General features: G+C 41.3%; 1 protein-coding gene across 1 annotated transcript; it reads right to left on the bottom strand.

Moving 5' to 3' along the window:
* Positions 1 to 4,931: 4,931 nt before the first annotated feature.
* On the bottom strand, positions 4,932 to 46,857 carry MAN2B2 (mannosidase alpha class 2B member 2). The gene is made up of 19 exons (XM_063457749.1): positions 46,658 to 46,857; positions 44,181 to 44,327; positions 37,448 to 37,553; positions 37,172 to 37,344; positions 35,803 to 35,918; positions 33,061 to 33,238; positions 31,895 to 32,090; positions 29,835 to 30,025; positions 27,529 to 27,682; positions 24,594 to 24,715; positions 17,150 to 17,418; positions 14,912 to 15,103; positions 13,808 to 14,060; positions 12,286 to 12,396; positions 11,338 to 11,530; positions 10,392 to 10,532; positions 7,024 to 7,136; positions 6,438 to 6,555; positions 4,932 to 5,800 (listed from the first exon to the last, which is right to left on the bottom strand). The coding sequence occupies exons 1-19, from the start codon at positions 46,778 to 46,780 to the stop codon at positions 5,694 to 5,696; spliced, it is 3,003 nt and encodes a 1,000-aa protein (XP_063313819.1). The 5' UTR covers positions 46,781 to 46,857; the 3' UTR covers positions 4,932 to 5,693.
* Between the last annotated feature and the right edge of the window lie 14,091 nt (positions 46,858 to 60,948).

Genomic DNA, 60,948 nt, shown 5'->3' on the forward strand with positions numbered 1-60,948 from the left:
CATATCAGAATTCTGTTATCTAAGCTCGGACACAACCCGATTGCATTCTCTAGGCACTCCTTCCGTATAGGAGCCGCCTCTGCAGCCTCTAGCACTAACACACCGGTCCATATCATCAAGAGACTGGGGCGGTGGAAATCCTCCATATATACTGCATATATTCCACAGCCGGAGAAAGAGCTTCGCCAAGCTTTCAGCAACTTGGTTTTGTAAAAAATGCAATAAAGTGTGTATTTCTCGAATTTATCTTTTTGCCCTCTTTTATTTACAGGCCCACTCGTACGTTGGTTTCGGCACACCACAACCAACTTTGCTCACAGTTACTATCCATTACGTATTTAAATTCCGAGCACAAGTTAAAAGGCCTGAACTTGTGGAGGCCTGAATTTGTGGGAGGAGTAAGTCCCCTACTTAAACTCCCAGCCCCTACTCACCTCTGCCTTTCAGCTGATTGTTCTCACCCACCTACACCCTGTTATAATTACCTTCTCCTTGGTGGGCCCTCTTTTATTTACAGGCCCACTCGTACGTTGGTTTCGGCACACCACAACCAACTTTGCTCACAGTTACTATCCATTACGTATTTAAATTCCGAGCACAAATATATATATATATATGAAAAAGCCTTGCACTCCAACTCACGTATTTGTAGACCCGGTGCTCGATTGCACTAATAAATAGAGGTAAGAGAAAATCAGCACTCCCAGGATTTATCCAAAAAAGATATATTAGGTCTTTATTCCAACAGCCAACGTTTCAGTTCCACTAGGGAACTTTCATCAGGACAGAATACCTAATACCTACCAGTATTCTGTCCTGATGAAAGTTCCCTAGTGGAACTGAAACGTTGGCTGTTGGAATAAAGACCTAATATATCTTTTTTGGATAAATCCTGGGAGTGCTGATTTTCTCTTACCTATATATATATATATATATATATATATATATATATATATATATATATATATATATATATATATATATATACACACACACACACACACACACGAAACATGGGGGATGGTTGCACTCACCTGAACAGTCATAAATGGGGTGCTGCTGGGGGCCATATTACACAATAAACAATACATAAGATCCAGCGCACTCTCCTATCTACTAAACAGCAACTTCAATGTTGACTGATTTTATTAGTTTTTAAAAGTTTTTTTAAAAACACCTAATCTAGGCAAAAAATAATGGGGATTTAGTTACATTATATGATCATACATTGCATAAGCCCAGGTCCTACTCTCACAGTCTAATGTCTGCTCTTATGAGATTAACCCACTTACTTGGGAAAAAAATTCCATCTGAGGCTCTCTGCAGTACAAGGCTAAATAGGGACCTGAGATGAAGCACCTGTAACAGGGAGGGGTGCAAAACCAAGGAGTTGGCTAGACTCCCAAATATATATATATATATATATATATATATATATATATATATATATATATATATATATATATAAATAAAACATGGGGGATGGTTGCACTCACCTGAACATGCTTAAATGGGGTGCTGATGGGGGCCATATTATACAATAAACAATACACAAGATCCAGCGCACTCTCCTATCTACTAAACAGCAACTTCAATGTTGACAGATTTTATTCGTTTTTAAAAGTTTTTAAAAACACCTAATCTAGGCAAAAAACACATATATACATACACACACACACACACACACACACACACATATATATAATTATATTTTTTTTTATTAACATTAACTTTATTTATTTTTTCTTTGATTTTTACACTTGCAGGGAGACTGCCTGTCAGCACAGACAGTCCCCCTGCAGGCAGACACTTGGACACCTATTGTGACCATTTGACCGCTCTGTGGAGCGATCACATGGCCCCTGGGGTCCTAATCTGCCACGGGGAGACTGCCTGGGCTAAAGGCAGTCTCCCCACACCCGGAGCACCGCCGATCACCGCCGGGGGAACGACGGCGATCAGGTAAGTACATCTTACCTTTATGACGGTTCAGGACCGCCATCGGTCCTCAATGGTAAAATACTGATGATGGTCCTGAACCATCCGCGGTTGCAAAGGGGTTAAATTAAAAAAGGCCTGATCACAAAATCATTTTTATTTATTTATTTTTTAAAACAGCTGGAAAAACCAATAGGCTTTCTCACGCTATCTCAGCTATTGCAAAGCATGGGAAAATTTCCCACGCTTTGCAATATGACCGGTAGCTCTCTGATTGACAGGCTAGTAAGCCAACCAATTAGAGCACCCTGACAGCCAAGTCTCGAGAGAAGTGACACAAGGTCTTCCATGGGGATGACTGTTTCGCACCACCCATTATTTCACAAGCCCCATCCCCAATGGCTGGCCAGTCACTAGTTTTAAATATTTAGGAGGTGTGCCATAAACAACACAAGTCTACAACAGTGTTATATGTGACAACTAAATATAAAGAGGGGAATTTTTTATTTTATTTTGGCATCTGTCAAGGTTTACGACTGATTGAAGCTTTTCCAATTTCTAAAGAAACATCAACATACTTAAAATGATCTAATTACAAAACTAGCTAGGATAATACAAAATGCCAGCGATTATTTATACAATTAGATGAATTGTCTCTAATGCATAGTAACACAATAACCTATTAAGGTTTACTCTCTAAACAGTGAGTTATAGTTAGAATGGCAGTAACATTAAAATATATTTACAAAATGCATGTTTTACAATTACACTTTCTATACACTTGCAGTAAAAAAAAAAACATTTACTACAAAGTTAAAACATTCTTCTCATGATTCTTGTTAGAATTACAATTTAACATGATGATAAAAAATGATAAGCATAAGATTAATTCAAATATACTCACAGAGATGGACTATACAGAGATGGAACAAAATAATGCACAGCATTTTTTCAGTGTAAAGAAACAAATGTGTTGGGTTTAAGAGCTCAGAATGATGACCATAAAACCAAAAATGGTGTGCATATATGATATGACTTCCTTCCTGTGTGACATTACTACCAACTACTATTGAATTAGCAATTTAAACGGGTACTACACTGCCCAAATCGTCTGCTTAAAGGGACACTCCAGGCACCCAGACCACTTCTGCCCATTGGAGTTATCTTGGTGCCAACTCCCACCACCCTTAACCCTGCAAGTGTAATTATTGCAGTTTTTATAAACTGCAATATTTACCTTGCAGGGTGAAGTCCTCCTCTAGCGGCTTAGAACACAAAAAGTGTTTTAAACGATGCTGGACGTCCTCACACTATGCATGAGGTCCTCCAGTGTCGCCAGAATCCCCATAGGAAAGCTTTGAATAATGCTTTCCTCTGGGGAGGTCTAATGCACGCGCGGTCATTGCCGCACATGCGCATTAGATCTCCCACCGCTGGCTAACATCGCAAAGAAAACATGCATTTAATTATGCAATTTTTCATTTTGGGTAGATCTAAATCCCCGTTCTAATGCCAACCAGACTCTGTGGATGTCAACCCACAGACTTTCCAATGTAACTTAAAGGGATACTATAGTGCTAGGAATACAAATCTGTATTCCTAGTACAATACTTCCCTCCGGCCCCCACTCTCCCTTGTCCCTCACACCGTCCACCCCAGCAGTGCAAGGGTTAAAATCCCCTTACTGTACTAACCCGTTTCCAGCATCGATTTCCCTCAGCAATGGGTTGGCGCTCCGCTCCCCTTCAATGTCACCAGACTGGGAGGTGCACTAATGCGCATGCGCAGCGAGTGCCGTAACACATTAGGCCTTTCCTATAGGAAAGGATTGCTGCAATGCTTTCCTATGGAGCTTTTCTAGACGTTAAATGTCCTCATGCAGAGTGTAAGGACGTCAAGCGACCAAAAGTTGCTTAGCTAGCAGGAAGTGCGTCTAATGGCTGTCTGATTGACAGCCACTAGAGGCATTCTTAACCCTGCAGTGTAATTATTGCAGTTTCTCAGAAACTTTGTAACTTTGAAGGGATAAGGGTACAGAGACAGAGCATTATTGTCCTTTTAATGAGAAGTGTTTGCAAGGTAGGTGTCCTCAATTGAAACAAAACTGCTCTGTAGGAAATCTTAGTAACCACTATAGAATTCAAAATGTACTTATGACATTGCAGTTTACAAAGCTTAAAGCCATTATTTTATTGTTAAACCTATATCTAGCATAGCCATGAAACCTCAGCATGCAATAAAGGCAATATAATTTCACCAGCTTTTTGAATATATTTAAAAAGCATGGCTCTCCCACAACAAAGGATAAAATTAGACCAAATAGCAATAGAATAACATAATTTAGGGAGCCCTCCAGCCCAATAAAATGTAGCCTTCCCTTCTGATCTTAATACTTATGAGGCCAGAGGATTAACAATCCCCTATTCCTCCACTCACTACAAATAAATAGGACCAGAGCATTCCCAGTAACCACGTCCAAAATGCTTAACTTCCCACTCCACTGGCTAGTAGTCTCCAAGCCTATAGCTACCGAAAAACCCCAATTCCAATCCCCCATATCAGACTGAAGACTGGGCATGTTATTTTGCAGGTAATATCCCATGTCCACTTCAGTGGAATCCTTATGAAATTATTAGAATAGATAGACAGTCTGACAGCCAGAAGCAGGTGTGAAAACTGCAAAATGGAAACCGTGCCACTTCTCAGAACCCACACAGAGTACAACCGCAATGTTGCAGGGACAGCATCTATGCAACAAAATAAAATAATTTAATTAAGATTAAGAGATTTGGGTTTTAAAGTGTTATACTTGAAGTTCACCTGTGGGTCCTACACTGATCAGCAGATATTATCACTAAATATTTTACCATCAGCTCTTTTGCCAGGCAGGAACATTCTGTTGGGTTTCAACTTCACTTCTTTATTAGTAACAAAAGTATAAATCACCATCTAATGCTGTAGGCGTTGATTCCCAGTGAAGAGTACAAAATTAGTAGAAAAGTTAAATAGTTTATTAATGTACAAATTTAAAATTCAGAACATGTACAGTCAAATTAAGAGTCATTTTGTTTTGTGCACCATGATAAACCTATCCACTTCAAACTATTTTTGGTTCAATTGGTATTTTTGGTACCAAAATTCTCAAGATTAAACGCCCAGAAAGGACAGCCAACAAATTAACAGTAGAGACCAACATTTAATTCAAAAATCTCAATTTCCAAATCCCTTATGTAAACACTGATAAAGATGTGATGCCTGATAAACAGTGATTCCTTACTGATCTCCGATAAGGAATGGTATTTCACTATTATATTTATAAAACATATTACACTGCTTCCCATACAAATTTACACCAAAATAAGCTATTTAAGCTTTTTCATAGAATTTGATATTAGTGTATACATCTGTAAAAAATTATAATTCCTTCTAAAAATATTACAATAATTTGGCCTATTTTCCACAGGTTTGTTATCATCATTGTCAATATATACATACAGGATTATATTCTTATATAATGTTCCACTGACAGCCATGATGTTTAACCCGCTTTGTTAAAGCTGCATGAATTCGATAACGTGCATAGTGTTGACCACTGTATGTGGTTCTTTAGCTTCTTTACACCAGTATGGCGCATGCATTTCTGGTTGTACATTTCCTAGAATATATCCATGCAGCTACAGTCACCATACAGTGCTGACAAAATATAATCTTCAAGATGAAAAAAAAAAAATCTTAAATTTGTATCCGGAAACCAGTTAAGTTTTCTTCGACATTGTTTCAAAATAAACAAATAGAGTTTTTATCTCTTTGGGCTGTATATTGATGGTAAAGTTTCCGGTCCTATTGCCATAAGGGAGATGATCTGTGAAATAAACACGCAAACACATAGAATGTGTGAATAGCAGCATAGTGAACATTCTAATTTTATACATTAGTATTTGTTTTACAAGCAAAATAGCGTGCATCACATGGTGACTTGGTGAAAAAGCCACAAGTTGCAGTTATAAAAGGAGGCACAAATATCTGTTTCTGTGGTTTAGGCCAATGTAATGCAACCTTTTCTCTTATCCAACAGTAGACATAAGCCTCATATTTAACATATATAGCTAGCATGCATTGCTCTTGATAAGGCAGCCTTATGCATGGTCACAGACAAGTGTATAGCAACACAAAATGGTAAAGATAAATATTAACATCACAACTTTTTTCTATACAAGACAATCTCCTATTTGTATTTTCTGCTGATTTGTTACATTATTTTCCATTAAGTCATCAAAAATGTAAAACATTTTGTGTCAGTATGTGTCCGTTACTAATATTTTTACAATATTATGCTTCATAAGAACAAAGACAATGCTAAATGTGGAGCAATCAGCAAGAACAAGCATTTTTTTTTCTATGGAGAGAGCTAGAAATTTAGATAGCACATTTCCACATTCAGTCAGTCAATCTATATGCTTATATTATTAATGTATTTTAATTTCTCCCTTTTAGCTTACCTTTATTTCTTCGTTGTTTGGATTTCCATTTCCACCGCTTCATGGTACTTAAATCCCAGGTTCCGGTGAGAGACCGTTCCTCTAATAGCACCACTTTACCCAATACTTTTAGTAGAGACTGTTAAGAAAAAAACAAATCTTTAAATAAAAAAAATAAAAAATAAGAAAAAGTATTTATTGACATTTGCATAAAACGTATAGTTTTCTTAAAAATCCACCATCACATTTCAAAGGCTTCCAGGTGGTATTAGGTGGAGATACCCAAGGCATATATTCTGATCAGGCAAAACAGTAAAACCACCTGCCTAAAATCACATAGGTCCCCCTCATGCCTATCAAAATTGCTCTGATGCATTGAGGCATATTTTTCCTGCTTCCAACACATGAAATTCAAGAACTGACTGTTCACTTACAGCCCAATATATCCCACCCCTTGACAGGCGTTGTTGTAAAAATAATAGTCAGTGTTATTCACTCCACCAGTCAGTGGTTTTAATTTTGTAGCAGATAGGTGTATGTTGGTAGTAAATAAATATAAATGTAATATTATATATACACACACAGTCATACAATACACTGTACATACCTGTATGTTTACAGACACCGGCTTGGAAAGGACTGGATCTTCATCGGATTCATATAAATGTTGTAGCCGTAAAAGCACACGTTGGAAATCCGGATCAGCTGTATCTCTCTTTCCTAAGATACAAACATTTTGAAGTAAAAGATAAAGCAGAAACTGAGGGCCATTATGTCATTAAATACATCAATAGATAATGTCAAACAAATGACATTAGCATTGTCAAGTTTCAGTTCTGCAAAACCCTAATAGGTTGCATAGTGGAACTGAAATAAAGCTTCCTAACTTCACCCACGGCTGCGTTACCGAATGAAGTAGAGTTCTTTTCATCTGAGCTCTGACAGTACTTCTTGGCACTGCTGCTACTCTTAAATACAGTCTGTTACATAACACAATCTTTTCAACATATGTCCATCACTCTGCTAGCTTTGCTCTTCTATGCCTGCTCACCTACACCTAGATTATTAAGCTCACAATAAACATTATACATTGCTATACTGTGATCAAATGTAGAAGCCCATTCCTAACTATATACACAAACGTCAGGCCTCCTAGTGATGTCCAAGATTAACTGGGATCCGATGTTAATGGCTAGATTCTCTTTAAAAGAGATAAGCACATTTGTATTAAACGGAGTATCGCATGGATATCTATGGAAGGTTTTCTATTCACTTACCAGGAGTTACATTTATGACTTGTCGTAGAATCTAGCTGTAAATTAATTATACCCTCAATGATGATTATCATTGGATGAATTAATGATAACAGCAAGTCGTTCCTATTAATACTTCTACTTCTCTCTCAAAATCATCATCAGCTTCTAATTAGAGCCATTAATTTCCTCTCCCAAATCAAATGATCATCACATTTTCAGAGTAGCATTTTATTTATTTCTAAGGAATGATGGAATGATTATGATATTTCCCAAACTTCAGAAGTAGGGGTAGACAATATTTTTTTTTTAAATTGCACATGGTTTTAATTTCTATAAGACACCAGAAGCAAAGCATTTGGTGTCTGTCTCTAGACATAGATCACCATCTTTCACGAGAATATTTAGCGAGTTGTCACATTGTATAGTTGTCAGGATTGCAATGGATGACGATGGCAGACTGCATTTTAGCACTGCTTGGGTTAAAGGACCACTCTAGGCACCCAGACCACTTCAGCTTAGTGCCAGGTCCAGCTAGGGTTAACCCATTTTTTTTATAAACATAGCAGTTTCAGAGAAACTGCTATGTTTATAAATGGGTTAAGCCTTCCCCCAAATCCTCTAGTGGCTGTCTCATTGACAGCCGCTAGAGGCGCTTGCGTGATTCTCACTGTGAGAGCACGCAAGCGTCCATAGGAAAGCATTGTAAATGCTTTCCTATGCGACCGGCTGAATGCGCGCGCAGCTCTTGCCGTGCGTGCGCATTCAGCCGACGGAACGGAACGGAGGAGGATCGGAGGCAGAGAGCTCCCCGCCCAGCGCTGGAAAAAGGTAAATTTTACCCCTTTTCCCCTTTCCAGAGCCAGGCGGGAGGGGGACCCTGAGGGTGGGGGCACCCTCAGGGCACTATAGTGCCAGGAAAACGAGTGTTTTCCTGGCACTAAAGTGGTCCTTTAAGGCTACATTCTTCAGGCATACTGAAGGTCAGCTAAGAAATAATAAAAAAAGTAAACTCTATAAAGACTAACAGCTTAAACTAGAAAATGCAATAAGAAGGCAATTGGAATGGACAAATTAGAAGCAAATCATTTGAAGAGCTGAAAAGAAAGAACTGAGTGTAGTCAGGTGTAAGTCATGTTCTCAGACATCTGAAATACTTGATAATGGATAAGCAAGCCAAGTCAAGAATAAAAGACATACGGATGAGATGGTTATAGACTAGTTCAGGTCTATAGACAGGCATCTATAGACAAGGAAAGCCAAGGCAGAACTGAAACCAAATCAGTCACAAATAAACCAGCTAGCAAGTAGCAAGAGCCTTTCAGCTCATGAGGAGATTCGATCGGGGGAAGCCAGATATTCTCAGTACAAGTCCACCCACAATACAAAGGCTAGCAAAAGAACCTGTGGGACAATTGACTGATCTTGAATAGTAATCCATGAAAAATATATTTCTATAGAACGCAATGGAACTTTAGAATAGATAATGTGAGGTGTAGGTAGAACGCACAGCAGTGCAATTGTTCAATTTCTTAGTCACGAATATGAGCTTACAAAAAGAGAAGCAAGACTCACAGAATGAGTTAATGGCACAGTTATAATACAAAATGATATGCGACTTCCTGTTTTGATTATTTAAGTAAATACATAACAATGCCAGCATCTGTTATTCCATACCTGTGGCTTGAGGGCTGATAGAATCTCTGCAAATGTGATGCTGCACTCATTTCCACAGCAAAACAAACACGAGTTTTACTCCCCAACAAACCGGTTGCATTAGGGTCATTAGGAAACAAACTCAAATTAACTGCTGCACTAAAACTGTTCACTAGGAATGAACTATGCATTCATCAGGAAAAAATCTGGGAAGTTGGTGCAAGATGTGCTTTAAAAAGAAGGTCTAGTGGTTCATTTTTTTTTTTTTTTTGAGAAATTACAATTGCTGCCCTTTTTATTAAAGGGAAACTCCAGTGCCAGGAAAACAATCCGGCACTGCAGGTCCCCTCTCCCTCCCACCCCCCAATCCCCGGTTGCTGAAGGGGTGAAAATCCTTCAGTAGCTTAGCTGAGGCAGCGACGAGTTGGCACCCAGACCACTCCAATGGGCAGAAGTGGTCTGGGTGCCTAGAGTGTCCCTTTAATATATGACACTATATATATATATATATATATATATATATATACATACATACATACACACACACACACACAGACATACACACACAGACACACACACACTGTTCTGTGTCTTTTTAAGGAAAAATATAGTATAAGGAATGCAAAACTGTATTCGTAATGCTGTAGTGTCTCTATTTATTTAGGTCCCCCCGCCATATATATATAATAAGGTCCCTTTAGTAAACAACACAATATGCTGGTATTTATGTTACTGTGTAACAAAGCATATGGTGCAAATGGTGTGCAAGGGTTCATTTGCACAGCCCAATTTTTACTTAAGAGGCTATAGTGTAAGCAGCAACATTCCAAGTTACAGAACTTTATCAATTCACATGCCCACCTTGCTTTGTCGTCTGATAACTTAATGAGGTTCATGCCGAATACCACTGTATGGAGTCACCAGTTCCTTTTCTATCTTGAAATAAATTGATGTAAACACCCAACACATCTACAATACCCACACTTTTTATACTATGATGACGTTTTCCGGTTATAGGTAGATATGAATTTAGTATTGAAAAAGAAATGTGCCGTGTTATTCTAACCTTTCTGTACATTCTCAATGTGTTCTGTGTGATTTGAGGAGTATTTCCAGCCTGGGATACTCAGAAGCTGAAGATGAAGATTAGGAGGTAAATTGATTGAATCTTCAGAGGTACTGTTGAACCTGTCTGATGGCTCGCTTCCTGTCAAATACAAAAACATGGTCCACACAAGCAAATCAATCTAAAGTCACACTCCACTGCCCTCCCCTCCACCAAAAAACACTATTTAGTAGATAAACCACCAATAAAAACATGCATGGATTTAATTATATATTTTTTCGTTGTGGGTATATCTAAAAACAACTTGCAAAAGATCACTCGTCTGAAGCCTTGCAAGCCCTTTCCTTCTTCCCCATCCCAGACTTTCTGTGGCTGTCCAATAACAGACTTCCCAATGTAGCTCAATGAGAAGTCTTTGCAAGGTGGGTGCTCTGAGCAATAGGCTGCTTCTTGAGTTTAGCTCCACTAAGCTGTACAGCAAAGCTGATTGACAGCAAATTTCTAATAGTGCCATTGTCTATTGAACTCTGCACTGTTCATGAAATTTAATAAAGAGGACACACTCTTTACACATACAGCACTTCAGCAAGCTTAAGAGCTTAAGTGCTATAGGTGGTTGGAGTGTTCCTTTCAATTCTAGAATGGTCTTGTGGGCAGTCTATTGGAGGATAGCAGAGATTAAATTCTATACATCAGTGGCAACATATAGACCTCAAATGCCTTACCACCATTGTATTGCACACACAGTCTAATTACCCCCGTAGCTTGATCTTGACTAGGAAACTTCAACTTTTAACAGATACCAAAAAGCCAAGCTGAAAAAATTGGCAAGTTGGAATTTTTTTCCAGTTTGGATATTTTGTTTACTTAAGTTCCTGACAATTCCCAGTTCAGGGAGTTTTACCGATAGCTTACATTAAACCGTAAGATTGATATAAAATATTACCTATTAATGGGCTATATATCACCAGTGGTTTACGTTCCAGAGCCAGGCCAACTCTCTGATACAATGAACCCATCTCAGCCTTGCTCCCCATCATCAGCCAGACAGTGGGATGAACCACAGAGGTGTCGTTTAAAGTAAGATTGTAATTAAGGTCCCATTCCAAATTATTCCATAGCCTTCTGTGTAGCATGATCTAAGACATTAATGGAAATACAAAGCCATAATGAATGAGAGACTGAATGATTCAATGGGGAAACAGCATTGTTAACAGCTGGAAAGCTTTTCAATTGGAGCATGAAAAGAAAATGTCAAATTCTCAAAATTCTAAAGTTTTTTCATGAGCTATTTCAAGAAATTTGTGTTAACGCTTCATGTATGAGAATTAATAGCAATAGACCTCCGTGTGATGAAATCACTCCAGTGTATCGGGGTACATAGATACTCTGTTACATTTTAGCTCCTGGGCACTTATTTCTTTAAGATTTTTCTATTTTATTTATTAAAGCAGAATTATAAGTTATTTCCTCAACCCAATAATGCAACCAACGTGCTTACTGGGATGAGTAGCACAACAGAAGTAATAAATCTCTGCAACACTTGTGTGTCCAGATCACAATCATCTCCTCAACATATACTCCGGGCACACTCATGCCACAGAAACGTCCTATAAGAGCATGCGTGCTTCAGCATTCCCTCTGCAATTAAGTGCCCACGCAAACAGTCCTACTGGAGATAAAACGGTTTGCATGGTGCATTCTGGCTGTTCTGGGACAGTCAGTTATATTATGGAAATTAAAATAAGAAAAACAAATAAATTCTAGATTTTACATTGCCCAGGACATACTTGAAAATTAGAGAAATCTCAATGTATCCTTCACTGTAAAATATTTTAGAAATAAATAAATAGCCACCAGGATGCGCAAATATTTTAACAGCTTGCTTAAATACCTCTACTTGACCACTGTCCAAACTGGCAACTCCATGCGCTCTTTCAGCTAGAAATACGAGTCGAGTACTGTTATCTTCTACATATGCTGAACGGACCATTGGATAATAATTCTATGATAATACAAAGTTACACATACATTAGTTGAAGATATTGAATTTTGCATAAACTAATACAAATACATTGTACACTTCAAGTAGTCACCTGTGCTGTATTTTTTTTAAATATAATTACAGGGACACTTAAGGCACCCAGACCACTTCATCTAATTGAAGTGGTCTGATTGCAGTGTCCCTGTTCTCTTTAAGAGAAACTGCAATGTTTACATGTTAAGACAACTTCTCGAGGCTGTCTTCTAGACGCCTATGCTTCCTTGACTCTTTGCATGATGATGTCTAACATCTTCAAATTCCCCATAAGAAAGCACAAATCCAATGCTTTCCTATGGGGAAGCTGCAATACGTGTGCAGCAAGCACTGCGCATGCACATTCGGTTGCCTCATTGGTGGGAGGAGGAGACCTACTCAGTGCTGGGGGAACCTCAGTGCTCAGAAGAGGCAAGTCTTAAAGGGTTTTTCCTTTTTTGCTTCAACCAGATAATGAGCTTTTGCAGACTTGAACATAAACAGGGGAACATTGCAGATAATTGTGTCCTGAACGTATTATAAAAACACAGAGAAACTCAAAATATACAAAGACGACACTAATAATGACACTGAGGGTTTCTGAAAGAGGCAATATTTTCCACTAACACATCAATGTCATGTATCTTTCATATTACATGATTCTTAAAAAACATAAAAAACTTTTTTTTTATGTAGGTTTTCTTCCATAGCTGCACACCCACAGTTGCCTGGGCTCCTTTCAAGGCTGAAGATCCTGCTTGACCACAGGTGTCGCTCTTCACTTGCCTATAAGCCTTTCAATTAGCTGGAGCAGAGTGAGCCTGTGTGTCTCTCTCCCCAGCACCTCACCTGGTATATTAGTAAGAGGACAGCAACAGAATCATGACAACAGCTGCAGATAGGCAGGAATGAAGAACTGCAAATCATCAAAAGCCATGGTCATAGGCATATCACTCCTACCAATCTCAGGCAGCCTGTAACACATATGTACTGTTGCTGAACCACGATTTTGCAAGTCACAGCGTGAATGGTGGTTTTTAATATGGAGTTCTGAAAATCGTGATCTGCATATTAATATTTTTTTTACCATATTGTATTTGTATTGCAGATTCTAACAAATTTTTTTTTTTCTGGACTTGCAAAGAGAGGTTGTCATAGTGAAACCCACCAGTGGCCAAAGTTACATGTAATACCCAGCACAAAACCTATTTGCGAGAAGTCATTTCATTTTAATTGCAGACTTACTCACAAACCCATGCCTCCCACACATCAGTCTTTAGAAGGTACATTCATTCTTTTAGACCAACATCTCTCTCTATTGCTTTTCTACCCTCTTTTCTGAGAGCTTCCCTGAGTAGTGAGTAGTGGCAAGGCATCAAATAGTTTATATATTTCCTACCATAGGTACTGAGTTGTCAGAATAGGTTTTAAACTCCCTCATTTGCATTTGAAATCCATTGTTGTCCGTGAAAATTCTCTTGTTTGTTTCCATATCTGTGCTTGTTCTTAAAATTGACTCCCGATTAATCTGCAAAGGCCCAACTCGGTATTGCTGCTCAATACGTCGACAGAGTGGCATCTTGTCATAGCCGTCTGGGACATTGTAGAGCCTTGAAAATATTGCATAACGGTAACCTTCTGCATCAAGGTTGCTAAGGTGACACAAAGAATTTTTTTAAAAAAAGGACCATTGAAAGACTGAATCTGTTTCATATAATTAAATCATTTCAAAATCTGTAACAGCAAAATATTAAATTCTTAAAATTAAAGTCTTGCAACAATTTTTGTCCTTCCCACCAAGAATCTAAAAAAAATGAATTCTAAAAAAAAAAAAAAAAAACATTCTGAAATGACTAGAAATAAGAAAAATATTGCATTACATTGTTCATATTTGATCATTATTGTCTACAAATGAAATTCGACACACAAATTAATTCAGTACAGATGTAAGCCCTTTTCTAAATAACTGAACTGACAGTTGTAGCACTGTTTAGTGTTCTTCCCATCCATAAATCACAAACCAACATCTTTCTTCTGTTTATGGACTTCAATGTTTATGGTATTCAATGCCACACTTAGACACAAATTATTGATGGACTCAAGGAATTCTAAAATACATTGTATATTTCAGACAAACTGGCAGCATACCTATGTCAGGGTGAAAGATTGTGGCAAACGTTAAATCTAACCAACAAAAGTTATAGTATTCGTGGTAGGAGAAAACTGACACAACAACATATCAATGTTATATATTATTAAGTTATTAATTAGTTATTTTTACTTTGACACTGTTAGCAATGGTGCTAACAAATGTATGGGGCCTTCCAAGCAAGGTTTGTTAAGGTTTGTTAAGTAGATACTGCATGGCTCGTAATAAATGTAAATACAAAACAGATATGCATTCAAATACAGGAAGGATTGGTATCATTGATAAAATATTTAGAAAAAGGCATTTCCATTACTGAAATCATGGTTACAATCGTGAAGTCAGAAAGAGCATTACCTGTAAAAATACTGCCTGATTTCCGTAACCAACTGCCCAAACACAATTTCTAGCCCAACAGTGTTTGCAACAGGGACAGCATGTTCACGTGAAGCAAATAAGTAGTTGTCTGAAATAGGCCCCACGTCGACGTTTCCATTAGCATGGTACTCGAGAAATTCTTGGGTCATTCGGACAGTGTGATTTCGCTCTCTGAACAGGAGTAAATAAGAAGTTCAAGCAAGTTATAGCATATTCATTATACCAACGACTGTTCCACAAGAGCGTGTTCTATATGACTTTTCTACAGTGAGCTCGGAATTAAAAAAGCTCATGCAAACAAACAGCCAAACGTGTCTGAAAGCTTTTTTTTTTTTCTTTTTTTTTGTCACACCCGTTTAAAATAATATTAATAGCATACCCCTGTACATTGATTCTTATGTGCAGCTTCTTGTTCCTGACGACTGCTCTTCAAGGCACTAAATGACCTGCTTGACCTGGTCCCATAAAAGATTAGGAAGCAAATGACAACAGTCATTCTAGAGCAAGTAGGTTGTGGTGTTCTAAAAACGGATGAATGGGTCGGCCTGAAAAAAAGATTTTGTAATTTTTGCCGACCCCTGAAAGTCATGCCCAAAGCAAATGTCTCGTCAGCCTCGTGCAAATACAGCGCCGTTTAGAATAATGTTTGAGCTATACCAGTAGTAGCAAGTCGGCTGGGGTGTGTTATCAAACAAGCAGGCCTAAAAAAAAGTGGGCAAAATAATAAAATTACCTAAACACTTAACTACATAATTAACAAAGCCCTCCCTCCTTATGATTTGGGCTTACTTGTACCTTGACTGATACAGCAACTGTTACATATTAGCAAACTTCCCAGGTTGTTAGGAAGATAAATCATGAACTTAAAGATACAATTAATTGGTGACATTGGGCAAAAATTATATTGTACCCCAGTGTGGAATGTCGAAAAATGGATAACCATAACTGAAACAGAAAATCGTTAGTGAAAACAACTGTACAACACCCAGGTATGGGCTATCCAGTGTTATGCCAAGCAGCAAAGCAATTAAGCCAAGTGGCAATGAGAGGCTCTATGAGTTAGGAAAGTATGCAACCGAGAATTGTGTCGGGGTGCTGGCCTCTCGGTGACGATTAAAGAGATTAAAGATAGATTTCCCGTGACAAGCGAGACCCTAACTGCTTTGCCAAGAAGGCAGAGATGCAAGGCACTAGCTTTGATTTTGGATGAGGAGCAAAATGCCTCCGTAGTGGAGGATGGGAGTTGGCCTCCTTAGATTAAGTGTGGTCATTCCACACGATACTCGTGAAGAGGTGAGGGGTTGTTTGTCACAGCTGTGACGCAATTCCTATTATTTTTTTTATTTTAATGGATTCATAAGAAGGCGAACTTCATCTGGATTTGGATCACTCTATTTTATTAACTATGCTGTTAATAGAGGACTCTTATTTTCTAAAAACACATTTTAGATTGTGTCATAATTGCACAAAGATTTTATAATTTTTATTTCTTAATAAATCAAAGAAACATAATGCGAGCAATAACTCATACCCATAAGCCTAAAGCTAACCCTAAGCTTTACTGTAAGTTTAACGTAATGATGAGAAGGGTCAAAATGATAATAATTGGAACAAAACTATGGTCAAAATGACAACAATCAGATAAGAGTTTAAACAATTCTGATTTGACATAAGCAATACCGCAATCAAAATGATGACCTCGAGTTTATGGCGCTCGCAAAGATTTTCACTCAAGTTTATGCAGATATGATAATAACGAGCATTAAAACAAAATAAATAAAGTTTCCATAAGTAACGTGGTTGAACTTTTTAACATGTGTTCAATGGCTTGAATTTGACATTGAGCACCAGCCCAGAAGCTTGTTTTGCAAATATCACAACTACAGTTGCAAATTGTCGATGGGTCTGATGGGTTCTTGGGTCATCTTAGACCAATAATTATAGACTCGGCTATCAGAAAAGTATTTCTAACTTTTGTGCTGGTGCACTTTTAAAATTCTAAAGACAGGGTTTGTTTTAAAGGAATAATCTGTATTAATCAATTTGACAGTTAATGGGTACTATTCATGACAATACAACTTGATCTTAAACGATAGAGAATCAAATTTCATATCTTCATCGTGCTTGCAGAATTATACTTATTTTTTTTTTTTATATATATATACAGATGTCAAGTGTATTTACAGTTTTATAAATCTAGGGAGGAATAGAATGTACCTGTCTGTTATAGCATCAATTAAATTTGTGGCTTGGTCAATCCACACAGTGTAACATTCATTCATTACAGGTTTCACTTGGCCTTTGTTGTTTTTAGATCTGTTGTTAATTTGTTTCCTGGGAAATTTTATCAGTCTTCCATCGACAATGGTGTTCTTCTCAGAATTGGCATTTCCAAAATATATACAATATTTCCCATAACTGAGGCCGCCGAGAGTAACTAGTATGTGCAGATCAAAAGCATAGATTGATGCAGTGGAATTTTGGATCTGGAGTTAAATAGGAGAAGTCTATAATTAAACTTTGTAAATGTGACCAAATGCGGCATTCATGCATTTTACATTAAACATGTTCGTTCACTAAATCTGACAGTAGGGAAAACAAATAGGAAAAATTCAAACTTAAGATCAAAATGCACCAATGTAACATGGCGATAGGATGAATCGTCACAGCTTTTATTTTCTAAAAACACATTTATGTTTAAAAGGAACATCATATTCAATCTAAGAGGCAATTTCTCACGGAATAAAAACATGAATTTGTCTCGGAAAACACGGCAGAATGAGCTATTGTGTACGTTAATGTATTTCTACCTCAGACGAGTGTAGGTCAATTAATTTCCTGCTGCATTTCAAGTAACTAAAATGTGCTAAGTCACATTTTGTTGTTTAAATTAACACTTCCAAAAAACATAAATTTTACTTACCGTAAATTTCTTTTTCCTGAAGATTAGAGGCAGTGCTTATACCACAGGGATATCCAATCTGGAGGGAAAAAACAGGCAGGCAAATCTCCAAACATTTAAACCCTCCCCTAATTACCTCCTTTCCCATAAGTAGCAGCTCCTCCTGATCATACCCAGAAAATACATAAGCCAAATAGCTGCAAAATTACTGAGTTTATTAGAAAAAAAGGGGCGGGAATGTAGCACTGCCTCTAATCTTCAGGGAAAAGAAATTTACGGTAAGTAAAATTTATGTTTTTCCCTTCAGATTAGAGGCAGTGCTTATACCACAGGGATATAATAAAGCAGATCCTGAGGGCGGGTTCATTTCACTACAGCTTGAAGCACCTTGCGCCCAAAAGCAGCATCCTCCGAGGCCAGTATGTCCAACTTGTAGTGTCTTGAGAAAGTATGGAGAGAGGACCAAGTAGCAGCCGAACAAATCTGAGAGGGAGATGCAGCTGCTCGGAGAGCCCAAGACGTCGAAACCGCTCTAGTAGAGTGGGCCTTTATAGGGCCTGGATGTTCCATGCCATTCTTGGAATAAGCCAACAGAATACAATCCTTCAGCCATCTAGCCAGAGAACTCTTCGAAACCTTCATGCCTTTCCTAGTGCCTCTGAATAGGACAAAAAGACTATTATCCTTCCTGAAGGATTCCGTAGATTTTAGGTATTGTAAAAGACATCTCTTTACGTCTAGGCAGTGAAATTTGCTTTCCAAGGCATTAGATGGATTCTGACAAAAAGTCGGTAAGACCACTTCCTGGTTGACGTTCGAAACCGAAAAAACTTTAGGTATAAAAGAAGGATCGAGCTTTAGAACCACCTTGTCCTGATGGAAAACTAAAAAAGGAAAATTCGCCCGAAGAGCTTGAATCTCACAAATTCTTTTAGCTGATGTAATAGCCACCAAAAAGACAGTTTTTAACGAAATAATCTTCAGGGAAGCTTCCTCCAATGGTTCAAAGGGCGGCTCACAAAGCGCTGAAAGAACCAAGTTAAGATCCCAGGGAGGATAGGTTTCCCTAACATAGGGCACCAAACGAGTTAGAGCTCTGAAGAACCTCGAAATCAGAATATTAGAGGCCAAGCATCTGAGGGAGAAGAAACTGATAGCAGAAACCTGCAATTTCAATGAAGCAGGTTTAAGACCTTTAGCAAATCCCATCTGAAGGAAACTTAGAATCTTCTGGATGGATGCGGAAACAGGGTTGACTTTAAATCTACAACACCACTGACAGAATATCTTCCAAATTCTAGCGTAGATCTTTGAAGTAGATTCCTTGTTAGTTGCCAACAGGATCTTTATCACTTCAGTATCCAGACCGTTGCTCTCTAGAATCTGGCGTTCAGAAACCAGGCCGTCAAATGGAATCTTCGAAGGGTCGGCAGAGGCACCATGGCGTCCTCTAGTATTTCTCTTGAAAGTGGGAGCTTCCAAAATGTGGCCCCTGGAAAATTCAGGAGAACCGAGAACCAACTTCTTCTTGGCCACCATGGAAGGATAAGGATAATACGTACACTTTCCAGTCTTACTTTTTGAAGTATTCTGGGAATAAGCACTACTGGCGGAAAGGCATAAGCCAGGTTGAACTTCCATGGAACTGACAGGGCATCTATGATATCCGGCCTGTCTGTTGGATTTAGGGATGCAAAACGTCCTGTCTTCCTGTTCATTCTGGAAGCCATCAGATCTATCTCCGGAACACCGAAGCGGTCTGTGATGAACTTGAAAGTTCTGCATGACAGGGACCAATCTGCTTGTTTCAAATGATGCCTGCTCAGGGCATCTGCCACCACATTGAATTTCCCTGAAATGTGAACTGCTGAATTTGACATCAGGTGCACTTCTGACCACAGCATGATCATTGAACAAAGGCTTTCTAACTTTGTTGATCTCGTACCTCCCTGTCTGTTCAAATATGCCACTGTCGTTCGATTGTCTGAGCGGATTTGAATATGTCGATCTTTGATAAGCATCTGAAATGCCAAGAGTGCCATCCACACGGCCTTTAATTCCCTGAAGTTCGAGGAATTTTTCATATCCTTCTCTTGCCAGGACCCCTGCTTCTTGATGTCTCCCAGATGGGCCCCCCAGCCCAGGGCAGAGGCGTCTGTCGTAATTATAGTGAAGGACTTCATCCGGAATGACAGACCCTCGTGCAGGAATCGAGAAGATGTCCACCACTGCAGACTTCTCAAAGTTAGCTTGTTGAACCTCATAAGCCCATCCAGGCCGAGTTCCTGTCGATTCCAGACTTGCAGAATGTTTCTTTGTAGAGGTCTCATTCTGGATTTTGCCCAACCGACTGCCGGGATTGAGGCTGTAAACAGACCCAGTAAGCCCATGGCTTCTCTGATTGAAAACACAATTTTTCTTCTGAGATTCCGAATTAATCGCTTGATTTTTAGTTTCTTCTCTTCTGGCAGGAATATCTTCATTGCGATAGAATCCAAAATCAGACCCAGGAACTGGATCCTTTGAACTGGCACTAGTTCCGATTTGTTGAAATTTATTAGCCAGCCATGCTTTTCTAGCGATTCTATCGCTGTCCCCAGGTCTAGCTGTAGTTGACCTTGGGACTCTGCAATCAACAGCCAGTCGTCCAAATACGGAATGACAGAGATGCCCATACCTCTTAGAAAAGCTGAAACGACTACTAGCAGCTTTGTGAATACCCTGGGTGCTGATGACAGGCCGAAAGGTAATGCTCTGAACTGGTAATGTTTGATTACTGATCGGCAGCACACAGCGAACCTTAGAAGACTTTTGCTGGATTCTGCTATGGGCACATGAAGATAGGCATCTTTTAAATCCAGGGACGCAAACCAACTTTTTGGATGAATAAGCAGAGTAGCGGACTTTATTGTTTCCATGAGGAACTTCTTTTTGATAATCCACCTGTTTACGGCTTTTAGATCTAAAATGGGTCTGAACGAACCATCTGGCTTTGGAACCAAGAAAAGTCTTGAATAGGTGCCCCGAAAACTTTCCTTGAGAGGAACTTCTTCCACCACTCTTTTCAGTAATAGAGTCGATACTTCTCGCATCAGAGAGAGTTCCATCTCTAGAGAATGAACCTCGGAACATAGAAACATTTCCATTGGGGCTTGTGATAATTCTAGAGCGTATCCGTGTTTTATCACTGTGAGAACCCAGCGATCTGATGTTGTTCCTTTCCAGTGCTCTAGGAAGTGACTCAGCCTTCCACCCACAGGCCTGGCGTCATAACTTTTTATTTCTTCTGTCAGAAAATCTTTCCTTCTTCCTATAATCAAAGGCTTTTTTATGCTGACCCCTGAAATAGTTTCTACGAAAGGAACTTCTAAATGAGGGAAGCGACTCCGCTTTACGTCTTCTAAACTGCTTCTTAAATGATTCTGGTAAAGCTTTCCTTCCTTCCTTCATCTGTTTTAACAATTCATCCAGTTTTGAACCAAAAAGTCTTCCTGGTTCAAAGGATAGGTCACACAGTGAATTCTTAGATGCTGTATCTGCTGACCAATTTTTGAGCCAAAGCGCTCTTCTGGCGACTGTTGAAGTACCTATACTCTTGGCCGAAATTTTTAGGCTTTCTGCAGACGCATCTACCAAAAAATCAGATGCCATCCTGATATTCTTTAATAGCTTTACCGGGTCTTCCTTAGTTTCTCCCGTATAAACTTTTTCTAGTTCTTCCAACCAAAGTCTTTGGGCCTTGGCAACAGATGACCCCGTAATCAAAGCTTTAGCTTGGGCTGCAGAAGATATGAACAACTTTTTTAAGGAGGAGTCAATGCGTTTGTCCATGACATCCTTGAGCCCGCTTGTGTCTCCAATCGGTAAAGTAGTTTTCTTAGAGATTTGAGCAATAGGAACGTCCACTACAGGGACCGTATCCAGCTTACAGTCTTGTTCCGATGCTAAGGAAAAAAGAGTTTTAAAATGTCTAGACAGAAACGGCTTGTGACTAGGGAATTTCCACTCTTTTAAAATCAATTCCTTAATCTGTGGGAGAAAAGGAAACACTTTGGACTTTTTCCCTGTTTCCTCAATTCCAAAAATGCACTGCACTTCTTTAATCAATTTCCCAATTGCTTCATCTGGGAAGGCAAACTCCTCATCTGAAGAATCACCACCTGAAATTTCCTCATACTCAGAACCACTAGTTACTGAACTAGTATCAGAAGCTTCCCAAGATCTCAGTCTTTTCTTAGCATGTTTTACAACTTGCGAATCTTGGGCAACCGAGGCCTGGACTGACTGTAATGCAGCCGACTGCATATCCACAAATGTTTGCTGCATACTATGTTGCAACCAGCTGAGGAAAGTAGACATTTCTGTTCTTTTTGCTTCCTCTGAAGCTTCTTTAGAACACACTGAGCAAAGTTTCTTTTTATAACCATCTGGCATAGGTTGGCTACACACAGAGCAGATTAAATGCTTGGCTTTAGATGAACATTTCCCCTTTTCAGCAACTTTATCCAAATTTTCCGGATTAGACATACTGAAAAGAGAAAACAAAAAGGGGAAAACAATCAAATTTTTTCTCCTTATCGATTCAGGCTAGGACCCATTTAATTAAAAACTTAATCAGTCTTACCTTAAATGGCCTGAGAGTGTGTTGGAGGGCAGGTGAGATAACACTCTTTACAACCGATCTGAGAGCTCCTGGCAAACAGAGGTTGCTGCTGGTAAATGCTCATATAAGTCCTGAAACCAAAGAGAACGCCCAGTTCAAATTTGGCGCCTGAATCAAGGTTCGCATTGCGCATGCGCATAGCGCTCCGCGACTCCCTAGTGGAACGCAACGCAACCTGTGTGTGCGTTCCACCGCAGGACTTCCCAGCCGACGCACGCCTGCGTCCTTCGTCAGACCGGCACCTGGCACGGCATTAGACGGCAACATAAAACTTGAGGGACCACGCCGTCCGGCGTGTTAAAGGCTACTTACCCGGACATGAAGGAAGCAGTGCCCCCAGAGCCTCAGCCCTTCTCACCTGCTTCCTGGAGAACCTCCTGTCTAACCTCCCCTGCCGGAGGCAGGCAAAGAACTGGGTATGATCAGGAGGAGCTGCTACTTATGGGAAAGGAGGTAATTAGGGGAGGGTTTAAATGTTTGGAGATTTGCCTGCCTGTTTTTTCCCTCCAGATTGGATATCCCTGTGGTATAAGCACTGCCTCTAATCTGAAGGGAAAAAAGAGTATATCCTCTACAGCAGTGGTGGCCAAAAGCACCAACCCAGATTTAAATTAAAAAAACACAAAAAAAACTTATTTGATTGATGTTACAACAATTGAGTGCCCACGTTTTGTCCATCCAGTTCTATACTTCTAACGGCCAATAAAGAAAAACAAATTACTCAATTAAAACTCCTACACAGTTTAGTCACAGGCAGCACTGCCTGATCTGAACTGTTGGAAGTAAGCAGTCTGCACTAGGAGACGAAGTTACCCAGGCAAACAGATCACTTAATATCGGTCTGTCGTCTCTCTCTACCAGCTGTTTGGCTGTGGATTAAATTAACCAGTTTATTTGTATATTGGAAAAGAGCAAAGAAAAGCAGCTGCATAGGCCAAGGATGAAGGAAAAATCTCACTTTCAACAGACTTTGTGAGGAAGATTGTACACATGGGTGTAGCTAAAGAATGAGCTTCCTTGAGATCCATAGGCTCTATTAGAATGTTGTGCCTTTGAGAAGATTATTACGGTATATCTTTCTACTTTCAATTTAAGGTAAAAGGCTAAGCATCACATTCTTTTAACTTTTAATTCTTTGTTCAATTGTATAACAGTCTCTGTGCAGTCCTGTTGTCTCTCACTGCACAAGATTAGGTCATCTACATAAAATTAATAGACAAGTCAATTTTCCAATTATATGACAGATAAATAAAAAAAGGGTCTGCTTTACTCTGAATTACTGTAAATTTTGTTATATGAGCTTTTTAGGGCACAGCATGATGCATAGCGAGAGAGAGAGAATGTGAGGAAAGACAAACAGGAAGGTACTTTCTCTCCAGCACCACAGAGACTACAAAGGACAGACAAATATCACCAGCAGCAGCAAGTCCTCCAACACATTCAGATTAGGCACTAGTGATTATTACTAACTGTTCCAATGAGGGGTAGCCCACTAAAATTACATAGGGACCCATTTTGGGGCCCAGATTATGTGTATGGAACCATTATGATATTCGAGAGAAAAAGAAAACCACCGAAAACAGATTTAAAAAAAAAAAAAAAAAATCAAAACAAAACTAGTAGTTTGCTGTAGTACTTTTTAATGCATTACCCATATAATGTATAAATGCATTGTAGCAAAATCTATCCTAAATTTCCACTCCAGTGAGCCAAAATTATTTTGGGACTATTCACACGGTGCATTGGATCTTTATCAAGACATTCATATTAAGTTATGTCTGAACCAGCAGAAGAAATCCTGGACTATGTGCAGGGTTTCTGACTTGGCAGTTTGCTAATAAGTGATCATTCTCTGTCTGTGTCCACCGAACATAGTGATACATATTTTAGTTAAACACTGCTGGGCCTGTAATTTGTCAATGCAAACATTTTCATATAAAACATTTCCCTTGATTGAAGTCAGGTAATCAGGCTAATAATTCCAGCTGACCTTAACCTTTCTTTTCTCTTTTGATAATCATTTCATATTTCTCATAAATAAAGTAAACAAGCAAGACATCATACATTTGCATACTGCAGTGAAGGCGGCAAGTTACCTGTGCTGGTACGGGCTGTCCAAACTCATCATACACACCGACTACCGAGGAGTTCACCGGCACAGTTACAAAAGTTGAAATGTTCCATGCCAATGGGTTGTACACCGTAAAGTTTATTGCATCTTTGAAGAATAAAAATAAGGAATAGAATTCTAACTATTGCAAATGTAAACCACAAAGTGTAACAAAAACCTTCTAAATATCATCTAGGTCTAGTAAAAGTAACAAAAATTAGGGGGGGTGGGGGGGGAATAGTACATTGCAGAATACTAAAATCATAAAAAAAAATGTATTTCAAGCACGGGCTGCAATGAAGAGATGACATTTATTCTGTATTATAGTCACACATATCTGCTTTCAACATATCACCTTGTGGTTTATATTTGTTTCAGTAAAGTCCAGTTATAACGCTTATTAATGTATTCTCAAATCAAATTTGTTCTGCTGATCAACTGTCTTAGACTATTTGAAGGGTTACCCCATGCACCTTGTCCACTCCATTCAGTGATTTGATGTGGTCATGGCTCCTGGAGTCCTGGAGTCTGTATGTGCAGCGTTTCCCTTTGAAACACTTCACATACAAAGTTTATCCTCTTTGCTTCTGCAGGTGTAAATCCATCTCTAGCAGCGTCTTTGGGGTGTCATTAAGTTCAATTGTGTACAGATTTCTAAGCACAGAATGAAATTCATTGACTGGGCATGTTCATCTGATGCTCTCTGCCAATGATTGACTTCCAGCTTTTGTTTTGGATGGGACCCAGTTAAGAGGCTAAACCACTGCAAAACTATTTGCCCTATTACTAGTAATCGGGGGGCCAGGGCATCACTGGAGTCATAGTGACCACAGCGGCTGTAGTGCCTATGATGTTTGGATTAATCCTTTACTTTATTTAAATGTTGCATATCTGTGGTTCTTGCACTTTTAAGATACGTTTTACAAATGTATATGCAGATAAGGTTAAAAAAAAAAATGCAGGGGGGCGGAGCCTGGCAGCCATGCCGAGCAGTCGCATGCAACATGGGCTCCGAGGCAAAATCCAAAAACCGAACAAATTAAGCGAGATAAAGCCCTCTAATCTACTCTCACAACAGCCCCAGCCTAAGGGGCTCAACAAAACGATGTTACAAGCCACAAATTTCAACTGCCAGCAGCAGTCTCTTACCGGAGATCGATCCGAGGCCTACGGGAAGCAAAAGCAGGCGACGCGAGGGAGGCGGGCGATCCCTCTGCAGCAGCAGCATCCCTGGACGACGGTCTCCCCGGAGGACTCTACCTCCCGCCCCCCCCATGCCGGCGGGGGTTATCCCGGCAAACACAAGCGACGACCCAGCACCAGAGAATCACACTGAGACACCCATGGTGGACGCCACGTGCGGGACCCGACCCAAAATGGCGACTACCGCACGGCCAGCAGAGTCGCCAAGCGGACAGCATGACCCTATCCTGTGCTCTGTGGACCGCATGCTGCAGACCCTGAACGAACACTTTCACCAGCTATGGGTTAAACTAGAGACCCACATAGTTAATAGGGCGCCTACTCCTCAAGTTGGAGGTCGAGGTGGCAAGAACCAAAGGGCGAGTAGTACTCTCTCGGGCCTAAAGCACTCAGACAAGCCTGCATTACACACTGCTGGCCCACCTAGGCCGAGGGCCACCAAGGGTAAGACCCGGAGGCATCACCCACATGGACGGAGGGACGGCCGCCACAGAAGGCGGCAAACCATCAGCTCCCCCCGTGACTCCCAACATGGGAAGGACCCAGCCCACAGAAGCGCACGGGTCTGTGGAGTAAGGATGTTGGCCTTCATCCCGGCCCGGGGCTGGAGAGAGAACACACCTCGCTCCCATCAATCAGCCACCTATGTACCCACTTCTGCAGCAAGAGCAACTAGTAAAGCTAAGGGGCTAGAGCGAGGAAACAGCCCATTTGAAATCCGCTACCGGCTCACCTTATGGATTCCCAACGGCAGCAATAGTGACTCACGCCATCCCCTCCACGCCACTGCGGCAAAGCGAGAAGCCGCAAAACTGCACACTTCCCAGCATGCAGAGAGAGCCGACTCCCGATCCAGAAGCGCCCCTAAGTGGAACGCCACAGGCAAGACTCAAGTAGCAGCAAAGGGCATCGGCTAAGAGGACTAACTCGGTGCCTCATGAACGGGCACGCCACCATGGGGCAGTAAGCAGCCACCAGTTGGTCCAGTCAGACCCCACCTTGAGGGACACTACGAGACTCTCACTTACCTGAACGTGCCTATATGCAAATGCCTATTTTATTGCTATGTCTAGCCACTCTCACTACTCACATGCTCGCACTACTAGTTACACTAAGATACCAACACATCACAAGTAACACACGAACAAACAAACACATAGCAGCGAGACCTAATGTGACGCACATGCTTCATACAGCGAGAACTAATATGCCATAATGCAGACCTAGGGCTTGTAATTTACAGGGCTACACTCCTAACCATACCAACAGGCGAGAATACTTTTGTTGTCTACACATGTAGCCTGACGTGCTTAATGCTAACGGCAGATGTCCCATAACCTGTATATTTCTCTGTTATTTACATGCTAAGTCAAGCATAGATTGAATTGCATATGTTTTTCACCAGTATTACTCTTGTTTCCTTTACTTTAACGTTGCCGGTACCACCGTATAGTTCGGAGCTACCTTCATATCTACTACTCTATACATGTTCTTAACTTTTTGGAAAGCTTACTTAATAATACAAAAAATGAGGCTGCCAATCGTAGGAGATGTAATACTGTGTTACAATGATCCCACTATGTACAAATACTATGCATCCCCTCTTTTCTGAAGGTCTATTCTGTATCCCATTTAACTCCTGCCTCAATAAAAGAAAGATTGACAAAAAAAAAAAAAATGCATTTCTACTGATAGAAGAGATTTGCGTTGATGAATACCTTTGATGTTACTGTATTTTTCTGAGCTGAACTGGTCCATAACTATTGCTCCCATCAGCTTTCTTACTCCCACCATCCCTCGAAAAAGGTTTTCCATATACATGTCCCTAACCTTTGGGGACTCCGTGCCTGTGATCCCATCATGATGCTGGACCTTCAGAAAAATAAATATTTATTTTACAAGCACACATATACATATACCTCAATCCAGCATTTATTATTTATATTCACATGCTTGGCATTTGGGAAAACACTATATTTTCATAGCTTCACATACATCACTTTAAAAAAAAAAAAAAAAATCATATATTTGTATTCCTCTAGTGTTTAAAACTGTATCTATATGATGTGTATTAATCTTTCTTGCACAATCCATACATATATGTGTTGTTAGCTCACTCAAATATTCTGATGTCCTAATTACACTGAACCCATCATGTGCAGAATTACTATTAATCTTGCAAAGCGGTTAACATACTCCTGGGTGTAGTATGATCTCCTATAATGCAACATCTGAGCTACACATATTAATTACTATCTACTTGTTTTTATGTGATAGTTTCCTTCCCAAATAAAATTAGGAGCATGACCATATTTTTCCCTCATATGAATGAATTATGCATTTTAACAGACTATCATATATCCTGCAACTTTAGAAACAAAAGGGAGTATAAAAGCTCCGATAAGATTGCTAATGTGGTAGACTGACTGAACAAGTCGTTCAGCTGTCCTGCATACAATAGACCTAATTACAATTAGCTTAAAGGACCACTATAGGCACCCAGACCACTTCAGCTTAATGAAGTGGTCTGGGTGCCAGGTCCAGCTAGGGTTAACCCATTTTTTTTTTATAAATATAGCAGTTTCAGAGAAACTGCTATGTTTATAAATGGGTTAATCCAGCCCTCAAATCCTCTAGTGGCTGTCTCATTGACAGCCGCTAGAGGCGCTTGCGTGATTCTCACTGTGAAAATCACAGTGAGAGCACGCAAGCGTCTATAGGAAAGCATTGTAAATGCTTTCCTATGAGACCGGCTGAATGCGCGCGCAGCTCTTGCCGCACGTGCGCATTCAGCCGAATGGGAGGAGAGGATGAGGATCGGAGGAGGAGAGCTCCCCACCCGGCGCTGGAGAAAGATAAGTTTTAACCCCTTTCCTCTCCCCAGAGCCGGGCGGGAGGGGGTCCCTGAGGGTGGGGGCACCCTCAGGGCACTATAGTGCCAGGAAAACGAGTATGTTTTCCTGGCACTATAGTGGTCCTTTAATTAATAAAAATCTATGAAGAGAGCTGTTTATGTAAGGTTACATATGTTCTGTCACAGTGTGTTAATTCTATTAATCTACAGTGTTCTTCAATTCATGTTTTTATGAATTAAACAAATAAAATAAAAATAATAATAATGTCACCAGAGGGCAAATACATAGTTGTGGGTTCACCATGCAAGTAATTAAATGAACACTGTAGGCATTATAATCATTACATCTCGTTGATTTGGCTGAAATACTGGAGTCCCCTGGCACTACCTCTCCATTTAAACCATTTTCTAGCAGTTTAACACTAAATAAAGTTGATGGCCACCCACAGGCCAGCACCTACCAGAGGTATGACTAAAGCAGAAATTACACTCTCTTATGTCCATACAAAAAAAATGGTTGCTGGAATAGGCTGAAAGGAGTCAGCGGAGTCAGCGGAGTAGGGCAAAGTAGCTGCTCAGGCTAATGTTTCCTCATAATCCCCAAAAAACAGAGCCGATGAGCTGCTGGGAATCACTTTTCCATCAAAAACAGTTTACTGTGGAATGGAAAGACAATGCCAGGGGACTTCAGGCTTTCTAACCACTTAAATGAGATGAAGCTGTTACAAAGCCTACCCTACAGTGTCCTTTTAAGAATAGCATACCGGTATGTAATGACATCTCTAAATGTATTTTTTACCTCCTTGAAACTGGAGGAACTCTCTATGTCACTTTTGCATATACAAAAGACTCAAGATTCTGTAGAAAATAAACAGATTTGTAAAAAAATAAATAAATAAAAAATAGTTCAACATTATGTAAAGAAAAGTCCTGAGCTCACTCCCATCACTGGGCGGCTGCAAATGACTACAGTACACATCAGCCCCAATATATAGTAAAAACCAAAGAAAAACAAGTTACCTGCGCTCTCTCCTTAATCACTATGTATTTTTAAACAAATGGAGGTTTTTTAGTTACCTCCAATGGCCATGATAGGATTTGGTTTTTACAACATTATGTAAAGTTTACAAAGGATCAAAGAAAAAAAAATTATTTGCAAAGAGCACTTACCTCTGAGACAGCCCACCGGAGATCTTGCAGTTGCATCAGTGCCCAGATTTTACTCACAGAACCTGAAGGATACTTTAAAAGATACAGTGTGAATGCAGACTCCCCTGCATTCAGCAACGAACTTGCCCTCCGTGCTACTCCTTTTAATACGTTGCGAGATGTATAAAACCCGGTCCATGCTTGGTATGTGTCTGTGGAAAGGCAAAATAAAGACGAGAAAATGAAAAACATTTCATATGCACACTTCCAGTAGGGTTAGTAATTTCAAATAACATATAGAACTTTAGTTTAAGAAGCCATGTTTACATTGGTAATAGTCCTAAGTTACTGTGTCTGTGCGTTATATATTTGTTATCATAATAACAAGTACAATTGGATACATGAAAAGATATAGAAAGTGCAAATTAAGCCTAAAGTGAGTATCGTATCAACCGATGATCTTGAAGTTAGCATTTTAAAATGAGCCTGTCCACTATCCAAATATATAGTAGTATAGTAATGTAGGTAGTTGGCAGTCTCTTTAACCCCTTAAGGACCAAACTTCTGGAATAAAAGGGAATCATGACATGTCACGTGTCCTTAAGGGGTTAATGTGGAATGTCATGTGTCCTTTTTTTCTTTAAATTTTCCTTTTTTAACACCCCTTGTATCTGAATGATTATACCCAACCCCCCCCCCCCCCCCCCACCCGCCAGTTGTTTTTCAATTTTTATTATCATCTTTTCTTATCTGCACTGGATCCCATCATACAGGTACTGCCATTATGTTCTACTCTGTCCATAATGTCTGCAGTTTTTCCATTTGTGGGATTATTTTCACTAATGGATTCTGGGTACATTTTAATCGCCGGCCATTGCAAAGATAAAAAGAACCCACTCCCAATGAAAAAAAGTAGTCTCTACTTTCACTTATGTATAACTAAAAAACTAATAACAGGTACTGTGTATCATTTGAGATTTCAAAGATTGGGGTTTTATTCTGACCACCTTTACCTGATATCTGTATTCGAGTGTAGACGCGTGTTCTATTTGCTGTGGTGTAGACTGTGGGGAATACACTTAATGTAGGAAAACTCTGCACAAGTTTGTATGAGTTTTACAGTACTCACCATTAATATTAGCAACCTTGGTAAATAGGAGCAAAGAAGGTTGTAAAAAAAAAAAAAAAGGCTGTATTGTTTAACCTTCTGTATTGTTTATCTTTCTTAAATATAGGTGTGGCACAATTATTGCTGTCCCTAAGAATTCATGAGAAAAATATATCTGAAGAATATTTCCACTAATAGTTAACATTTTAGTAAACCTGATATGGTGGTGGCTATTTAATGTTTTGAAACGGTTTTCTGCAAGAGGACCTGGACATTTTGCTAGTATATCTGGCATCTATCCAAAATCCTCATATATTAAATGAACACCTGACTGCCGCTTCAAACAGGCTGTGGTTGGATCTTCGAGCAGGACAATGATCCAAAACAACAAATGATCCAAAACACAAAATGGTTTACTGACCACAAAAATGGTTTACTGACCACAAAATCAAGGTGACATCCATTGCCATTCTAGTCTCCTGACTTGAACCCCATAAAAAAACGTGTGGGGTGAACTGGAGAGTCCACCAGCATCGACCTCAAAATTTAAACGATCTGGAGAGATTGGAGGAATGCCCTCAGATCCCTTGTCATGTATTTTCCAACCTCATTAAGTATTATAGGAGAAGTATTATAGAGCAAAGGGAGGTAGCACAAAGTATTGACTAAATGGGTGCCAATAATTGTAGCACGCATATATTTATTAAATATATATATTTTATAAATTAACCTGTGTTTTGTGTGCAAATGTTTAATATCCATGAGAGTATTTTTGTGTATCAAAGATCAAAAGGTTAAACAATAAAGAAATATTTTCACCGCCTTTTTGGCTCATATTTACCAAGGGTGCCAATATTAGTGGCGGGCACTGTATGCCGTATAACTAAAAGCCTACTAGAAAAAAAAAAAAACTACAAAGTAACAGTGCCATTTTTAAATTATCTATTCTCCTGCAAAATTTAATCCAACCTACCGGAAGAATATGGAAGGAAGTCTTGGCTATCTAGCACATCCCACGTAAGATTTCTATCACGGATGCTACTAAAGTACTCTCCAAGAGTAGCATATTGCACAGTCACTCCAAACTCATCGTGGCGATTAATATAGTCCAGTAATAGATCCATGTTTCCAAACTGAACTGAGGAATTGAAGAACTGTTTGTCGCATCCCTATAAAGCATAACCAAGAGTATCAGTAAAAGTAGTGGAGATTTATTTGTACACATAAAAACAAAAACAAAGTGATTGATGCAACAAAGCTCTAATTCAGATTCGCTGTACAGAAACCTAAATATTAAAATATAACTGCCTGACATGATTTAGTAAGGACAAAGCTCTGCCGGTGTAAATAATTGGGTTGACTGTGTGCCCTATATGACCCATATTTATCAAAGCGCACACACATTATCACAATTAGAATATTAATAATAACGAGAAATCACCATGGAAACCAAAAGAATGTGTCAACATTTATGTGCCCTAAGGATATATACGGGAGCTGACCAATGTGCTTAATTGTGTTGACATGTGAGATATCGGCCTGCTTGAAATCATAGGATACATAATATCTAAGGAAACAGAGAAAACGTGGAGGCACCAAAGGAGGCAGGTGGGTTAGAATAAAACAAACACGAGTGCTTGCTCTTTTACTCCATGCTAGTTTAGCCTTAGCAATTCACTTGCTTATTCATTTTTTATTATTTTGTTTTTTATTTTTTTACAGATGGGGTGAAGCAGTTTGATACTATTTGAGGAGTTGGTAGTGTAGGTTATAGCTGTATTTTTTTTTTTTTTTTTTACAGTTAAGTAGAAACAAGGGACTCCAATGAGTGCTTGCTCTTTTACTCCATGCTAGTTTAGCCTTAGCAATTCACTTGCTTATTATTTTTTTATTATTTTGTTTTTTATTTTTTTACAGATGGGGTGAAGCAGTTTGATACTATTTGAGGAGTTGGTAGTGTAGGTTATAGCGTTTTTTTTTTTACAGTTAAGTAGAAACAAGGGACTCCAATGATATGTTCTATACATGTTGAAGTCACCATTGAAATCAATGGAATGCCCCCACTGCTCTACAACAACTCTTTACACATCCCCTCTGCTTAGAGATTTACTAGATGATTATCCAGAAGAGTTTGCTCACCCATGGCCATAGAACATCATTGGTTCTAAACCACGCTGCTCGCTGTTTAATGTTCTCCACCATCGTTTCTGCATACAGTTTAATATTGTCCACTGTTACTGGAAGACTCATGTTTGGATAAATGCCATCTATTGGTGGGTCAGGGAAAAGCGCAACTCCATTCCAGTAAAATCCTGATCTAGTGTGCGAGGAAAAAAAGTGTAAATATGTAAGGGAAAACAAATATTATGGTTTCTAAGGGCTTTGTAAAAAAAAAAAAAAATGTAAATAAAAGTGCAATAATAAATCTGTTAACCTTTTTATTGCTGCCTTATTATTATTATTAAGTAGTATTTCAGGGTTAATTCCATCTTTTCCAGAATGCTTTCCTTTATACACTTCGTTAGCGACTCCCTCCCTCTCCCAGTCACGTGTGGTGTTCCCCAAGTTTCCATTCTCGGCCCCCAACTATTTACATTATTTATAAATGATCTGCAAATCCTCAAATGTACACATATACGCAGACGACACAGTGATCTATTGCCTCGTTTCCACTGAGCTGATCAGTACAGTTTAAAAGGTTTAGAATGGACCAGTCCATTCTGGTGAGTGTTTCCACTGCAAGTCAGACATTTCAGGGCCATGCAGGGTTTAGAAAAAATGCTCTTCCTGTCCACCATTCGATGGATTGCTTTCTAGCTCCACCCTTCCCGAACCGTTCCATTTCTTATGGCCCTACATCTGAAGCAGGACCCTGAATGGATTGGTACGGTTCCACTTTCATAATGGAAACACCCAAAATAGCGAACCGTACTGAACCGAACCGATCCGCTCAGTGGAAACGAGGCAATATGTGAGGAAATCCAAGCTACCGCAGCTTGAGGCTGTGCTCCAAGACCAGTTTACAGAGGTAGAAAAAGTGGATCGCAAAAAACAAACTCTTCCTAAACACTGACAAAACTGTCACAATGACCGTTGGAACAGTACCTAAATTACACAAATTACACAATTCCCACCTATTCATCAAAACAAATTCAAATGGCACACTGACCGCAGTCCACTCTTTCAAATACCTGGGTATGTTGTTAGACCCCAATCTATCTTTTGGCCTCCACATAGAAAAACTTGCATCTAAACTTTATCCAAAACTAGGTGCCCTGTACAGAAACAAATCCTGCCTAAGCCCTACAGTAAAGGAAAAGATTGTACAGCAAATGCTGATGCCAATAATTGATTATGGGGATGTGGTATATGCATCTGCACCACAATCCCACATTAATAAACTCAATACATTGTATAACTCGTTCTGCAGATTTGTGCTACAATGTAATTACAGGACCCACCATTGTGACATGCTAAAAGAACTAAACTGGCTGTCGCTGGAATCCAGACGCACCCTTCATCTTTCCAGCCTTGTTTTTAAGAGCTTTTCTGGGAAACTCCCACCCTACCTGAGCAGAATGCTCTCCCCGGCTATTTCCACCTCCTATAACCTTCGATCCAGTACCAGCACTTTATATGGTCTACCTCAATACAAAAAGAAAGCAGCCCGATACTCCTTCTCGTACAGAGCGCCGCAATTGTGGAACAACCTCCCGCACACTTTAAAATCTTCCCCAAGCCTAGAGCTCTTTAAGAAATCCCTCTCGACATACCTCAAAACAGAATGCACCTGTCATGGTTGATTATATATTTCCTATCTGCTCTATTATGTTTTGTATATATTGTGTATTAATATTGTTTTTGTATTTTATTGTACCCTAATTGTAACAATGCAATGTTTTGTGGACCCAGGACATACTTGAAAATGAGAGAAATCTCAATGTATCTTTCCTGGTAAAATATTTTATAAATAAATAATACACATTTTTAGTGGATAGCTCAGGATGAATTGTAAGTTCTTCTATTAAAGATATGCTAAAGGGAAACCAAGTACCATAACCACTACATATCATGTCTATGGGAACCATCATCTATTTTATTTGTTAAATTTATTTAAAGCCAGATGAAAAGGACTCTTCCCTCTTCAGCTGACTTGAATATGCAGAATTTACATTTCCACATTACTGTAGTACCGGAGGTGGGTTAGCTCTCTCGGCCTAGCACTACCATCAAAGTTAGATGTAACTGATAAAGTGGAGGTGCAAATACCACATTTTCTGTGTAGTTTTACAGTTTTAGATGTGGATTTTTTGGGGGGTGTTGAGGACTGTCCTATCTTTTTGTCAACCCACTCGTAAACAGTTTAACAAACAACAAACAAATTTAAAAAAGGAGTAAGGTACTCAGACTCTTAACACCATGCCCATTATCACTGATCAGTAGTGGTGTGTAAAGGTTATGTGCTTTAAACTGTCCGTCACAAAGCTTCAATATAAAAGTGTCTAGACTGTCTCAGGCTAAATAATCTGAAATTATTGAAATCAAGCAGTGCATTCACACATTCTCAACACCTGAAGGATGTGTAGCAACTGAGATAGTCACATGTTTCCAACTTAATTATTCCATAATACAGTTTAGGTTTAAATAAAGAAATGAAATGCTTTTCAGAATTCCTGGCTCATTGAATACACCCCATTGTGTATTATTATTTGAGATCTGTACTCTGTTATTTACATGGTTTTAATCAAGTTCTGAAATATCCCCAAATATAAATTACAGTTTACCTCATTATTTATGATATATCAGATATGACAGAAGGCAGAATGTTTGCATTAGAATACGCCAGTTATTTCGCATTTTTGTTTTCCGGGAGTGAGTTACCTGTTAGAAAATGGCAGAAAAGAGGGGGTGCAATATCTATACTGGTCCATTACATGCGTGAAGATTTCTTGCTTGTCTGATAATGAAGGGGACCCTCTCCATATAAACTGTAGCTTCTATGGCACAAAAGAAACAGGGGAAAAAGTTTCAAAATGCAAATCCGTCAAGAACAGCAATCACAACAAGTCACATCTATTAGTAAAAGGATAAAATATTGAATTAAAGGATCACTATAGTGTCAGGAAATGAAACTCGTTTTCCTGACACTATATAATCCTTAGGTCTCCCCATCCCTCATGGCCCCCCTCCCGACGGGACTGAAGGGGTTCAAACCCCTCCAGCCACTTCCCTTTATCCAGCGCCGGGAAGACAGGAAGACAGCAACTAGAGGCTGGAGTAACCCTGCAATGTAAACATAGCAGTTTCTGGCACCCAGACCACTTCATTGAGCTGAAGTGGTCTGGGTGACTATAGTGATCCTTTAAGCATTAAAGAGAGACAGTAAGGAACAACATGACTGTAGTCATGATGCTTGAAGTCTGTATGTGCAGTATTTCAGCTAGTTAAAAATAAATATTTGCATATTTATCGTCTGTCGTCGGCATGTATAGCATGCTTGTGACAGACGGCCAATGGCGGCACGACCCTGCTCTTTGTGCCGTCCAAGACTTCTCTACAGCCTATACTCCAGGACACCCCTCCTCCGCAGTAAGGGGGAGTGACATCACAGAAGGATCGGATTACAGAGAGAACTTGGTATAGGTGCAGGGTCACTGCTACGTTTATCCTTGGGGAGCATGCCAGCAAGGGATGCTCCAACCAAAATATGTGTTTTATTAAAATGCTGTTTAACCATTTAATTAAAGTGGCCAACAAGCAATACAAAAATAAAATAAAAAATAAAGTCAAAATATAAAATACCTGTGTAAATCCTACTGAAGGTTTGTACTTCACCTTAATAAAATCAAGTTCTGTATGGTTTTAAGGGAAATTAGGACCAAAATTCTGATTTATCTATAACTTCCTTGGACCCGAATATTCTACAATATATTGACTATGGAGGATCAACAGGGTTGAGAGCAGAGTTACACTAAAGTTGGACAGCATTATTACTCATTCAATAACATTCTAATTTGACAACTTGCTCCTACCACACTATGTTGGGTTGAACACTAGACCTTTCCTTTAAGTCATACCTCCATTGCCCTCTGCTCCTGAAAAACAGAGGTTGGGGAGATGGGGAGCAGCTATTGGCATAATAAAGCTGCAAAATGCAGGGCTGGCTGGCAGAGGAGTGGGGCGGCGTAACAACCAAAATGGGGGATTAGCAGTCACTCTGCTTAGTATATTAGAATGTTTGTAGTCTTACCTTGTTGTTCTGCATATTTGCTTTTAGATCAAAGTCAATGCGAGAGATGAGGTGGGCATTGAATCCAGCCATGGCAAACAGGGTTGGTGAAGTAGCTGAGGCACCAAAAGGATCCACATGCCAGGAAAAACGAGGTCTCACTCCAAAGGTTTCATAAAGGAAGCCATGACCTTCTGCAGAAGAAGCAGAATAACAGTGTTATGCCACTGACACATTGTCATTTAATTTATAACAGCAAATAAGACACCTTGCTTAACTCAGGGCACAAATCTGTACCTGTTAGTTGCAAAATTTGATCATCTATCGCAGTGACTGCTTCATCATGCATTACTTGTCCTCCGATAATAAACTGCAATCTCTCTTCATCCACCAAGTGATGGACCTGGCAAACAATACAATAGAAATCAAATATACTCAGAGTTCGACAGTAAGACTCTAATAGTCCATATGTATTGTATATAAGTGGGGAGTAACATACAATGGCATTCCACAAAAATATACTTCTGCATTCACACTGGCGCTCCACACAAATACACTCCCACATTCGCACACAGTCACACCTCACAAATACATTCCTGCATTTACACTGTAGCACATACACATCTGCATTCACACACTGACACACTGTGCAAATAGTTCCCTACATTCACATGCTAGAACACTGTGCAAATACACCTCTGCATTCACACACTGACACATTGCTCAAATATACCCCTGCATTCACACACTTACACATCACACAAATGCACCCCTACATTCATACACAGACACAAAAAACAAATTGACCACTGCATGATATACTAGTATTAACATACTAGTATTAAGATACTAGTTTAAGGTAGAAAAAGGTAGAAAGAAAATTATTGGAAAAGTAACTTTTTGTTACCACAATGCATGGAAAGTCACCAAGTACTGTACGGCTTTTGTTTGTTTACTTACCATTACATGCATGATAAAGGGAGAAATAAGTTATGGAATTTGAAAAAAAAAATTGAAAGACGAAAGGATCCATCTAGTCTGTATAGTAAGTCGCAGTATCAAAAAAAGGGAATTCAGCTAACTGATCTACAAAAAAAATAGCGATAACATAGTTTAATACAGTAAAAATAAATTAAAACACTGTGCAGCTGGAATACACTCTCAGGATAGATGATAACAAAATTGCTTTTGGGTACCTCCCCTAAGGTTGTTTGGGGGGCTAACCAACGATATCCCCCTGCTTCTGTTCCTTGAATGGACTCCACATCAAAAAAGATTTTCTAAAATAATATTCATATTATTTTATTTGTTTGGTCCCTGAGGAAATCTCATGTGGGGACGAAACATGTAAGACCTGTTTTTTTTATTTAATAAAGCATTCCTTTTGATACCTTTCCTGAGTCCAAGAAAATCTACTTTGATGGAGAGTCCATTCTAGGAACAGAAGCAGGAGGATATCGTCGGCTAGCCTTCCAAACAACCTAAGGAGAGGCACCCCATAGGCAATTTTGTTGTCATCTATCCTGTAAGCTGTGCAGTGTTTTAATTTATTTTTAACTGTATTACACAATGTTATTGCTATTTTTTTTGTAGATCAGTCAGCTGAATTCCCTTTTTTTTATATTTGGGATATTGCATGAGGAGACATGCGCTGGGATACCCCTTGGGGAAAGCTGTACATAACAATTTTGTCAAAGATAAGTGCATTTATTCCACAACTGACACAAAGGGTGAGATTGTGGGTTGGTGTTTGTGTGATGGAGCCCCCTGTACCCCTGGCTGGGTACCTCCACCAAGGACTACTTCCTAGCTAGAACAAAGGACACACCACAGCACTTCTGCCCACAGTCACCTTGGCTTGAGTGGGGTCCTGGAACCACTCCCTGCTGGAAATGAATGGGGAATTCACTCTAGACACCCCCAGGCACTGGACGACACTCAGTCATGGGAGCTCTAGTCCGTAAAAGGACTTTCCCTGTTGAATCCTCCACACTGGAACAGTTATTAAAGAATAGCCCTATCCCATCCCAGTAACCACACGACACATAGTTCTGGGAGTACAAGCTGGACAGTGTCTTTCTAAGTGTTGTAGAACCGAACACAGGCGATGATGGAAGTCCAGCGGTGTTCGGGAGTTTCAGTGTCCAAAAATAGTTCCATGAATTTGACGACTAAACACTGCTGCCTGTGTTCATGCGAACAAGATGGCCACCACCTCATGGTCATCCATAGGAAATGTGGCCACCCAAACAAATACTTGGAACACTGCAGTTGAAATTGCTACAAAGTAGCAATTAGGCTTAACGAGCTCCAGGGTGGTCTTCGGTCCCCAAACCAAATAGTCCAAATATACTGAGACTTTTCCACTACATTTTAAAGGATCCACAGTCTGTGGGCAGGAGGCTGGCAAGCAGGCTCCTCCAGGTGCTCGTGGCAAACTCACTTGGAAAGTGGGGTTTGTCACAATATGTATGGTATATCAGACTGAAATTCCTTATCTGTTATTCAGGATAGCTTTATGCACATCCAAATGAACCACTAGCTAGAAAGATTAGATCAGAGTTAGGCAATCTTCTGCACTCCAGTGTTAATTTTGGCGGCAAATTTCAATTTAGTTTTAGTCATAGTCTTTTGACTAAAAATCCATTTTAGTTTTAATCATATTTTAGCAATCTGAATTGTTTAAGTAGACTAAATATCCGCTAATGTGTTTAGTTAAAGCCTGTGTCTCTTTTGCCCCTTCCCCAGCCCCTCTGCGTCTCTTTGTGTCCCCTTAGCCCCTCTAGGTGTCTCTCTCCCAAGCCTTGATCTGCCTCTTTTGCACCTTCCACAACCCATCTGTGCAGTGTTAATTTTGGCAGCAAATCTCCATTTTGTTTTAGTCATAGTCCTTTGACTAAAATGCCATTTTAGTTTTAGTCGTATTTTAGTCATCTGAATTGTTTTAGTTTTAGTCGACTACCGTATATACTCGTGTATAAGTCGATCTCATGTATAAGTCGAGGGCAGTTTTGTGACCAACAATTGTGAAATATGCTATGCCTCGTGGATAAGTCGAGGGTAAAACTTGGGGCTATGAAATTCTGTGATTTTTAGAATTATATACACACTCATACAAACACACTCTGCATTATACACACACACACTCATACAAACAATCTGCATTCTACACACACACTTATACAAACACACACACTCTGCATTATATACGCACACACTGTGTGTATATAATGCAGTGTGTGTGTGTGTTTGTATGAGTGTGTGTAGAATGCAGATTGTTTGTATGAGTGTGTGTGTGTATAATGCAGAGTGTGTGTTTGTATGAGTGTGTGTGTATATAATGCAGAGTGTGTGTTTGTATGAGTGTGTGTAGAATGCAGATTGTTTGTATGAGTGTGTGTGTATATAATGCAGAGTGTGTGTGTTTGTACGAGTGTGTGTGTATATAATGCAGTGTGTGTTTGTTTGTATGAGTGTGTGTAGAATGCAGATTGTTTGTATGAGTGTGTGTGTATATAATACAGTGTGTGTGTGTGTTTGTATGAGTGTGTGTAGAATGCAGATTGTTTGTACGAGTGTGTGTGTATATAATGCAGAGTGTGTGTGTTTGTATAAGTGTGTGTGTAGAATGCAGATTGTTTGTATGAGTGTGTGTGTATATAATGCAGAGTGTGTGTTTGTATGAGTGTGTGTAGAATGCAGATTGTTTGTATGAGTGTGTGTGTATATAATGCAGAGTGTGTGTTTGTATGAGTGTGTGTAGAATGCAGATTGTGTGTGTGTGTGTGTGTGTGTGAGAGAACTGGGTGGGAGGAGGGCATTTTTATTATACATTTTTTATTTTATTATATATATTTTTTTTTTATATATATATATATTTTTTTTTATGTTTGATTTAATTTTCGTCCCCCCTCCCTGCTTGTTAGCTTGCCAGGGAGGGGGGCTCTCACTCCCTGGTGGTCCAGTGTATGGGCTGTGTAGGAGGGGGGGCTGGCAGAGAGCATTAACTTACCTTCCTGCAGCTCCTGTCAGCTCCCTTCTCCTCCGTGCAGCTCCTCTGTCAGCTCCCACTGTAAGTCTCGCGAGAGCCGCGGACCCCGCGGCTCTCGCGAGACTTACAGTGGGAGCTGACAGAGGAGCTGCACGGAGGAGAAGGGAGCTGACAGGAGCTGCAGGAAGGTAAGTTAATGCTCTCTGCCAGCCCCCCAACAGGACCGCCGGGCTTGTAATGAGCCCGGCGGTCCTTGTCTGTATTATGGCAATGTAAGTTGCCATAATACAGACATTAACTCGAGTATAAGTCGAGTGAGGGTTTTTCAGCACAAAAAATGTGCTGAAAAACTCGACTTATACTCGAGTATATACGGTAAATCTCAAACATTTTAGTAGACTAAAATTTGGCTAAAATTGTTAGTGGACAAAATTAACACAAAATTAACACAAAATTAACACTGCTGCACTCCAGATGGTTTGAGAGCATTATGACTGTAAGAGCATTATGTGAGATGTATTCCACAACATCTGGAGTGCCAAAGGTTTTTTTGCCTACCTCAGGACTAGATCCTTTGTGAGGGTTGATATTTTTTTGGCAAATGCCAGTGAACATAATTTAGTGTTGATGTGTTGTTGTTTTTTCTAGTCCATTTGACAAGTCTCTCTATATGGTTTCCCCCGAAAGCGGAACTTCTGCAAGCAAAGCATTCTCTTACCTGCTGCTTTTGTAAGTCATCTGCCACGGTGTCCCACCAAAGGCGGAAAAATTCCTGTTCAACTACAATAAACTTCCGATGTTTGCCCTTCGTTAATTCTTCCACAACACAATTCTTCCACGAAACATGTAAGACCTGTTTTTTTTATTTAATAAAGCATTCCTTTTGATACCTTTCCTGAGTCCAAGAAAATCTACTTTGATGGAGAGTCCATTCTAGGAACAGAAGCAGGAGGATATCGTCGGCTAGCCTTCCAAACAACCTAAGGAGAGGCACCCCATAGGCAATTTTGTTGTCATCTATCCTGTAAGCTGTGCAGTGTTTTAATTTATTTTTAACTGTATTACACAATGTTATTGCTATTTTTTTTGTAGATCAGTCAGCTGAATTCCCTTTTTTTTATATTTGGGATATTGCATGAGGAGACATGCGCTGGGATACCCCTTGGGGAAAGCTGTACATAACAATTTTGTCAAAGATAAGTGCATTTATTCCACAACTGACACAAAGGGTGAGATTGTGGGTTGGTGTTTGTGTGATGGAGCCCCCTGTACCCCTGGCTGGGTACCTCCACCAAGGACTACTTCCTAGCTAGAACAAAGGACACACCACAGCACTTCTGCCCACAGTCACCTTGGCTTGAGTGGGGTCCTGGAACCACTCCCTGCTGGAAATGAATGGGGAATTCACTCTAGACACCCCCAGGCACTGGACGACACTCAGTCATGGGAGCTCTAGTCCTTAAAAGGACTTTCCCTGTTGAATCCTCCACACTGGAACAGTTATTAAAGAATAGCCCTATCCCATCCCAGTAACCACACGACACATAGTTCTGGGAGTACAAGCTGGACAGTGTCTTTCTAAGTTTTCTGCAGATTGTTTGTATGAGTGTGTGTGTGTATAATGCAGAGTGTGTGTTTGTATGAGTGTGTGTGTATATAATGCAGAGTGTGTGTTTGTATGAGTGTGTGTAGAATGCAGATTGTTTGTATGAGTGTGTGTGTATATAATGCAGAGTGTGTGTGTTTGTACGAGTGTGTGTGTATATAATGCAGTGTGTGTTTGTTTGTATGAGTGTGTGTAGAATGCAGATTGTTTGTATGAGTGTGTGTGTATATAATACAGTGTGTGTGTGTTTGTATGAGTGTGTGTAGAATGCAGATTGTTTGTACGAGTGTGTGTGTATATAATGCAGAGTGTGTGTGTTTGTATAAGTGTGTGTGTAGAATGCAGATTGTTTGTATGAGTGTGTGTGTATATAATGCAGAGTGTGTGTTTGTATGAGTGTGTGTAGAATGCAGATTGTTTGTATGAGTGTGTGTGTATATAATGCAGAGTGTGTGTTTGTATGAGTGTGTGTAGAATGCAGATTGTGTGTGTGTGTGTGTGTGTGTGTGTGTGTGTGTGAGAGAACTGGGTGGGAGGAGGGCATTTTTATTATACATTTTTTATTTTATTATATATATATATTTTTTTTATATATATATATTTTTTTTTTATGTTTGATTTAATTTTCGTCCCCCCTCCCTGCTTGTTAGCTTGCCAGGGAGGGGGGCTCTCACTCCCTGGTGGTCCAGTGTATGGGCTGTGTAGGAGGGGGGGCTGGCAGAGAGCATTAACTTACCTTCCTGCAGCTCCTGTCAGCTCCCTTCTCCTCCGTGCAGCTCCTCTGTCAGCTCCCACTGTAAGTCTCGCGAGAGCCGCGGACCCCGCGGCTCTCGCGAGACTTACAGTGGGAGCTGACAGAGGAGCTGCACGGAGGAGAAGGGAGCTGACAGGAGCTGCAGGAAGGTAAGTTAATGCTCTCTGCCAGCCCCCCAACAGGACCGCCGGGCTTGTAATGAGCCCGGCGGTCCTTGTCTGTATTATGGCAATGTAAGTTGCCATAATACAGACATTAACTCGAGTATAAGTCGAGTGAGGGTTTTTCAGCACAAAAAATGTGCTGAAAAACTCGACTTATACTCGAGTATATACGGTAAATCTCAAACATTTTAGTAGACTAAAATTTGGCTAAAATTGTTAGTGGACAAAATTAACACAAAATTAACACAAAATTAACACTGCTGCACTCCAGATGGTTTGAGAGCATTATGACTGTAAGAGCATTATGTGAGATGTATTCCACAACATCTGGAGTGCCAAAGGTTTTTTTGCCTACCTCAGGACTAGATCCTTTGTGAGGGTTGATATTTTTTTGGCAAATGCCAGTGAACATAATTTAGTGTTGATGTGTTGTTGTTTTTTCTAGTCCATTTGACAAGTCTCTCTATATGGTTTCCCCCGAAAGCGGAACTTCTGCAAGCAAAGCATTCTCTTACCTGCTGCTTTTGTAAGTCATCTGCCACGGTGTCCCACCAAAGGCGGAAAAATTCCTGTTCAACTACAATAAACTTCCGATGTTTGCCCTTCGTTAATTCTTCCACAACAGTCCTGTAGACATTGGCAGCGTACGCATGCATACTTTCCTGAAAAGACAAATAGCATGGTTAAGAAGAGGAAAAAATGCTAAAATATCACACGGTTTACTGCAGACTTTTAGAATGTTAGAACGTTCTAACAACCACCAGTTCTTTAAAAGGATTTATCATAGAAAAATATTTTTATATTTTGAGGCATAATGGTAAATTTCCAGCAATTCTTTAATAAAACTCCCATTATCACTAGCCAGTAATTGATAATGTTAGCTTTGTGGTCTATTCAATAAACAGGTAAATGGAATGGTTAAGGCATTAACCTGCAATATTTATGTGTCCACAGCAACTATTTAGCCTACTTTTTGTAGAACTAAATGTAGTCTAGACTCTAGCATACTATGTTACGGGAATAGGGGAGTATCAGACCAAAGAAGTTTTCTTCTCAGTGTCATGTTTATTAGTTTCAATCAGACATACAGTTACAGACAATGATGAGAATATGCTAGTATAGTTAACAATAGGTTACATATAATATCTGAGTAGCCGCCTTAGCAATATTCTAACAGAATGTCTTGCTTCATTGTACACCTTTTCAACAATATCACGTCACAGTATGTCACAAAACTGCCATAACCAAATCTTGGACAAGTACCTAGGTATCATTCCAAAGTCATGAGTTAACTGCGTGTTTGTCTTAACTGTACCTTAGATGCAAAGGTCTAGTTTATTAACAATGGTCTTACACCTTTTTAACCTATCCAGTACACTGTTTGAAATCATTGACTATAAAGAGCTTAAAGGAGCACTTCAGCATTAGGAATACAAATCTGAATTCCTAATGCTATAGTGTCCCTCTTCCTGGCTCTAAATAGCCCCTTCCCGAGCCAAAAATAAATAAAAATATGTTTTACTTATCTTATTCCAGCACTGAGGATCCCTCTGCGCCGCTGAACTCTGCCAACATCACAGAAGAGTTCCTGTCTCCTCCGCAATGGCCCAATTCAATGCTCCTCATATAGGAAGGCCGAATGAACATGCGCACATTCAAACTTTCCCATAGGAAAGCATTGAATCAATGGGGCTTGCATAACATACCCCAAATGAAAACGTGCATGAATTTAATTATGCAATTTTTATCGAGGGTATATCTAAAAACAGCCTGCAAGACATGTAGGGTCCCTTTAAGGGGACAGGGACACTGCACCCAGACCACTTCATCCCAATGAGGTTGTCTGGGTGACCATGGTGTTCCTTTAATCATTGGAGCAGTTAAAGTTGTATATTCTGTATTATTACTTAAAGTAAGGATAATTAGTAACAGAATAGCATCCTGGTTTCATGCAAACAGTCATAGAAATAGTTAATGTCTAATATTCCATCCGAAATCTCTCTCTCACACATTTGTTTGGTCAGACTGTCTCATACTCTCGTAACATAATATATAACACTAAACTACCTCTCACACGTAGAAGAATGAAACTCAATATTATCTCAAATGGAGTTCTAATCTAGATACATAGTGAAAAAAAAAAACTAATGCGATAATATCCATATCAGCTTAAATAAAATGCTTCTGTGATTTTAATTCTAACCTTTTAGCACATGATAAAAATAAATCATGTATGCTATGGAATATAGGGATTTATTAATTAAATAGTAAAATTTAATAAATTGCAAACATTGTAAAATGTAAACAAAAAGTGCTGCTTCAAAAAATGATTGAACTAATGTTTACGCTGACCTAAGTATTGGAATATGGTTTGTTATTAACTACAATTCATTGTTTTTCAAATAAACTTCCTTGTAAATACTATTTCTATTACTTGGGGTTTTTTGGGGGGGAGGAGGGAGGGGTAGTTTAATGTAGATATATTGTAATTTCTTAGAAAACAATATCAGCCTGTATAAAAGACATTTCTCTAAACTCGGCTTTTTAAGTGTTATAATAATTATAATATATACTATTATATATGATGTAATAATCGGCTTTTGCAACTGGACCGGTTTGGTGAGTTAGCATGCTTTTTTTCTGAGGCATGTACGATCTTTCTTAATACTTCCACACTGGCAGCCAACTATTATATGACTAAAAGTCATGTCACCCTCAGCCAGCCCCTGCCATATGTTACCAAACTATCTGTGCCCTCAATAAAAATGGCATCTTTAGAAATCACCTGACATATGGAAACTTACTATAACTTCCTGCATCTATGTCATGTGGTTAGACATGTATAGAGCACTAAGAGCATAAAATCACAAATGCAACTCATTAATCTGTCAGCAGCTGTACTGCTGTTTAGTTAAAATGGAATCGGGGGAAAAAAAGTCTTATTAACTACACATTCATGCAGACATATGCCAAGAACATTAACAGACTGTACCTGCACTGTATACACCCAGCCTACATCCATATGACTGTGTGGGATCACAAAGACCTGAATGGGAGCAGCTTGCAAGGGGAGGAAGGAGCCCCACAAAGAGATACATGCCAGTAACAGCAGCATTGCAGCTGGAACACTGAGGAAGTTACAATAAGGAGCGCAACATTGTATCACTGTCAATGTAACATCTGAGTAGTCGATTCCTACGGCAAGCTGCAAGAGTCAAACTTGTTAAAGTGACATACATTTCAAGTAGATATGTTTGGAATGTGAGAGAATGGTTATAGCACGCCTCTTTAACCCCTGAAGGAAGAAGGCAGTTGTTCAAGTTCTAAACCAAAATTAAAATAATTTGAGCTATATGATTGTTCAGCCATTATCTATCTCACATTTGAGTTATATGTTTGTTCAGCCATTATCTATTTCACACTAAAGGGACACTCCAGGCACCCAGACCACTTCTGCCCATTGGAGTGGTCTGGGTGCCAACTCCCACTACTCTTAACCCTGCAAGTGTAATTATTGCAGTTTTTTATAAATTGCAATAATTACCTTGCAGGGTTAACTCCACCTCTAGTGGCTGTATACTAGACAGCCACTAGAGGGCACTTCCTGGTTTCTAGCACAGGAAACCTGTGATAGAGCGTCGCTGGACATCCTCACGCTATGAGAGGACCTCCAGCGTCGCTTATTTCCCCATAGGAAAGCATTGAAAAGCATTTTCAATGCTTTCCTATGGGGAGCTCTAATGCGCATGCGCGGCATTGCCGCGCATGCGCATTAGGTCTCCCCGGCTGGTGGGCGGGATCAGTCTTCCCCAACGGCCGACGCAATCACAGGGAGGAGCGGCGGAGGAAGAATCAGCTAAGTGGGACATCGTCGCTCCCTCTGGTGAGTTACTGAAGGGGTTTTCACCCCTTCAGCAACCTGGGATTGGGGGGTGGGAGGGAGAGGGGACCTGCAGTGCCAGGAAAACGGATTGTTTTCCTGGCACCGGGGTTTCCCTTTAAGTGCACACACACTTACACATCATTTTGTTATAAATAAAAACATATTTTCTTTTCAGGGTTGTAATTTTCATGGAAAATTTTCTGAGCTTTTTTCTCAATACAACCTGTCATTTTTAGGGGACACTCAGTGCTGTTATTAAAATTGAGAAGTTGCTCATATCTATCCATCTTCGTAATCACTGGAAGAACAGGCATAGCTAGAATGGGGTGTGCCAGTAATTGTGAATGCTTGATATAATTACAATCCTAATAAGCATCATCAGTGTCCAAAACATTTTCCTTTCAGTGAGGTTACTAGGGTGCCGGGTGTTATTTTTCTGGTGTTGAGATTCAGAGTTTGCAGAGAGACATTGGCTGGCATCAGGGTCGTGTTTAATATTGAGTAGACCCTGGGCAAGCATTTACTTCTTCCCCCTGGATCCTGCCACCGCCACCTCCCCCCTCACTCCCTGGCATGCAATCAAGTCCTCCACCCCAATGCAGTGACGGTCTAATGTAGAAATAGCCCTGGTGCAAGAATTGTTTTTGGGCCCCCCCAATTGCAAGGGTGGCCAGAAGATAGATCCCTATCTGTAGTGCAACTACAACAATGCCTTGACAGCTGGGGATCTACCATTTTCCCATGCTTGCAGGGTTGCATTTAGCACTGAGCCGAATTGGTGTGTGTGAATGTAAGCATGTGTTTGTATGTAGTATGTTTGTGTGAATGTAGTGGTGTGTTTGTATGTGGCGTTTCAATGCAAGCATCATTTATGTGTAGTGTTGTTTTTTGAATGTAAGGGTGTGCTTATATATTATTGGTATTTAACACCAAAATGTGTGTGTTGGTATGTAGTGTTGATGTTTCAGTGCAGGAGTGTGTTTGTAGGTAGAATTGAAGTTTGAATGCAGTGGTGTATTTGTATGTAGTGTTGGTGTATCAATGCTGAGATGTATGCACATATGCACATACACTGCCTCACATACACTGTGATACACATACACACAGATACACACTGAAACACATGCAGATACACAGATATACACACTGACACACTGAAACACATGCAGATACACAGGTACACACTGACACACTTGCAGATACAGACAAACAGATACACAACATGACACACATGCAGATGCTCAGACACACTGGTATACACACTGACTACATACAGATACTACCGATACACACAAAGATGCACACACATACATATACACAGACACATATACTGTCAGACATATGAACACAGACACATACACTGACAGACATACTAACACACACAAATACACTGACAGACATACCGTCTGTCAGTGTATGTATATCTGACACACATGCAGATGCACAATTACACACACTGACAACACACAGATACACTGACACATATACATCAGCAGACATACTGACACACACAGATACATACACTGACAGATATACTGACACATACACTGAGACATTCTGACACACACACAGACATTCTGACACACACAGACATAATGACACACACAGACATAATGACACACACAGACATACTGACACACACGCACAGACAGACATGTAACATTTAAATTTTTAAACCCACCCTCCAGTTTCCTACCTGGGGTCAAGTGTGTTTACTAAGGCTGATGGGAGCCCCCCTCCTCACTGCCTCCTTCTCCTCCTCCCTCCTGCGCTGCTCCTTTTGCCTTCTCCCGCACGACTCCTCTCTATGGGAGGAAGTGACTCGCCGCTGTCACTTTCTTCCAAACTGCTGCCGAAAAGCAAGGGGTCGTTTGCGCTGTTTTTAGTGCGTGACCGGGCACCTGCTAAAAACAAGCCCACCGGGTGGACCATGGGCCATCTGCTAGGCATACCTAGTGTGTGGGGCCCCGGCTGGTGGCAATGCAGGGGAAAAAAAACTGTTGAGGGCAGCGGGGCCCACAGGGGCAGCTGCTTTGGGCCCCCTGAAGTCACTGGGCCCGGGGCAACTGCCCCGTTTGCCCCACAGAACAGGGGGGGGGGATTCTTGAGGGCAGCGTGGCCAACTGGGCAGCTACTTTTAGCCCCCTGAAGTCACTGGACCTGGGGAAGCTGCCCCGTTTGCCTTGCGTTAAAGACGTCCCTGGCTGGCATTGCTTTGCGTAGCCATATGCTCAAAGAATCACTCAAAAACGTAAACACTGATGCCGAAAATGGATGTCCTTAAACCCCAAAGCAGCTAAGCTTGAGGGCACCATGCGTTCCTCAGACACAGTGGGGAATTCTGAGCACCTCTTTGTTTATGGTGATTCGCTGGGAGCGCTATCACTAGAAGCCTCACTAAGGGGCTCTATGTAAGAGGCTCTTAGCGTGCCAATATCAGTCATCTAACCTGTGTCACTCTCTGAATAAATTAAGTTAAAATAGCATACACCCCTTCAAAATGGTTACATTTAAACAAAAAGTCAAAACATCTGACCAATAAAAAAGTAGTACTGCTGTTCTGATCACAGCAGTAGCACAGTGATCACAACAGTAGCACTAATCAGCAGCGAAAGGGTTTAAAGGGGGCCCTGCTGCCCTCTACCATTTATTTTTCCCCTCCATAGGCCCACCAGTGCTCCCGGGGTCCTGCACACTAAGGAGGCCCGCCGGATGGCCCATGCAAGGGTCACCCGGTCAGCTTGTGTTAGCAGGGGCCCAGGCATGCGCTGTAGCGCTTTAACAGCGCGACCAGGCCCTCTTGCTTTTCACCAACATGGGAGAAAATGACGTCCGCACGTCACTTCCTCCCACAAAGAGATGAGCCGCGCGGGAAAGATGGAGGAAGCAGAGAGAAGGTGGTCAGGCCGGGAGAGTCAGACCACATCTCCCAACAGCTTCAGCCACAACTCTCCAAGGTAGGAAAATGGAGGGTGGGTTTAAAAGTGTACATTTTACGTGTGTCTTTCAGTTTGTGTGTGTCTGTGAATGTATGTCAGTATATGTCTGTGCGTGTCAGTATGTCTGTCAGTTTGTGTGTGTCAGTATGTCTGTCAGTTTGTTGTGTGTGTGTGTGTATCTCAAGGTCTGTCAGTATATCTGTCAGTGTCTGTGTGTCAGTGAATGTATCTCAAGGTCTGTCAGTATATGTGTGTATGAATGTGTGTCAATATGCTTGTCAGTATGTCTGTGGGCCGGTATGGCAGTCAGTGTATGCGTCTGTGTGTGTATGTCAGTATGGCTGTCAGTGTGTGTGTGTGTGTGTGTGTGTGTGTGCGCGCGCACATGTCTGTATCAGTATGTCTGCATGTGTCAGTATGTCAGTGTATGTGTGTGTGTTAGTATGTGTCTGTCTGTATAAGTATGTCTGTCACTATATGCGTCTGTGTATCTGTGTGTATGTGTCAGTGTGTATATATGTGTGTGTATCTGTATGAAGTCTGTGTATGAATCTGTGTGTATGTGTATCTGTGTGTCTGTATGTTATCAGTATGTGTATCTGTGTGTGTGTATGTCAGTGTATATCAGTGTGTGTGTGTATCTGCATGTGTGTTGGGTTGTGTATCTGTATGTCAGTCTGTGTGACTTTATCTGTGTGTCAGTGTGTGTATATGTGTCTGTATATCTGCATGTGTCAGTGTATATATCTGTGTATCTGCATGTGTTTCAGTGTGTGTTTCAGTGTGTGTATGTGTATATGTGCATACATCTCAGCACCCCTGAATGCAAAAACCAACACTACACATAAACACATGCTTGCATTCAAACGCAAACACCACATACAAGCACATCCCTACATTTACACAAAAATACTCTATAGAAAAACATGCTTACATTCAAATACACAAACACTGCTCAGTGCTAAATACAAACATGGGTAAATAGTAGATCCCCAACTGTCAATGCATTGTTGGAGTTGCACGACAGATGGTGATCTACCTTTTTGTCACCCTTGCAATAGGGTGGCCCAAATAAATTCTTGCTCCTCTCTACTTTAGTTCCAACACTGCATTGAATTGATTGCATGCAAGGGAAGAGGGGGGGCAGGATCCAGGGGGCCCAAGCACATGCTTTGCCTAGGGTCCAATCAAGATTAAAGACGGCCCTGACAATACCACGAACTATTCATGAACATATATAATATAACAACCCACATACGCACAAATTAGACATGTGCAATTCTTTTCGGTCCAAATATGAATTCGGACGAATTTCGGGCAATTCGGACATTTGGGTACTTCCGAATGTCTGACGTGCCAAATTGCCGAGGTCCCTAAGTGTCGAAGTGCAATATTGCCTAAGTACTAATATACTTACCCAGTAGAAGAAGAAGAATGTTACACTATATACAAGTTTAAATAAACAGTATAGCCAGGATTCAGCTGTAAGCATTTGCAACACTTACAACAATCAAGTAACACACATTCATATAAAATGTAAGTTACTTGGCCAGTCAATGTAATGACAGGAATGAATAAGTAGATAACTCCCTAATTCCCACAGAATAGTAAATTTGGCTGAAAGAACAATTCAGGTCTTTTAGCCAAATTTACTAATACTAAGCAAAGATTACTTTGAGCAGCCTGTGCCCCTCCCAAGCCCCCACCTGTGCCGCACGAGTGGGGGCTTCTAACCTGAAGGGGGGACCTATTGCCCCCCTGCCATGCCCCCACCCCTGAACGGCGGGTGGGGGCCCTAAAGTAAAATAAGGGTGGGGACCTATTGTTCCCCCCCCCCCGGCACCCACCCATGAGCGGTGGGTGGGGGCCCTAAATTAGAGGGGTACCTATTGCGCTCCCCCCTGGCCCCCACCCCTGAGCGGCGGGTGGGGGCCCTAAAGTAAAATAATGGGGGGGGACCTATTGTCCTCCCCCCGGCCCCCACCCCTGAGTGGCGGGTGGGTGCCCTAAATCAGAATAGGGGGGGGACCTATTGTCCTCCCCCCCCCAGCCCCCACCCCTGAGCGGTGGGTGGGGGCCCTAAATCAGAATAAGGGGGGGGACCTAATGTCCTCCCTTCTGGCCCCCACACCTGGCCCTAAATACAAATTGGGGGGGGACCTAATGTCCTCCCCCCTCGCCCCCACCCCTGAGTGGCAGGTGGGGGCTCTAAATAAAAAAACTAACCCCCCCTCCCCAGGTGACTAGGGGTCCCCAAACCCCTAGTCACCCCCCCTTCCCCAAAAAAATAACACCTACCTACCCCCCTCAACCTAAAAATAATGAGGGGGGACCGTTAGCTAAGTACCTGTAAAAAATAAAATAAAACTTACCATTTGATGATTTCTTTCTTCTAAAATCTTATTTTTTCAGCCCCAACAAAGACCAAATAAAAAGCCATAATAACCGACGCACTTAAAAAAAAAAAAAAAAAACGAGAGCAAAAAAAATTAATCCATCTTCACCCAACGAGGGCACCGTGCAGACTGAGCTCTGTAGAGCAGGGGAAGGCTTAAAAAGCCTTATAAAGCCTTGCCCCGCCCTACAATTAGGCTCAGAGCACTCTGATTGGTGAGTTTAAGCCATCCAATCAGAGTGCTCTGACAGGTAAATGAGGAGACTGACTGTGGTGGAACCAACCTCGCCACTGTCCACTGGAGATGTGCGCTCAGATCTAAGCTATCTGGGGATAGGTAGAATGTGTATGTTCTATGTGATAAATGTAACAGTATGTATTTTTATGTCTTTTACTGTCCTTTGTCTGCCATGTGGCTAATGGAGTTTTGCCTCTGTCCTTGGAGATAATTGGACAACTGGTTTTGGGCAGAAAAGCCATGCTTCATTTGGTCAAATAGGACTTTCCCTTAACGTTTTAACCCCTGGATGGAATTGGCTGAATCTTGGTTATGTTTATATTTAAAGTATGCTGATTCGGAATATGTATGTTTTATGTGAATATGATGCATATTTTTTAAGTTACAGTGTATGTATAAAAAGTGTATTTTTCCTGCCTGTGATAAATTACATTAACCCATTGTGTTCAGTAATTATATCACAGGCAGAGGGGAGGGATGTATGTTTGTGCTGGGTGTGTTTTACGGTTCTCCTGTAAATGATTGATTGTACTGTGTCCCACCCTGTGGGATGTCCCCTTGCATGGGGACTTGCATAAAAGCCAGTGTGTGGCCATTACAGTGGAGTTCCTGCTTAACCCTCAAAGTGAAGTGACGTCTCATTATTGGGGGAGGATTTATTGTATGCTGTTCCAGTTTGACTGCTAGGAGTGTAAACCTATTCGCATGTTTTTTCCTATTCGACTGTATACAACTTTCATATGCTTAAAAGTACTCATATGCTTCTACGGTTCGGTGATTGTGGTGTCTGCCAGAGTGCTTGGAGTCCTCAGGAAACGGTAGGAGCATCCTTTAACGGAGGTACCCAGTCGGGTACAGAGTCGATCCGTTACACTGACACGTAAGTCTCTACATTTACCTGTCACAGCACTCTGATTGGCTGGCTTGAAATCCACCAATCAGAATGCTCTGTGTCATTTTACACAGTGTGGGAAAGTTCTTTGGAATTTTCCCACGCTGTGTAATTTGACTCATAACACTCTGATTGGTGGATTAAGTAACCAATCAGAGTGTTATGAGTCAAATTACACAGCATGGGAAAATTCCAAAGAACTTTCCCACGCTGTGGTAAATGACACAGAGCACTCTGATTGGTGGATTTCAAGCCAACCAATCAGAGTGCTGTGACAGGTAAATGTAGAGACTTACGTGTCAGTCTCTTCATTTACTTGTCAGAGCACTCTGATTGGGTGGCTTAAACCCACCAATCAGAGTTCTCTGAGCCTAATTGCAGGGTGGGGGAAGGCTTTATAAGACAATTACAGTAAGTATGAAACAATTTTCCTTATTCCTGATCAATCATGGCAGCATTTACTCGTGGGGAATACCCAAGCAGTATATATCGAGGGAGGGACAGAGTTCCAAAACAGCTAATAGCTATAAAACCATTATTGAGCTGCATAAACTTTAGAAGACTTTAAAAAAGCCAAACAAGTAATCAATAGGATATTGTCATAAAATCTGCTCAGACAAGTTAATTTACCCTAGAGGCTGCAAGGTCAGCAATAGTGATGTACCGAACTGTTCGCTGGCAAACACATGGGCGGTTCGATCCGCCCCCTATTCGTCATCATTGAGCAAACTTTGACCCTGTGCCTCACGGTCAGCAGACAAATTCCAGCAAATCAGCAGCAGACCCTCCCTTCCACACCCTCCCACCTCCCTCCCAGCATCCATTTTAGATTCATTCTGAAGCTGCATGCTTAGTGAGAGAAGGGAAAGTGTAGCTGCTGCTGATTAGATAGGGGAATTGATAGCTAGGCTAGGGTATTCAGTGTCCACTACAATCCTGAAGGACTCATCTGATCTCTGCTGTAAGAACAGCACCCCAAAAAGCCCTTTTTAGGGCTAGAACATCAGTCTGCTTTTTTTTTTTTTCTGTGTAATGTAATTGCAGTTGCCTGCCTGCCAGCTTCTGTGTCAGGCTCAGTGGATACTGTGCCCATTTGCCCAGTGCCACCACTCATATCTGGTGTCACAATAGCTTAAGCTTGCATTTAAAACCAAAAAAAGTTTTTCAATGTAATAGATTGAAGAAGAGCAGTTAGTTGTCTACCAGCTTCTGTGTCAGGCTCAGTGGATACTGTGCCCATTTGCCCAGTGCCACCACTCATATCTGGTGTGACTATAGCGTGCCTTTAAAAACAGAAAAATGGTTTCACTGTAAGCTAATAGCAGTTAGTTGTCTGCAAGCGTCTGGGTGTCAGTCCTTCAGCGTGTGCTCTGCCAGCCTCAGCAAGTGTAATTTGCCACTCATATCTGGTGTCTCTATAGCGTGCATTTAAAACCAAAAAACTTTTTTCACTGTAATAGATTGAAGAGCAGTTAGTTGTCTGCCAGCTTCTGTGTCAGGCTCAGTGGATACTATGCCCATTTGCCCAGTGCCACCACTCATATCTGGTGTGACTATAGCGTGCCTTTAAAAACAAAAAAAAGGGTTTCACAGTAAGCTAATAGCAGTTAGTTGTCTGCAAGCGTCTGGGTGTCAGGCCTTCAGCGTGTACTCTGCCAACCTCCGCAAGTGTAATTTGCCACTCATATCTGGTGTCTCTATAGCGTGCCTTTAAAAACAAAAAAAGGGTTTCACTGTAAGCTAATAGCAGTTAGTTGTCTGCAAGCATCTGGGTGTCAGGCATTCAGCGTGTGCTCTGCCAACCTCCGCATGTGTAATTTGCCACACATATCTGGTGTCTCTATAGCGTGCATTTAAAACCAAAAAACTTTTTTCACTGTAATAGATTGAAGAGCAGTTAGTTGTCTGCCAGCTTCTGTGTCAGGCTCAGTGGATACTGTGCCCATTTGCCCAGTGCCACCACTCATATCTGGTGTGACTATAGCGTGCCTTTAAAAACCAAAAAAGGGTTTCACTGTAAGCTAATAGCAGTTAGTTGTCTGCAAGCATCTGGGTGTCAGGCATTCAGCATGTGCTCTGCCAACCTCCGCAAGTGTAATTTGCCACACATATCTGGTGTCTCTATAGCGTGCATTTAAAACCAAAAAACTTTTTTCACTGTAATAGATTGAAGAGCAGTTAGTTGTCTGCCAGCTTCTGTGTCAGGCTCAGTGGATACTGTGCCCATTTGCCCAGTGCCACCACTCACTCACTGCTGGTGTCACAATAGCTTAAGCTTGCATTTAAAACCAAAAAAAGTTTTTCACTGTAATAGATTGAAGAAGAGCAGTTAGTTGTCTGCCAGCTTCTGTGTCAGGCTCAGTGGATACTGTGCCCATTTGCCCAGTGCCACCGCTCATATCTGGTGTCTCTGTAGCGTGCTTTTACAAAGAAAAACAGTTTTCCAGTGTAAGCTAATAGCAGTCAGTGTCCTTAAAGCGGGTGTGTCAGGCCTTCCTTCAGCGTGTGCCCTGCAGAACCCTGCCAGCGTACTTTGACAGTTGCCACTCATATCTGGTGTCTCTGTAGCGTGCTTTTACAAAGAAAAAAAGGTTTCCAGTGTAAGCTAATAGCAGTCAGTGTCCTTAAAGCGGGTGTTTCAGGCCTTCAGCGTGTGCCCTGCAGAAACCTGCCAGCGTACTTTGACAGTTGCCACTCATATCTGGTGTCTCTGTAGTGTGCTTTTACAAAGAAAAAAAGTTTTACAGTGTAAGCTAATAGCAGTCAGTGTCCTTAAGGCGGGTGTGTCAGGCCTTCCTTCAGCGTGTGCCCTGCAGAACCCTGCCAGCGTACTTTGACAGTTGCCACTCATATCTGGTGTCTCTGTAGTGTGCTTTTACAAAGAAAAAAAGGTTTCCAGTGTAAGCTAATAGCAGTCAGTGTCCTTAAAGCGGGTGTTTCAGGCCTTCAGCGTGTGCCCTGCAGAACCCTGCCAGCGTACTTTGACAGTTGCCACTCATATCTGGTATCTCTGTAGTGTGCTTTTACAAAGAAAAAAAGGTTTCCAGTGTAAGCTAATAGCAGTCAGTGTCCTTAAAGCGGGTGTTTCAGGCCTTCAGCGTGTGCCCTGCAGAACCCTGCCAGTGCACATTGCCACTCATATCTGGTGTCACAATTTTGTGCATTTAAAACCAAAAAACTTTCTTCACTGTTATAGATTGAATAGCAGTTAGTTGTCTTCAAGCGGGTGTGTCAGGCCTACAGCGTGTACTCTGCAGACCTCTGCCAGTGCACATTGCCACTCATATCTGGTCTCACAGTAGCTTGCACGCATAGTACCACTAATCCCAAAAGAAATGACAGGCAGAGGCAGGCCACCCCGCAGGGGCCATCATGGTCGTGGTGCTGTGATTCCCTTTGGCCCTAGAATAATGCCCAGTTTTCAGAGGCCACGTACCCTGAACTCGAAAAGTTCTGAGGACATAGTTGACTGGCTAACACAGGACACCCAATCTTCTACAGCCTCCGCTCGGAACCTTGACGCACCATCCTCCTCCAGCTTAGCTTCAGGCACCTCTCAAGATACCACTCACCCGCCTGCCGCCACCACCAAAACTAGCACCACAGCCGCTTTACTTGGTATGTCAGAGGAGTTATTCACACATCCGTTTGAAGAAATGAGTGATGCGCAACCATTATTGCCAGAGGATGTAGATAACAGGGATATGTCTCAGGCAGGCAGCATTACACACATGGATGTACGGCAGGGATGTATTTACCACAAGGAAAACAAGGCATTTGCCTAGGGCGGCACTTTCAGGGGGGGTGCCAAAAAATGGCACCCCAAGCTCCCAGACAAATGCCTCTTTTGCCTCGTGTTCTGGGGCTGTGTGTCAGTGTGTGTATGTAATTTTATGTGTATCTGAGAGTGTGTGCCTGTCAGTGAGTGGGTGTGTCAGTGTGTGTTTGTCAGTGAAAGTTTGTGTTGGTTAAACAGTGTGTGCCAATGACTGTGTATCTCTCAGTGAGTGTATATCAGTTCATGTATCAATGACGGCATGTGTCTGTCAGTCAAAAAAATGGCCTTAACACGAATTGGGGGGGCAAATTTAGATTTTGGGGGTGCCCGAATTTAGTCGTGCCTAGGGCAGCACAAATCCAAAATACACCACTGACGTACGGTGTGATGATGATGATGTTGTACCCGCTGCTGCTTCCTTTGCTGAGTTATCAGATACAAGTGAAGCGGTTGATGATGACGATGCGTCCATGGATGTCACGTGGGTGCCCGCACGGCAAGAAGAAGAACAGGGCGAAAGTTCAGATGGGGAGACAGAGAGGAGGAGGAGGAGACGAGATGTAAGCAGGGGGAGGTCATCGCAAGGAGCTAGTGGCACAGTCAGACAGCATGCATCGGCACCCGGGGTCAGCCCGACAGCACGCCAATCAACGCATGCTGTGCAGAGCTCAGCAGTGTGGATTTTTTTTTGTGTGTCTGCCTCTGACAACAGTGATGCCATTTGCAACCTGTGCCAAAAGAAACTGAGTCGTGGGAAGTCCAACACCCACCTAGGTACATCTGCTTTGCGTAGGCACATGATCTCACATCACAAACGCCTATGGGATCAACACATGGGGCTGCACGCCTACTCTAAGCCGCCATCCTCCTCCTGGTCCAGCATCTTCAGCCACGTCAACCACTGCTGTCCTCCTTGCCCCCTCTCAACCATCCGCCACTCCGTCTCCCGCCCTAAGCAGTTCCCGCTCATCTGCCCACAGTCATGTGTCTGTCAAGGACATGTTTGAGTGTAAGAAGCCAATGTCAGAAAGTCACCCCCTTGCCCAGCGTCTGACAGCTGGCTTGTCCGAACTATTAGCCCGCCAGCTTTTACCATACAAGCTGGTGGAGTCTGAGGCGTTCAAAAAATTTGTAGCTATTGGGACACCACAGTGGAAGGTACCCGGCCGAAATTTCTTTTCACAAAAGGCAATCCCAACCTGTACTCGATTGTGCAAAACGAAGTAATGGCATGTCTGGCACACAGTGTTGGGGCAAGGGTCCATCTGACCACTGATACCTGGTCTGCAAAGCATGGTCAGGGCAGGTATATCACCTACACTGCGCATTGGGTAAACCTGCTGACTGCTGCCAAGCATGGAATGCATGGCTCTGCAGAGGAGTTGGTGACACCGCCACGACTTGCAGGCAGGCCTGCTGCCACCCCCTCTACTCCTCCTACTCCATCCTCTTCCATAACCTCCTCGGCTGAGTCCTCTTCTGCTGCTGCGTCTTGCTCCACATCCCCCAGCTCCCCAGGTACTATTCCACATCCCGGATACGGCAGTGTCACGCCGTCTTGGGTTTGACTTGCTTGAAAGCAGAGAGTCACACCGGACAAGCACTCCTGTCCGCCCTGAACGCACAGGTGGAAAAGTGGCTGACTCCGCAGCAACTGGATATCGGCAAAGTGGTTTGTGACAACGGAAAAAATTTGTTAACGGCATTGAAGTTGGGCAAGTTGACACATGTGCCGTGCATGGCACATGTGTGTAATCTGATCGTACAATGATTTGTGCATAAGTACACAGGCTTACAGGACGTACTGAAGCAGGCCAGGAAGTTGTGTGGCCATTTCAGGCGTTCCTACACGGCCATGGCTCACTTTGCCGATATCCAGCGGCGAAACAACATGCCAGTGAGGCGCTTGATTTGCGACAGCCCGTCACGTTGGAATTCAACACTCCTAATGTTCGACCGCCTGCTCCAATAAGAAAAAGCTGTTAATGAATAATTGTATGACCGGGGTGCTAGGACAGCCTCTGGGGAGCTGGGAATTTTTTTGCCACATTACTGGACGCTCATGCGCAATGCCTGAAGGCTCATGCGTCCTTTTGAGGAGGTGACAAACCTAGTCAGTCGCACCAAAGGCACCATCAGCGACATCATACCATTTGTTTTCTTCCTGGAGCGTGCCCTGCGAAGAGTGCTGGATCAGGCCGTAGATGAGCGCGAAGAGGAAGAGTTGTGGTCACCATCACCACCAGAAACAGCCTTATCAGCATCGCTTGCTGGACCTGCGGCAACGCTGGAAGAGGATTGTGAGGAAGAGAAGTCAGAGGAGGAATGTGGCTTTGAGGAGGAGGAGGAGCAAGACCAACCACAACAGGCATCCCAGGGTGCTCGTTGTCACCTATCTGGTACCCGTGGTGTTGTACGTGGCTGGGGGGAAGAACATACCTTCATTGACATCAGTGAGGAGGAGGAACGGGAAATGAGTAGCTCGGCATCCAAACTTGTGCAAATGGGGTCTTTCATGCTGTCTTGCCTGTTGAGGGACCCTCGTATAAAAAGGCTGAAGGAGAACGACCTGTACTGGGTGTCCACGCTACTAGACCCCCGGTATAAGCAGAAAGTAGCGGAAATGTTACCGAATTACAACATGTCGGAAAGGATGCAGCATTTGCAAAATAAATTCAAAAGTATGCTTTACACAGCATATAAGGGTGATGTCACAGCACAACGGGAATCTAACAGGGGGAGAGGTGGAAGTCATCCTCCTCCTCCCACGACCACGCCGGCAAGGACAGGACGCTTTAAAGATGTGTTGTTGATGGAGGACATGCGGACCTTTTTAAGTCCTACGCATCGCCACAGCCCTTCGGGATCCACCCTCAGAGAGCGACTCGACCGACAGGTAGCAGACTACCTCGCCTTAACTGCAGATATCGACACTCTGAGGAGCGATGAACCCCTTGACTACTGGGTGTGCAGGCTTGACCTGTGGCCTGAGCTATCCCAATTTGCGATAGAACTTCTGGCCTGCCCCACTTCGAGTGTCCTGTCAGAAAGGACCTTCAGTGCAGCAGGAGGTATTGTCACTGAGAAGAGAAGTCACCTAGGTCAAACAAGTCTAGATTACCTCACCTTTATTAAGATGAATGAGGGATGGATCCCGA

This window comes from Pelobates fuscus, chromosome 6, assembly GCF_036172605.1.
Source record: "Pelobates fuscus isolate aPelFus1 chromosome 6, aPelFus1.pri, whole genome shotgun sequence".
Classification (NCBI taxonomy): Eukaryota; Metazoa; Chordata; class Amphibia; order Anura; family Pelobatidae; genus Pelobates; species Pelobates fuscus.

What these genes read in the sequence shown, in the direction of transcription:
- MAN2B2 (XM_063457749.1), bottom strand. Translation starts at nt 46,780, where the DNA reads ATGCTGCTGTTACTGGCATGTATCTCTTTGTGGGGCTCCTTCCTCCCC. An exon ending in TCAAATTTTGCAACTAACAG is followed by an intron (nt 37,345 to 37,447) that starts GTACAGATTTGT and finishes CTTCTTCTGCAG; the next exon opens with AAGGTCATGGCTTCCTTTAT. An exon ending in ATGATGTTCTATGGCCATGG is followed by an intron (nt 32,091 to 33,060) that starts GTGAGCAAACTC and finishes TATGCTTTATAG; the next exon opens with GGATGCGACAAACAGTTCTT.